Below are 72,089 nucleotides of genomic sequence, written 5' to 3'. Positions count from 1 at the left end.
GACACAATTCCTCCAAAAAGGTCATATCTTTTCCAACAGAGCCACACCTCTTAATAATGTCACTCCCTTTCAGGACCATTTTCTTTCAACCATCACAATCCACCCCCTCACCCCCAAATTCTTATAGCCATATCATAATGAAAAATGCACTCAATCCAACATCAAATATCCCAATAGTCTATAACAGTCTCAAACTTATTTAAAAGTCTAAAGTTCAAAGTCTCTTCTAAGATTCTTGCAACATCTTATCTATAATCCCCTGTAAAATAAAAATCAAAAAGCAGATCACATACTTCCAACATATAATGCCACAGGATATACATTACCATTCCAAAACATAGGGAAGGAAGCATAGTGAGTAAACAGTGGACCAAAGCAAGAGCAAAAACCAACTGGGCAAACTCAAAACTCTGCATCTCCATTTGTAATGTCAAAGCACTCTTCAGATCTCCAACTCCTTTCAGTTTGGTATCCCAAGGCTCTGGCATCTCCAACATCTTGGAGTCTCCAAGGTAACAAGTAGCTGGAGAGTTTTCTCTCTGGGTCCCGCCAAATCCCGGCAGTCCAACAGCCCATTTATAAAATAAACACACAGACACTTATATTACTTATAAACTGTATGGCCGTGGCAGACTTCTTGTTATCTACTTCTTCTATCTTAAATTAACCCAGTTCTATTAATCTATAAGTTGCCACATGGCTCGTGGCTTCCCGGTACTTTACATCTTGCTTGTCATGGCGGGGGCTGGCAGGTCTCACCCTCTGCCTTCCTGTTCTCTCAATTCTCCTCTCTGTTAGTCCTGCCTATACTTCCTGCCAGGCTACTGGCCAATCAGTGTTTTATTTATCAATAAATTTATCAGTCATCCACAGCAGTAACACAGGCTTCAACTTACAGCTTCATGTAATGAGCTTTCTGAGCTTCCATTCAGGGAGACCCCTGACCCATGCCTGGCCTAAGCAGCTTTCGTTAGTTGTGGAGGGACATTCCATAGCTCCTTTCTTCTGTCCTTAACTCCAAAGCCAGAACCACATGGCAGAATTTACTAAGTGCTGCTGCTTGCTGGGGTTGGAACATGGCCCCCTTGTTCAATTACTTCTTCACCAGCTTTCTGTGTTCAATGGTTACCTTCACTATCTAAGCTTGACTGTCTTGAAACTGTATCTATACACTAGGATGGCCTCTTTCTCTGGAGTGTTGAGATTAAAGGCATGCTCCACCACCCTCAACTCTAAGCTTCTCTTTAATTCCTTTACCCAAGTTGAAAACTTATCTGGATGGGATCTTGCCCTGAGGTCACCACTCCCTTTATTCCATTTCATAAACTATTTATCTCCTTGAATAGAGAATTTAGCTCCATTCTACTCTCTGGTGCTCCTTTTCTACTCAAATATTTTCCTTGCTCAGCTTGCTTCTTTTATAAATTTGTCTGAGGGTGACCAGTAATAACCACACAACAGAGTCAATACTAGGCTGTTTCGATTTCCTTTGCCAACAGAATTAATTCAAATCTCTTCACTTTAGCCTCCGGCAGACTGTTTGGACAGGGGCAACATGCAACCACATTCTTCACCAAAATCTCACAAGAACAATCTCTAGGCAACATAAAATTCTTCTCTGAAACATGTTGAGCCAGCTACCTGCAGTTCAAATCATACTCAGCACCACTATCTCCTATGGTCCTAATCAGATAATCCATTAAACAGCACTTAAAGTATTCAAATGCTTTTCTAATGCATAGGTCCAAGATCCATATTCCTTCAAACAAAAGCACGGGAAGGACTAATACAGCAATACTCTATTCCCTGATACCAAAGTCTGTCTTAGTTAGGGTTTCGATTGCTGTGAAGAGACACTATGAGCATGATAACTCTTATAAAAGGAAAACTATTTACTTGTGATAGTGGCTTATAGTTTTGGAAGTTTAATTCTTCATCATTATGGTGGGAAGCATGGCAGTGTACAGGTAGACATGGTGTTGGAGAAGGAGCTGAGGGTCCTACATCTTATCTCTCAGGCAACAGGAAGTGGTCTGAGACACTGGGCATGGCTTAAGCATATATAAGACCCCAAAGCCTGACTCCACAGTAACACAATTCCTCCAACAAGGTCATACATATTCCAACAAAGCTACACCTCTTAATAGTGCCACTACCTTTAGGGGCCATTTTCCTTCAAACCACCAAAGACTCTAATCTAGTACGACTAGTGTTCTTATGAAAGAACATTAAGAAAGTTCCCAGGAAACTATCTTGAGGACAAGGGGAGGAGACAACCACTTTCAAATCAGTAGAAAGCCCCCAAAGACAGAATCCTTGCCTGCACCTTGATCCTTAGCACCAAGCTTCTAGAAAACAGATTTTTGGTGATTAAGCTACTCAGTCTTTGGTATCTAGTGATGGTAATTCTAATAGGCTACAATAAATGTATTGTCATATTTTTTAAAATCCACAATATTTAGAATTATTCAGAATTCCATGTTTTGCTAATTTTTAGTGTGATTTCATATTTTTAATATAAAGATCTTTTGTGAATGTAGTTTTATTAAATGTATGGAGAGTCTTCTCATGTCTAACAAACAGTGACTTTTGGTACTTGCTGCAGAGTTCTTACAATGATTTGTGTATGAGGAGCATTTCATGGGGTGTGGGATGGATGATCAGTTGGTCAGTTTGGTTGGTAGTGTTAAGGTTTCTCCATCTTTACCGAGTTCTTTCCTTCTATCCCATGTATTTGCTGGTAGGAGTACTGAAATGTCCATGTAAAATTATCATTTCATCGCTTTTTTTCTCTTCCTGTTTTATTTATTTATTTTTTATTTTTTTTTTGTGTGTGTGTGTGAAATGTTTGTTCATGCTTGCAGAGGTCAGAGGTCAATGTTAGGTTGTCTTTTTCAATGAGTATCTTATTTTTATTTTTATTTTGGACAGGGACTCTCCCTAATCTTAGCTGACTCACCAATTCAGATAGACCTGTGACACACAATGGCCAGGGATTTTCCTCTATCTTCCTCTTCAGTAGTGAGAATACAGGAATGTGTGCTTCTACTAGCTTTTCTTTTTATGAAGGAACAGCAAATTGGAGTTGGGTTTTCACACTGATATGGCAAGTACTTATAGTCCAAGTCATCTCCTAGTACCTATTTTCCTTTGGGCTTGTCAATTTAATTCTATTTAATTGAATATTTCTTATGGGATTCATGGACAAATGCATTGCAACTTAAAATCAGAGTACATAAAAAAATAACAGCCATCCATGGTATTTTAGAATTAGTAAAACAAGTATAGCATGATTCACTTGTATTTGGAACCTAGATTATAAACATGCAGAGTCACACAAAGAGTGTGTGTGTGTGTATGTGTGTGTGTGTGATGAAATTAGAGAGTTAATTATATAAGAAGGGGACTAGTAGAACTGTGGAAAGAGAACAATAGAAGATATTGGGGTGAATATATTCTAAGTACATAATGCGTGAAGGTAAATGCTATTGTGAATCCAGAACTTTTCTAATAAAATTATAACACCTGAGTTGTAATAAAAAACCATAATCAAACAGACTAGAAAATGGTGTCAGAAAGAATTAAACAAAATGCTGGTTCTCTGAGAAGAGTCAAGTTAACTGACCAAGAGCACAAAGAAGATACATGCCAGTGATGTTGCAAATGAAAGCAATACACTGCAAACATTTAATAGATGATAAAGAAATCCTCACCTTCTATTGAGTGTATATGGACAATATTACACTCATCATTTCAAAAGAAGATAGAACTCTCAACCTGGGTCCCTGAAAGAAAACAATCATTTTCTTTACATGCCATGATTTTGAACTGCCATAATTTATGAATACAACATGTAAGTAGTTTGAAGAGTAAGATGAACTAAAGTGAATAACCTAAAACATATGCTTCATATTTTCTAGCTTTTATCTTCTTAGTACAAAAATATTCTTACCTACAAAATTTTCAGTTACTTTATGAGTATGTGTTGAATGGGGCAAAGTGTAGACAATGCTAGGTGCATTACGCTCTGTTACCTTTCCTTTCCATGCAGTAGGCTCTTGCCATGTGTTTCTCTCTTAGGCAGACTTTACTATGCTCAGGCACCGTCAGCTTTTATTATATTCTATTGTCATTAATGAATTGTGCTTCTCTCGCCATTTGTACTCTATACCATTTCTTAAAAGACTGAGTCTCCATTCTCCTGGAGTCAGACTTCAAATGTATTTACTGTCTTACACAGTATAGATGATGAGTCTTTCAGGGAAAGTTTAGATAGTTTTGCTAGTGACTCTGTTAACATCCAGATTTTATGAACGTAGGTTCCACTCAAGGAAATCTATTCTACTGTAGATGCAGGAATGGCCAGGCATGCTGCAAGGATGAGACGGTTGCTGTCTTGACTTCCCCCAAAGATATACAGACTCGAAGTTTGGTCCCAGTGTGGAAATTTGAGGTGGTGAATCTTTTAAGAAGTTGAGTATAGTTTCTAGTAACTATATCCTAGAGGCACTACCCTCTGAAGACATGGATGCTGTTCTTAAAGGGTGAGTTACTTCTCACAGAATAAAGTTATTATAAAACAAGTCTAACCCTGCAGTGGGCTCCTTCTGCACACAGCCCTTTCAGGTCTCTTTTGTGCTGTCACCTTGAGAACAAACAGGTTGAAACATTTCACCTTGGTCGTTGAATTTCAAAAAATATGAATAAGATAAAATGTCCTTATAAAGCACCCAGCCTTAGGTACCTGTTAAAGTAACCAAATGGTCTACTCTAATTATGTCAGGCTTTAGCTTTTTCAGTCTTGGGAAACCATAACAAACTAATATTTGTTAGATTGCCATTGCAGTGAGGAATAGGTTGTCTTTTGTTGTGAATCTAAGAGTTTTGGTTTTCAATCAATGTGTTCAGACCAGCGACAGTCTAACTTTTAAGTTGCAATTACCCTTTGACCTTTCACAGTTCTTGGCAATTCTGATTACAAAAGCTTCATAGTAATATAGATGAGGTTTTCCAGAAAAGACAGAGGATCTTTCTGCAGGCTGTGTAATGGGATTTTAGGAAAGTCCTCAGGATTATGTATTGCATAATCAGGCAATGAATACTTCCCTTCCATCACATCTGTTAATGAAGAAGTTCTTACAGACTGGCCACTAGGAAAAAGTCATAAAAACTGCCACCTACATGGTGTCCTGCATGCTATAAGATCTCCTTTAGTCTTAGGTAGATGGGGTGGGATGGTGAGTTTGACACAGACATATAAGATAATAAGCAAAATAATGAAGTATTATCAAGTGAAATGTTTTACACCACATTAGAAAAAGTTATATATTGTGCTGTTTACAAAGGACCATAGGAAACACATCTACTCAGGCTCTGCATAAATTTCTAAGGAATTTATCCTTCTGGCATTGCACATCGTGCAAAGCACTTTAACCAGTGAAAGTGAAAGAATTTAAACATGGTAGTACTGAGACAGTTATAACAAGAAAAGGATAAAAAGGAGGCATCTTAGAATTCTATTACTCTATTAAAATAAATACCAGTACATACAGAATTGAATCAGATAACTTCAGTGAAACAGCTGACATCAGTAAAAACTATGGAAAAGAGAAAAATACCCTTAAAAAGGAAAGTGTGGCAAATTTGCTGGTTCCTCTGTCTTGTGATATGAAAAATTCAATATACACTTAATGCTGTCCCATGGCAGCATGTCACAAAATTTAGAAACTAATCTTTCAATCTAAACAGCTTTCTATTATCACCCATTCTACAAACTAATGCATTAAACTGTAGTTACATCTAGCAGGCAGTTTCTAAAATGGATTTTGTTTTGAATAACATGGCATAATTAATGAGCTCAACTAATTATCTTGCATTTTACTAAATGAAAAACTTAGAATTAAACATCAATCTCAGTTGTGCCAACAAATTTTCACATTTTGGTATATATTTGCTACATTTATATTTTCTGACCTTTTTTTTTTATTGTGTTTGGCTTTACCTTTTCCTACCAATAATTTTATATGCTGTGTGGCATTTTACAATTTTCTGGGTATATTTTGTAACATTCTTCCATTGTTTCTATTTTATAAAAATCTCATGAAAAATTTAGCCGATGAGTAGGAGTGGATAAATAGAAATATTATTCCTTTATTTTTGTAACAAATGATATTCCTCATAGAGATGTGTTTTAGAGAAACAGTCCGCTATCATGAAAACAGAAACGATGTAGAAGGATACATGTGACTTCTGAGAATAGGAGACAGTGATTAATCAGGTTTCCAGAGGGAAATTACCTGTATCAGTAATGTAACTGTCTCCCAAAACCCTGTGCCGGTTTCCAGTTCCCACACTATACATTTAAAATGACATGTGAGGCTTATTTCTCTTCTAATTTCCAGAGTAAAGCAAACAAACAAATAAACAAACAAAACCGTACAATGCAAAGGCTGTAACAGGGAGTACCCTGCTTTAGTGAACGCAGGTTAGATTAGGAAAGTGATAGAAGTTGGGAGTTTCTCAAGCATATTGTGTGCCCTGCAAGGAAATTTCCATAAACCATTCAATTCAGTCTCCAAAGAATCCTGTGCAGTCTGGATTGAGAAACCTAATGGCAGGTGACAGGGGAAATGGCTGAGCAGGTAAAGACACTGGTGACACATACCTGTTGAGCTGCATCCCACCTGTGGGACCTACGTGATGGGGAAGGAGAGAACAAAAGTCGCAAAATGTCCCCTGACCTCCACATGTAGGCTATCACAGACACCCTATGTACATATCTCGCGCGCGCGCGCATATACACACACACACACACACACACACACACACACACACACACACCAGCAACAATAATAAATAATTAAAACACAAACAAGCTCATGCCACATTGGAAGTGGAAATCAAGCTGCAGGAAATAGATTATTTACTATGCTCAAAATTCAAACATGTTTGAAACATTAATCCAGGCTTCTTTTAATATGTACAGAAAAACATTGTAGATTTAGGAGTAGATGTAGATTCTTCACACACACAATTTAAGCAACAAATGAAAGAAGTATTTCTCAAAGAAAGGGACTATCATTTGATGCTGAAGGCAGGGGCATAGACAGGGGTTGATAGAAAACAGACTTGAGGAAGAAATGCTCAGGAGTCAAGCAATATTTCAGTATTTTCTATTATTTGATTCCTTAAAGAAAAACACACAAAACTAACAGCAACAGCAACAAAACAGGATTCCATGTATCCAAGGCTGACCTCAAACTCTTGTATGTAGCTGAGGATGACCTTGAAATTCTGGTTTCTCTATTTCTGTCACCAATATGCTGAGATGACAGCATTGTATGAGCAGGCAGGGTTTATGGGGTACTGTGGATAAAACTCTGGGAGTCATGCATGTTAAACAACCTAACTACCACACCAGCCACTATTTACTTATTTTTATTGCTGTTGTTTTTCTCATCATTTATCTGATATCTGCTTCACATTTTTCTGTAAAGTCATCTTTCTATGCTTCTCTTCTCACACAGATATTTAGCATAGCACACCTGCATGGGCAGTACATCCACTACTTTATTTTAATTTGCTTTGTTATGATATATATATATATATATATATATATATATATATATATATATATATATGTTGTACATACGAATGGAGACCATGTGATTTTTTTTGATATGTAAAACATTGAATATAGTTATGGCTTCAGACATTTGCCATTTTCTGTATTTAAAAAAAGAGAGAAATTGTATTTTCTAATGGATTGAGATGTCCACTATATATTACTGTTAGCTGTAATCACTCTACTCTAGCATAGAATTTTTTGCCTGTCTTAACTGCCATCATTGAGGAACCTCTCCACAATTGTTTTGCACCCCACTCTTCTTAGCCTCTGGTAACCACTGTTCATCTCTCAACTCACAAGTCATCTACTTCTGAAGATGCCACATATGAAAGGTGCCGTGGAATCTATATCTTTGTGTGTCTGGCTTCTATAACTCAATATAATGATCTCCAGTTATGAGAATTTGCTCAACACAAGTAGAGTTAGCTCATTCATCCCTTCATTCCAACACAACAGGAAATTGTGGACCTCCAAATATGAACAGTTTTCAGGGCTTTTCCAATAAACAATAATAAAAATGACTGTGGTATTCCTTCCTGTTCTTGCTGTATTTAATTTGTTTTGATTGTGAATAGAGTGAAATTCAGGAGCAAGATGAAAGATATAAACCTGAAGGGAAGATAATAAATAATAATATTGTTCTTAATATTACAAACAAAAAGAGCTAGGACATAGAAAATATTCAGTTTGGTGTCTGATGAGTTCTTTGGAAGCATTTCTTGTCAAATTCATATGTATGACAGGAAAGTTAGGAGTGATTATAATAATATTTGCACTATTACTCCAATCCAATTAATTTCATGCTAAAATAATTTCTTGGAAATATCACATTATTTTCTATCCAAGGAGTAAAGCATAGTTGGGATAATTTTGAGATTAACATAAATGAATTCTCTTCTTTAATCCCCAAAAATATAAATATAAAAATAGTTAATGTTGCAGAGAGTAAAAATAGTCTTGGTCCAATGTGAGAAAAATTATAATCTGTGTTTTGAAGCATACATAATTTAATTGAATAAGAAATGCTGCTATTAATGTAGATGCCACTATATTTAGCATGGGTTGTTAGTGGAAGACAGTATGAACGCATGGAGGTAGATATGTAGATAGTCTACAAGGAAGAAATCGATTTAAGAGGATGAGATGTGTTTTATTGCTAAAGCCACAGTTAGGGTCAGAGTATGGCAGGACAATTATATTTGTGATATTGCAGATTTCAGAACTGAAGAGAGTCCCTGCTGTTCAAGGTGCAAAGCTATCCTGATGCAGGTCCTTCCTGTATATTTTATCAAAAATATCTTTGTCAGCTGGTCTCAGTTGGGTTCCAGGCTTGCGAATTGATATTGTCATCTCTTTTGCGGCCACTTCACACTATACCACGGGAGAGGACAATAGAGAGGAAGGCCAGTGCTTGTTCAGAGAAATTCACCAAGAACAAGGGTATATTTTATATTAGATTTTTTAGACCCCGAGGCTCCATTCTCAAAATAGCAAATACTCAATCTTGAAAAATAGTTGAATCTTTTTGTAGAATTTTGTACAAAATTTTTTGTATTATTTCAAGTCAGATAGAGGCATATATTTTAAAATTCATTGAAATTTAAAAATCTCTAGCCTAGTCATTCATGTGTCTACATAAATTAAGGTGAATTTTGTTTAATGGGTACATGTACATGTGTGTGTGTGTGTGTGTGTGTGTGTGTGTGTGTGTTCATGTGTAGATTTCTAGTAAGAATATTTTTTGGATTTTAGATAAAATATTTTGTAAGAGATTACGGATTGAATATTGAATTTGACATAACAATGTACTAAGAATTATTCTTGGTGAAAATTTTATTTAGTTATTAGATTATCATTATGCTATAAAATAATAAATAATTATGCTGTGACATTTATTCATAGTAATTAAGCTCATATTGGCATGATAATAGGCACATTTTTAAAAAATTCTTCTATGGTAATTTTCATAAGTAAACCCTTAAGTGACCCCTAAAACCTTTACATCTAAAATGTAATAGTTTTTACACCTAATTTTTTAAAAAATCAAATAACACTACATGCTTTGCTGTTTGAAACTCATGTCATAAATGTTGTGGGGTTTTCTTTTTCCTTCAGAAAGATTTATTACTGGTAGAACTTTCAAACCTAAGGCGGCTCTGTTTATTTCCTCTTCCTCATATTATTGGTTAGCCTCCCAAGATGGGCTTGGAGTCTCCACATTATTTTATGCCTGGCAATCTTGATTTGGAGATTGGTACACTGAATTTCTGGGCCTTTCCAATTACATATCACAAAGTAAAGCCTCAAGAGATTTCAAACAAAAATTATTTTTCCATTATCACTCCACTTATATCTTGGGGTTTAGGTGTAATAATCCTTTAGCCACTCAAGGTTTCATAGGGAGCCATTCTTCCAATTGACAAAGCAGCATGCCACAAGCAGAAAATAAAATATTATTGTAGTAATATATAAAGTATACTGTTTTATCTTTGCCTTCGTACAAAATGATGTAGGTCGCATTTACTGTCCTCTAAGTTAGGAACATATTACTCTGCCATGAGTACCTTCTTTAGGATGATTGGACCTGAAGTACATATACTTTCTTTCTATGGATGCCAGAAATTAGCAGAGATCATCTTATAAAAGTAAACCATTATAAATCTGCAATAATTTGCACATTCTAAATGTATTTTTCATTCTGATATACTATTGTCATTGACCCAGTCATCATGCATTTATATAATGAATCTATTTCACACTAGTCAAAATACATCTCTTAAAAGGAGTCACTTTACTAATTCAATTTTCACCTGTTTAACTATCATATTAACCTGATTTTTATCTTTATCTCTTCTTCTGGCCTCAATTATCACTGTTTTCCCTTCATCAAATAACACCAATGTAAAATGTGAAAGCTTGTTGCACAGTGCCATCCTTTACCATCACAGTCAATGGAGAATAATAATCTTTTAGTTACATATGTGGGATTTATCTAATTTACTTAACAAATAAAAGTGAATCCAGTCACTGTCTTTGGGAGCATAATCTTCTTAAATATCTTGGTGTTTTACTACTATGTGAATTTTTTTTGAAAATGTGTAAGCTGTGACTTGATATGGCAATAGTCTCATTCCTAAGAAAGTCATTCCCATCATTATGGATTGTTTCCCTTGTAAAACACAATGAAATCTGCTTCCTTTTCCTTCAAGATTCTACCTGAAATGCATTTAAATATATTTTCTCAGAGAATAAAATGTTCAGGAGGAACTAAAGTGTTTTGTAGACAAGAGTGTAAGTAATGAAACTCATGGGGCTTATAGATTCATTCTGATTAATAGCACAGGAAACTATAAAGCAATGTAAATTAGCATGCCAAATTCACATTAGAATAGTATAAACACATAAAATAGTTTGTATGGAAAATTGTTTTGAAACATCCAGTAAAGAACTTTTTCTTCAAGGACCTACAATTTTGAGAAATTACCTAAAAGTGCTATGCAATTTTAACTAAAGTGAAAGGAAAATGCAAGATATTTGAATTTTAAATAGCAGGGTTTGATGGTATGAAACTTATGACTGAAACAGCAAAGTTTATTCTTCTACTCACTTTCAAAATTCTTTGACTTTTATTAGTTAACCTTCGCAAAACCTGAAACGGTCATTTTTGCCAATTCTTTTGGGAAAATACTAGGGGAAAAAAAACACATCACTTTTTGATGTGTGTGTGTGTGTGTGTGTGTGTGTGTGTGTGTGTGTGTGTGTGACTGAAATAGCTATTGTGTTTTTTTTTTTTTTTTTTTTTTTTGGTTTTTTTGAGACAGGGTTTCTCTGTGTAGCTTTGCGCCTTTCCTGGAACTCACTTGGTAGCCCAAGCTGGCCTCGAACTCACAGAGATCCACCTGCCTCTGCCTCCAGAGTGCTGGGATTAAAGGCGTGCGCCACCACCGCCCGGCAGCTATTGTGTTTTTAACCATTATATTTTTCAGGTTTGAGGAACCAGATAAGGCAAGTCAATAGAAGAATCAAGTTATCATTAATTCTCGTTCCTAGAAAATGAGCGTCATCTTCCTTTTCTCACTATCTCTTGGAACATTTATATTCTCCTCCCACAGGCAAATACTACAAACTGCATTTAGGACAGAGTCAGGAGGACACAACTCTTATTCAACATGCACTTCTCATTTCTTTCATATATGTTAGAAAATTAGAGTGTTACATTATCTGATTTATTAATTCTTTTCATTTAAGCTTTCCTTCCAAGATATGAAATCATACCAAAATAAAATATTGACATTTGCATTTGGTAACCAAAGAATAGCACCAACATGCCCATATCAGGGATAATAAATGGATTAAAAAGTTATACAAAGGAAGTAACTGTGAGGGTGGATGAAGCCGAGTACCACAGTGAAGTGAGCAAGCCAGTTCCAGATGTAATGTGGTCTGAGGTGCTCCAGAAAACACTGCAGGGTAATCACGCCTGTGAGATGGGTAGAGTTTAAGAACCCGGCTTTTTGTATTTCTATATTGGCTACCAAAATCTATAAGGTGAAATCTATAGGGGGTATGTAAAAACCTTAGACTCCATGTATTAGATGACTCTAGGATTGTAAACAAATCTGAGGTCCATTTGTATAAGTTATTAATAGCAAAACAAATAGCAAGAGGGATGACATGGACACACAAACTGGGCGGCAGTACTGCCAGGAGATGTGGCTGAGGCATCTGTATCCTGCATAAGTTCATCACTTGTTTTGATCCTCTTAATAAGCATTCATCTAATTCTGCTCTTTCTTCCATTTTAAAATTGATGAATCACTAGAGTTGCTCCTCATATTTTTATTTACACTTATATATACACCTTCACTTGAACAGCACTAGAGAACACATCTTTGGTTAGCACATATTAGAAGTGGCAGGAAATCTATTAGTCTCAGTGATTCACAGTATGGGATAAACGAAAATTACATCTGTAAGGAGTCTGAGCTTTTGTGCTGTTAGCCTTTATGAGGACAGACTGATAAAATTGTTGGTTCACAGTTAAGTGATACTTGATGATCCTGTGATAGAATTGTGACTCACATCACTTCATCATATTTCTTTTTCTAGCCCTTTTTGACCTAGGAATCCTAGGTCCTTCTGCCAATCAGATCAGATACCATAGTAATGTAACTTTCTTTGTTTACTAGTCTATTACCCTGAGAGTCTCCAAAGACTGATGATATTTAAATGGTTGAGTTTAGTTTGACTGTAACTTTATCCATGAGTGACAGAAGCACCACAGTCAGATTCAGGATCTCTAGCCCTAAAATTCAAAAGTTACAACAACAGAAACACAGTCACCCAACTGTGTTTTGGGGAATGATGAGTAGGTCACTCTTTTTTCATTTTTTTCTTTTACTTTTGAGAGTAAAGTATAACTACATCATTTCTCCTTTCCCTTTCTTTTCTTCAAACCCTTCCATATGCCCTTTCCTGCTTTTTTCAAATTCATGGCCTCTTTTCATTCAGTAATTGATCTTGCATGTATATATTATATACATGTGTATTCTAAAATATATCCTGCTTACTATATAAAATGTATTGGTATGTCTGTTCTCAGGGCTGACCATTTGGTCTTGGATAGCCAATGGTATGCTCTTCCTTTGGGTGGACTGTTTCTCCCATTTTCAGAGTTCCTTAGATTCCTAGGCTTTTTCATGTATACTTAAGGCCTTGTGAGCTTTCCCCTGTCAGCTTTGTTATGTATATTGGTGTCATCTTTTTTCACTTCATGTGTGTGCACTCATGTTGTGGACTGAACAACTACTGGATTGTTGGACTCTCTTTTGGTAGACAGCCATTGTTAGACTTGCAGGGCTAGCTGCTGACAGCCTGTAAACCACTGTAACAAACCATCTTTATATCTACTTGTCTATATCTATATAGATATTATAGACTTGAGGCCTTGCGGGCTCTTCCCTGCCAACTTTGTATGCCTCTTCATTATGTTCTTGTTTAGCTCACGTTTGCACAATCTTGCTGATAAGGACTCATCAAATAAGTTATCCACTGTTTCATTTTTTTAACATTCCATGTTTTAGCATATACATATACTATACACACATACGTATGTATATAAACATATATATATATATATATATAAAGAGAGAGAGAGAGAGAGAGAGAGAGAGAGAGAGAGAGAGAGAGAGAGAGAGAATAACTTATTTTATTATTTCTGTCTTGCCAGAGCAGTGGTTCAGTGTTCCTTAACCCGAGGGTCATGACCCTTTGGGGGTTGAATGACACTTTTACAGGGGTCACCTAAGACCATCATAAAAGACAGATATTATCAGAACACATTATGAGTCATAAACGCATTATGACAGAAACACTTTACAACTCATAACATTAACAAAAATACAGTTATAAAGTAGCAATGAAAATAATTTTATGGTTGGGTATCACCACAATATGAGGAACTATATTAAAGTGTCCTAGCATTAGAAAGGTTGAGAATCACTGCTCTAGAGAACACTGACTATACAATGTATAATATATCTTTATATACCATACCCATGTTATCTTTGTTGGGAACATAGAACCATAGAGTAGATTCAGATTAAAGGTGTACACAAAACCGTGAACCTAAAACAAAACAAAATGAGACTGACCTAGGCCTTCTGCTTCTGGGTAACAGTTCTGTAGCTTGGTATTTTGTGGGGCCCCGAGCAGTGGGACCAGGACCTGTCACTGACGCATGAGCTGGCTCTTTGGAACTTATTTCTTATGGTGGGATGCCTTGTTCAGCCTTGATGCAGTGGGGAGGAGATAAATCCTGCCTCAACTTGTTATACCATGCTTTGTGGATTCCCAAGAGAGAGCTTACCCCATCTGAATGGAGAGCTGGGAGTGGATGGGAGTAGAAGGGAGGTAGGAGGAGACAGGAGGGGAGGAGGGATGGGAAACTGTGGTTGGTATATAAAATAAATAAAGAAAAGAATACTCTTAACTTATTAGTGCTATATCTATATTGGTACCACATTTACATCAGAGGAAAAAGCTTTAACATTCTATTGGATCAGCATGTTATGATGGATAAAATATGTTGTAGGAACAGAGATTATAATGTTTGTATGCTTATCTAAAGTATATACATATAATTTGAGACAACATCATTGAATATTCTATGTCTGTAAATTAGACAGCTTGTTGCTCCTTCAGTGATGTTACAGAGAATACCACAGGAGGAAACTAATATGCACTGAAAATATATTTCAATCTTATGTACATAAACCATCTCAGTTGATATATTTCAATGTAATCCTGTTTTACCACAAAAGCTTGCTGAATATTCATAAAGGGTGATTACAGTAAAGATATAGTACTTTTGTTTGTGTTGTTCTGCCTTAGAAATGATGTCTTACTAAGTTATCCCAGGTGGTTAAAAACTCCCAAGTTCAAACAGTCCTCCTTTCTCAGTTTCCACAACAGCCTGGACTTGTATCACATGCACTGTCTTGAGTCTCAGTGTTAATTTCTGCTCCTGACAGCTTGGGTATGTACGAAGGCAGGAGTATATCACGAACTTATTATTCTGTACAGTGTGTGAACTTTGCTTTGAAAAACTAAACATTACAGAAATGGCATAGCAAAGGTCAGAACTTGAGCACCAAGAGTTTGGTAAATATGTCTTCTTGTCTCTAAGTGTGCACATTTTACAAACTTAAAGACATTATGTAAGAAATCTGACTCTGTGGAGCCCTGAAACCACATCACATAGGCAAGTTCAACATTCCAAAATGGCTTTTGTGTTGTCAAGGATATGAGTGAAGTTATTTTGAACTTATCACTCTGGCCTGTCTTCTAGCTTTGAACCTGGGTTTAAAATAAATGATCGTCATTATTGCACATAAAAAAGACAGGAAAATAGACAAGGACAAACTGTTGACAGGGTTACTAAAATTCTCTGTCTCTGGGTCTTTTTCCTCATCAATATCTGATAATTAAATAAAAATCCTTAACAGTCCATAGATATCCCTTATCAATATTGGTAATCATAAGTAACTGAATTCCATGGTCTTCATTTATTCTTGGTTTGTTCACATTTCTACAGGACCTATTGTAGTTGCTCATTCCTTTTTAGAAAACATTTTATTTTGCTTCCAGAGCAATAGAGACTGGCTTGTGTTGGCCGTTTCTTTGTCTTGTCTTCTGCCTATCTCTATTTTCTGTTCCATAGACACTGCTTGTTACCTGACCTTTCTCTGAGCTAGTCTCTAAGTGATGGAAAGTGAATGGCTCAAGATGTTTTCTTTCTTCCTTTCTCTAGAGTCATGTGTTTTTAACAGGCTGTCCCATATCCTTATGTTTTATATTATCAATATCTGTACTAAGAAACTTACTTTAATAATATTATCAATACAAACATATATTTTTAACACTAGTGTCCCAGGATTTCCTCCTAAAATTCAGTTAATATTTTCTAACATTCTGCCTAGCATTTCCATTTTAATACAACCACATTCCTACCAAACTTATAAACACAATATAATCTATTTTCTCCATCTTCATATAATTTTCTATGACTGAAATGTGAAACATTTTCTCATGTCTCATTTCTAATTCTTGTTTCTATTCACTGATAATTTATTAGGTACAATAAATTCTACTACCTTTTTACCACTTCTAGCCTGTTAATCAATCTATAATAAAGCACTATTATTCATTATTTAGATATTCTAGAAATCTAAAGTAATTGCACAGTTTTCACTTTAAAACTGTTATGCATACAATAACTAAATAGCCTTTTGAAAATGGGATCGCATTGCTCTACTAATGTTACAGTGTTGGTACGAAATGTCCAGAAAATAGTTAAATATTTGATCTACAACTGGTTAGTCTGTTAATAAAAAGTAATTGGACTGTATAACCCCAACAGACTCAAATACTTACTTAGTTTATGGAATATCGTTATGGTATATAATTTGGGGAGAGGACCTGGTTCAACAAGGAAATGTACTGAAAAGATATACCTTGTTCCCAGCTTTTGTTCCCTACTACTTTTCTCCATCACATTCTCTTCCATGTTATTTTATGTCATGCTGAAGGCAATAGAGCCAACTGACCATGAACCCAAATCCTGTAAACCATAAACCTGTATGTATAAAACATTTCTCCTCTAAAAATGTGTTTACTTAGATATTTTTCCCAGCAATGAAAACTTACTGCAGCATCTCAGCAAAATATCTTCCCATTTCTCTCAGTATAAAATTTGATTTCCTTACCATAGTGAATGCAGGCACAAGTGGTCCTTGTTTTCTTCACGGTCTCAACTACCTTTTTCTTTGTTCACTCTTCTCTGCCAGTATAAAAACTACAAGAATATTTTCTGCCTAAGGACTGTAATATGCTAATTTCCTCACTGTAACCTTTTCCAAGAAACATTCCACAATGACCTTTTCTCCATTTATCATGTCTACTGAAAGCTAATCTCCAAAGAGAATATTTCCATGTTCATTTCACTCCAAATGACCTTATTTCAACATCTTTCATTAAAAGTGTTTCATATACTACTATAACATTTAGCAAATTTTCAAATTTGATTCTATGACATATGCCTCTTTAACATGTATTAGTTATATATAATTATGTTTTGTCTTATCCTTATTATGTATACAAACTGTCTACTATATGTCATCCTCTTTTTAACTCTCTGTTGCGTTATCTCAGCTTAAAATACTCCTTGGAATTTAGTAAGTCTTATTAAGAGTACATGGAATAAACACCTAACTGAATGAAGCAATGAAAATTTCAGTATTAAGTGTGATACCCCAACCCCAATCAGCCATTGCTCCCAGGCTGCAGATCTGTGGTGGTGAGTAAGGAAGGTATGAATGACCAGGAGACTGTGTTGGAGGATAGCTTGCTTATTGAATTGGAGGGGCTAGCTTATACAGCTGCGCTCAGGGGAGAGAGAAGACATGATGTCAAGGGAGGAAGTGCCGTACTAGGGGCAGGGACTCTCCAAGGTGTCAGTCAGGTTAACCTATTGCTGGTCATGTGATTTCTGAGAAACCAGTTCTCTGGGGTGTGGGGATGGGGAACAGAAGTTTAACTGACTATTATGATGCAAGGCTTTTGTTGCCATGAAGTTCAGTAGGCCCAAGCCTGATTTAGGTAGAGGGTGGCCCCACTCCTGCCTTGCTCTCTGAGAGATGTTGCTCTCTCCACTGTCCCTCATTTGGCTTGGGAACCCGTAATTAAAGACTGTTGATATATATTTAGCCACTTCTTAGTCTGAGATGGAAGCAGAAGAAATAAACTGTTCGTTTTTTCTGCGTTTTTGTTGTTGTTTTGTTTGTTTTCTTTTATTTTCCTTTAAACCAACATAAAGGAAAAATTAAATAAGCAAGCAGATAAACAAAGTGATTGGCAAAGCTCAAAGAAGTGATTTCCAGCAAACCTGTAATTCAAGTTTTTGCCCAGAAGTGGACTTCCTGAACGTTAACAGTTTTGTCTGTTGCTCTCTGCCTTATCTTAGCTTCTATGTATATTTAAGAAGTATTTCATTTTGCTAAAGGCATAGTTCCCATCTCTCTTTTGCATTGTGCTAAATAGTTTCTTTTTGGTGTTTTGTTTGTTTGTTTGCTTGTTTGTTTGTTTTTGTTTTTGTTTTGTTTTTTGGCTTTTGTTTGTTTTTGTTTTGTGTTTTTTAGAGATAGGATTTCTCTGTATAACTGTCTTGGCTGTCATGGAACGCACCTTGTAGACCAGGCTAGCCTCAAAATCACTGAGATTCGCTTGCCTCTGCCTCTCAAGTGGGATTAAAGACATGCGACACCATCGCCCTGCATGTGCTGGCTAGTTTTATGTCAAATGACACAAGCTAGAATTGCTGAAAGGAGGGAATGTCAATTGAGTAAATGCCTCCTCAAGGTCAGGAGTAAGGCATTTTTATAATTAGTGATCAGTGGGGGAGGGCCCAGTTTATTGTGGGTAATGCCACCGCTGGTCTGATGGGCCCGGATTCTATAAGAAAACACTCCAAGGAAACGATAAGGAACAAACCAGTAAAGCAGCACCTCTCCATGGTCTCTGCATCAGCTTCTGCCTCCAGGTTCCTGCCCTGTTTGAGTTCCTGCCCTGACTTCTGTCAATGATGGACTATAATGTGGAAGTCTAAGCCAAACACATTTTTTTTCCCCAACTTGTTTTTGGTCATGGTAATATATTGCAGCAACAAAAACTCTACTAACAAGGACCCATTTTCTGCTTAATTCAGTCAAATGCAGATTGATATACACCCATGCTGGAGTGCATCATGGCTATTCTTAGTTAGAGAGAATACTGGACTTTCATCATGGCATCTTTGTCAGAATACTTTTGTTAGAATATTTCAAATTCATTTGTTAAAAGTAATTTAGCAAACATCTATGTAGTATATATTCCTTGCTAAGAACACTGTGCGTACAGTACGTATCAGATTTCACACCACTATATAAACAGAGTCTGATCTCCAGCATTGACAGAAAAAATAATTCAAACTTGATAATTTACATAATTAGTGTATCCAGCATAAAGTATCAATGTTTATATATATTCTTTTGGGAAAAATTTTGAGGTCTAGCATTAATAATAATGTGGAAAGCTATGAAGACTAACCATTCTTTAAAGACATCAGAATGAATAACCTTTATTGTAGTGACATTTTATTTGTGCACCCCAATAAAGCTTATCTGAAGATCAGAGGAAAAAGCCAGTCACTATATTAAAAATAGAAGTCAGGTAATGGCAGCACATGCCTTTAATCCTAGCATTTGGGAAGCAGAGATCCATCCAGCTCTCTGTGAGTTCAAGGCCACCCTGGGGACAGAGCCAGGCATGATGGCACACATCTTTAATCCCAGTACTAACCATGGAGGTCTGGAGGTCTGTACAGATAGACAGAAAGTGATGTAGCTGGGTAGAGAGAGGAAGTAAAAGGGCAGGGACAGAAAGACATATAGGTGTGGGTGTACAGGAAGTTGGTCTCTTTTTGGCTGAGGATTTCTAGCAGTAAGGACTTGGCTGACTTCTTTCTGCTTCCCTGATCTCTCAGTTTTTACCCCAATATCTGGCTCCAGGTTTTTATTAATAAGACCATTTAGCAATTCATCTTACACTTCATAAATAAGACAAGTCACAGTCAATGTCTTATGATTAAGTTAATAGGCATCAATTAATACTTTCATTTCTAAACTATGATTGACTCTTTTAATTGAAGAACATATATTTATTTTCTAAAACCAAAGAATAAAAAATACTTCAAAATTACAGCAGACATAATTTTGACAGATAATGGAGTTGAAAAGTGCCAGTAATAATTGAATCAGGAAACCAAAGCAGCAGAAATAAGCCAGGCAAAATTGCTAGCTGTAATGTAATAGAGTGCTTTTACTTTTTTTTTTACATGATAAAATACAGAAGTACAGAGAAACAAATATAAAATATAAGGGAAATGTTTTCTGACCTGAAGAGACATATAATCCTAACCGTTGATGAAATATACAGGTTTTCACAGATAGCACAAATAAAAGTTGAAATGTATCAGTCACACAATACATATTGTGATTCACATAGTTGTATCCTTCTATGAATTTGTGAGTTTGTAAACTTCACTATATTGAATTTAAGAAGTTTTATTTAAATTTATATTTTTTGTTATTTTTTGAATTCATAACAATGTTACTTACAGTCTAATGTAATCACAAATGTATGCATGTGTATGTGTGCACATGTGTATACTGCTTAAGACATAAGTCCTCCAAATTTATTTGTCTATGCTATATAATTAGCTAAGCTGAAAATCATCAGTTGGACAATTTAAATTTTATTACTCTGGAGAAGTCTAAACTACAAACAAAGTCATAGCAGCAGTGTGCTATTGAACTTGAACAATAAATGCAACAGAACGGGAAACAGTGGCCTGTGCAGCACACAGGCACAAGCTGGCAGCTCTGACTTGCCTGCGAGCAGAGGTATACACTGGAATCTGACTTCAAAGGCAAAGTTATCTTACAATTGCTTTTAAGGAAATCTGGATGCTACATCGTGGCTCTCATAGAAGTCCAGGTTCTGATCCCGCCTCCCTGTGTAATGCCACTCATGTTTTCTGAGAAGACGCTGGAGAAAGGATGATGTCCAGTTTGACACTAAAGCCAATCTAGGAGATTTTAGCTTTTTACTCTTTCTTATCTTTTTTTCTTTTTAAATTTCTCTTTACATACATTTAAGATATTTCATGACTTGCTTTTTAAAAAATAACATCTATTACAAATAATATAACTGCCTTTAGGAGAAGATATATTTTTTAATATATTATATATAATATATACACATATATGTACATGTAGGAGAAAATCTTAACTACTATTTAATGAATGTTTAGGAAACTTGTTGTAGATAAAATTCTGTGTAGAGGTGCCAGGGACACTCAACGAGTGTGCTCGCCTTATGTGTACAAGACCCTGTGTTCCATCCCAGCAACAGAAAAATCAAGTAAAACATTGAGAAAAAATACCTGTGCAAAGAGTAACGCCAGCAGTCTCTAACTACTTGAGTTCCACTATATGCCATGCAAGCAGGAAATTTCCACTAAAAGAGAGTGAGCTGAACACATGAGTTTTACTGGCTTTGGGTACCACAATGGGCGGATCAAGACTTGTGACTGGATTTGAAAGCAGAGCAAAAAGAGGAAACTCTCCAACCTGACAAATTAATGAGGTCGAGCCTTAGTGGAACTGCCCTTCTCTCTCTTTCGGCAGAATCGGCTAGCACGGATAGCTGCAGAGAGAAAATGAGATCCAGATTGGCAGAGACCAAAAGGTGAAGCTTCAGAGGCAGCTGGGGGTCACAGGGGCAAAGGCAGTTGCAATAAAGAGTTCCAGGTGGCTGAATAAAAGCAATCCCAGAAGGTCACAGAAAAATTCTTAGTGACTCTCAAGAAAAATAGGTCTGGCATTGCTGGTGTTTCCAGGGACATGGTGAGCAGTAATGGGACTTGAATATCAACTAACCCCCTCTAAGGCCAGGAGCCAAGGCTTATTTCCTCTACCAGTAAAATTGTTAGTCATCTTGGTCTTAGCATTTCACTGAAGAGAAAGCCCTATCCAGAGATGGAACTACTCCACTCGGGACTCGATAAAATTCAGATACAATCAATAAGACTATTTGCAACTCTAAGCAGAATATAGAACTCATGCATAGCTTTTTGTGCCACGCAAGTTTGATTTTTCTCATCTAGAAAAATACAGTTGCTAAATTCTGGAAAACTGAGTAGGGTTGTTCTTAAAATGTTACCTTCTGCCTTGAAATATTTTTTGTTTCTTTGTTTGTTTGTTTTTAAGTAGACTTGTGGCAGTAACAGAGTCTTATAAAGGTTTTGGCAAACTTTGAAAGGACAATTAAAATGCAGATCTCTAAGAGTCCTTTTATTTTTAATTTTATATTTAATAGTGGAAACCAGAAAAAGATTTATTCAATGTGGCCCATTGGGAAGAGGGACAGAGAGAACCAATGATCCTCCAAATCCACTCATCTTAAAGGCCCCGAAGTAAGATTAAAGTCTAAATGGAAATCCAACCATATGTACACAAAAGATATGCCAGTCAAGGTGTGGTCCTTCCTACCACAGACACATTATTGTCTGAGCTTCAGTCTCCTTCAGCATTGTTGTCTGAAAAGTTATTAGACCTGTATGAAATCTTGTTTTTCTGAGAGACAACAAACCCTCTTTGGGTAGGGCTTTTCTCTTCTCCCAGCAGGAGATTGCTGGGAAAATTCTCTTTTGGGAAGGCACATTGTTGTAATCATCTTACAGTCAAATTAAGATACGCAAGTGCTGTTTTAAAACATCTTCATTTCTGTCAGGCCACTGTGTCTTTTTAACACTTAAATCTTAAGGTGGACTGAAATAAAAAAAATAATACGTTTATGTCTGAAATAAAAATAGTAAGCAGAATGTAAGCAGGAACCAAGCTTAGAATGCTTTAATAAAGAGTAGTAATGCATAAGAACCATTTTCATACCCTCTTGAGATTTAGTTACTTGTCTTGGCTTGATAAAGGATCTCCTCATGAAGAATAAACTGGCTTCAAACTTATGATACTCTCCATTCAGCTTTCCAAGCTGGGATTGAAAGTAAGCAATACCATGCCTAGTGTGACTTTATTCCAGTTTGATAACTTCCCCACTTGTTTCTGAACAATATTCCCAGTGTTGGATATTGCCACTTGGTGGTTTATTCTCTGTTATCTGACAATACCAAGGAGAGATTCATCTGGGTTTGTATGACTTGATACCCTTCGAGGGACCAATAACTAATAGATAGTGGCATTAACTACTTGGGCTTCATTTTAAACAACTAAGATATAGAATATATGGTTCTCAGGCTAAGCGTTCCTGAAAATTGAGTAATGGTGCACAGACGTACACATATGTGGCATCTATTAATTTTTAGAAGCCTTACATAGTTAACTAAGCATATAAGCTTACAATAAGGCTTATTACACAGAAATCTATATAGAATGTAGATGTAACCAACCATCTTATTAAATAAGAAACACAGAACCAATGCAAAGAAGGAAGCCAAAAGGTCAGAGCTAGGAGCTAAAACCTTACTCTTCCTCCTGTGGTGGTCCTACCTCTCCGAAAGAGAGCTACTTCCTGTGTTATAGTCTTTATATAGACTTTCGGTTCTGCCTTCTCATTGGTTGTAAACCCAACCACATGACTGCCTCGTCACTGCCTGTCTGTATAGACCTCCAGGTCTTCTATGGTTGTTATTGAGATTAAGGGCATGTATCTCCAATGCTGGCTGTGTCCCTGAACACACAGAGATCTACCTAGCTCTGCCTACCAAGTGCTAGGATTATAAGTGTACACCACCACCGCCCGGCTTTACTATGGCTTGCTAATAGCTCTGACCCCGGCAACTTTATTTATTAACATACAAATAACATTTTAGTACAAAATAAAATATTGCCATAATAAAAGCTGTTTCTAAAGCAAAATATCAAATCTTTGGTTTATCATAATCCAGTCTATAGCATTAACAATAAAATTTTTAAATTGCTTATAAATTTGGAAACCCTAGCAAATTACTTTTTGTCAGTGTGTGTGTGTGTGCGTGTGTGTGTGTGTGTGTGTGTGTGTATTCATAGATTGGTAATTTTTATGTCTTTTTAAGGCCAGAAGATACTAAAAGTTCAGTACTATACTATACATATAATGGAACCTTCCTGTAGAGGGTGGGAAACTCCCAAAGATCCTCATTATCTATTATAAGCAGGTGGTCATTGACTTTAGGACTGAGCAGCTAGAGAGAATAAAGAAAAAAACTCTCAAGGTCCATTGTATTATAACAAAGATATATATATATATATATATATATATATATATATTCCTGTGCACTAAGTGTGTGCCTGATGCTTACGGAGACCAGAAAGGGGTGTCACAGCCCCTGTAACTGGAGTTACAGATCATTGTGAGCTGTCATGTGGGTGCTGGGAATGGAAACCAGGTCCTGTGAAAGAATAGCAAGTGCTCTTCTGTTACATCTCTTCAGCCCCTTTAGAAGAGCACATGTAATTACGGCTGTGAGGAGGGGACAACTTGCCTTGTTTACCCCCCTGTAGTCCCTAATCTCCATGAGCTATTCATCATTCTCATGCAGGATGTTGTCATTGTGCTTTCTTGTATCTTTTAATCCTCAGTAGGGTTGGCACAAACAAACTATTCAGCCAGTCCCATGGCCATGAAGAAATAGTGGACCGTACCCATGGATGACATTGGCTCTGGCTGGCTATAGCCTCTGTTACTGTCTCTCCTGCAATCACACCTGGCTGCTGAGAAGACAACTTGTGTAATAACACTTGTTGGTTACATAATTTTAAGTCTGTAGATCTTGTACAGTATTAGTGTTAGATTCTCAATTATACATGCTTCTAGGCATAAATACATGAAGCATTTATTCTACTACAATCAGTTTAAAATAGTTGATTGTAAAATAGTTATTTAAAGGACTTTGAAATGAGCTAATCCTTAATGAAATTTTGTTTTCAAGACCATTTCCTAAGTAGTCACAATCCTGAAACACAAACAGCAGAATTATAAAGCATCATTTAACAGAACATGAAACTTTGCTTTAGGTTCACCACAAAATGCGAAGCAACCTCTTGGTGAACATTTTGTTTGATGCTTCAGACACAGAAATTGGGATCTATTTTGACACTGATGTTTTTATATTAGTGATACAGATACAGGAGAAATAGGGGCCCCTCTTTGTGTCCTTACTCTTGTTAATGAAAGAATTTAAGAATAGATTTAAATGAACGGTCAAGGACAAATTTATTAGATTTTTTAAAACTCCCAGAGCAGGCAAGCTGTAAAGTCTCAACATCTTCTTGGAGGGGGAGAAGGAAATAAAGGCCATGGAGGCCAGACATAAGATATACAAGAAGCCACAAGGCAAGTGGTCGATTTGTTCACAGAAAAGATAAGGAAGCCCAACACTTTTAGGGAAATCCTAATTTGTTCAGGAAAGCATTCTTGAAGGGGAGGTAGAAAAGAGAAAAGGGAAAGTCACACTTTAGGAAAAGCAGGTACAGTGCAGGCTTTGGTTCTTTCCACTTGCCACCCTGTTCTCTTTCCGGGTCTAAGTCTTGTCTCCTCCACTATGCTGGCAGCAGGGTCCACATTTTAATCTTCCCTCCCTGGCAGCTTCTCTTTTCTCTGATTACACTGAGAGCACTTTTGCTCTCCTACATCTCCCCCAAAGTGGAAAATTACTCTGTATTATTTTCTCAGCGCTATTGAAGATAAACACACAGGACATTTCAATTTAAGGCTGCTGTTGGCTATAATTAGGGGAACATGATGGGATATTAGAGAAGAAAGTACAGAGATTGGCAAGCCACACAACTTCAAATGCCTAGCTTTATGAACACTTTGGTCTGGTTACTTTCTGTGGTTTTGTTTTGTTTTGTTTTTTGTTTTTTCCCTTGGTGGTCAGTGGTTCACATTTCATTCATTGGTCCACCATTTCTGAGTGTGAAAATCAATGACTTCCCATCAGTTCTTTTATAGTCAGGCTGTTATTTTCAAAAGTGTGAGCCAGACGGAGCACTTTTTACCTGTAAAAGCTTGAAAATAAAAGACAAATTATAAAGGAATTTTTAAATTCTAGGATATTATATGCAAGCATACACCTCTGCCACCACATACACATTTACAAGGATATTTCCTCTACACAAGTAAGATACTTTATTTTCAGGCCTATACACTGATCCAATATAATTTCTTTTAATATAAATAGTCTGTAATTTTATGTAGGATGTAAATGAATGTTATATTTAACCATGTAAGTTAATATAAGGGAAAAAGATTTTTCATTTGACTTTCCAAAATCTCCGTTTTGGGCATCAGCATTTTGAAGATAGTTTTGAGAAGAACTATTTCCTTTAATTCCTATCATGTTATATTTTAAACATTCATATGTAACTATCTGGTAAAATACCAATCTTTGATTGAGACCACTTGCCTATGGCATCTTATATGACACGTTTCTTACTGAAATTATCACAAATTCAGAAAACATCATATTTGTAGCATTAACAAACAGATCTCATTTTAATTGCACTGCTTTTAAACTGAACTTCAGTATTCTTTTCTTTCCTAGTTTGAACAGTATTGGCTGAAAGATTTTTAGATTACTTGAAGTCATCTACCTAAAGAAATATAAAGTATCTACTAGACTTTAAGTAGATTTAAAAAAAAAAAGCTTTAAAACAGATTCTGCAAATACAAAGCAAAAACATGGAACACAATTATACTTATATTTATTTCCTAAATAAGTGCTATTAAATGACAGATGATAAAAGCTCTTTGAAATCAATATATCTGTTTATCATGAGGGGAACACTGTAAATAACAATAGCTTATATAGTGTGTTTAATGAAGATAAATGCTATAAAAAGGAATCTGTTGGGACAGGAGGATTGAAGTGCTAGGTTAGGGATAAGGGCAGGGTGCAGAATGGTATTCTTTCTATTGGTCATGAGAAGTCACATTTAAAAGGTCAAACCTGACACACACTTAAATGAAATGCAAGTGTTAGATAACACTTAACAGATAACGTATCTTTTTTCACCCTTTCAAAATGATGCTTTCAACATACAATTATTGAAAATATAGACAAAACGGAGTAATCTATTTTCTATATTGCCTTTCACATAAATGATAAAAAAAATATGTGGCAGCCACTGTTTATGTTTTGCTGAGAAGAATATCCACTTTGAGAGATCATAATAATTTAATGGAAGAGAATTGAATAAGATTCATATCAGTTTCTTTTCCTATCCCAATCTTAAAAAAAAAATACAGTGTGGTTGGAAATATAATCAAACTGTTCCCTTTAATTTCATGGTTGCCTAATTGCTTTGAGGAGAAATCAAGCAACAGTTTACGGTGTATGAATATATTTAAATTAGTTCCTGGTTATGAAGTAAGTAAATACTTCTGCCTTCTATTATTAATTAAGATATTTACATGCCTAATTCCAATTTATTAGAAAATAAACTGAGTGGATTAACATCCCTACTATAGATTATATAATAAGTGTATAGAATCACAAAGCTATATTCTGTTTGGTTAAATGTCTCAACTTTTATAAGTTAAGTTTTGAAATGAGAATGCACATGCCATCTTTATTTCAATCAGAGTTACTATTCATCATAAGCCCCAGTACAAGTACAGTAACAAGCTAAAGGTCTGTGTCTTCATTCCGTTAAAGCCTTATATTTGTCTGTTTAAATAATTCTAATCAGTATTACCTTTTTGCCTTTGGAAATTATAATATAGTTTATTAATACAGTTTACCTTTGTCTCTGTGTTAGTTAGTGAATTTTTACTAAAATGGGGTAGAATAGTGTAAAAATTATTATAAGAATCTACTGCATGTAATTATCCTACTTAATTTAATTCACAAAAGAGCTTAAACAAATTGAGTTTCTGGTTTTTATTCAATAAAGGCAAATAAAAATAGACTCATTAAATGTAGTAAAGTAATGATGTATTGAGAATTAAAATCTTGTCCCTGTTTTCTTTAATACAATTATTTTTCAGATAAGACACATATGATATTATTGATAACATAGCATGTATGGTTTCTGCCAACTTCCCGTTTTTCTTCTAACCATGAGAAACACACTGGATTTCTTTCTTTCCTTGCAAATTATACCTAACTGTCCCCGGGAAGCTGCTAGAGGCAGAACCATGTCAATGTAATTCATGCAGTGGTGCAGTCTATGCAGCAATATGTTAGTTTAAGAAAATTCCAGATGACCGTCTTGAGTACATAGCTAGAATTTCATAGCTCTCTCGTTATCTCCATCTTTCTATTCTCAGTCTTCTAAACAGTAGTCTAAGACCATGTCACCACATTTAGATCTCTGTTATCTTGATGACCATTCCTTAATGTCACTTTTCAACTTATTCATAGAATGATTCAAAGCCGAGCTGCATCCTCCTCATACCTCATGTTCAGACTGACAGAGGAAGCTCTAAGAGCCAGCAAAGCATCATCTAGAATAAAAAGTCTGCTTAAACCGAAAATAGAATGGCATGTATCCAAGGCCTGGGAAAAGAATATTGGGAAATAATAGACTGACCAATGAGTATTAAGTTATGGTCAGACAGAAGGAAGAACACATTCTGTGCTGTCACAGAGTAGGGTATGAACGGACAATGGCAACATACTTATATTTCTAGAAACTATAAAAAAAGAATTTTAAATGTTTCCACTATAGTAAAAGATAAGTATTTGAGGAGATAAAAATGATTATCCTTAATTAATTGTTATACAGTGCATACACATGTACAATTCAATGGTTTTTGAGTATCAGCTGAATATATTTAAACATATACAGGAAGAAGAATAAAGACAGAAAGTTGCAATTCATTCAGCCTACCATATTCAGGGATGGTTCTTACACACTACTGCCCTGCCCTGTCCCTCTGGCTGTGAGCATCTGCTGAGGGTACTTCCAGCAACACTGATATCTACCATATGCAACTTGTGAGCAGTTTGATTTGGAAGAAGGTTGTAGGCAAAGAGTTTACTTAATGCTCATATATTTTTGTCTAAAGGACACTTAAATCATTTCCCCAATTAAAGGCATTTTTCAAGCCAAAAAAATCAATGTCCAAGTACTATCTAGGAAATTCACTTAGAAATGGCAAATTTTAAGATCATTTATTTACTTATTCATTGATTTTTTTTTTCTGAGAGGCTACATGGGATCTTTGAGGCCTCCAAGGAAGCAAAATCACGAAAGGAATTATCAACCAGAAGAAACTTCCTGTTTGTCATTGAAGCATGATGGGAAACTATGTTTGACTCAAATGCATGATGTATATGAATAACATGTATACAGTTGAGGATGGTACAAAGAGCCAAACTAACATCACAGCTATCTGTCCTTAACATTGGACAATATGTGGTTCCACAAATTCTTCAGGAAACTCTATCCATATGCTTGTTGCTCTCATAAATTACACATCATCTAGTTTTTTAAAGTTTCTTAAAATTCCAGCTACATGAATTATATTTATTGTTCAGAAGAAGTTTCACTTGGGTGAGAATCCTTTAGAAACACAAATGATAGTAGTATGGCCTATGACATCAAACAATTCTGAGCTTTGCAATTACTGAATTTGTAAAATATTATAAATTGATTAATATGTACCAAATTCTGTTTTGGAACGCTTGCTGGGTTCCACAATATAGTGATCCTGGAGTGTCTGTGTGTTAATGTTAAAATTAGCCAATCAGTTTTGTATTGTCTGTGAAATAGATTTGCATTGTCAGGGCCAAGTCTTCTTTTGGTCAATAACTGTATATGCTTTTCTTATTTTTACTTTTAAGTACTAAAGCTCTTCTTTAGGATGTTAATATATTCTCCTTTGTTGCTTTATGATATACAAGATTATAATGATTTGGAAGCACTGAAGAAATTTCATATAGTGAATCTCCTACACCGAGGAATTAGTTAGATTCATTTACTGGGTATAGAGGAAATGGTCCTAAATTTAAGAGACGAGATGAGATGATGATGATGATGATGATGATGATGATAAGAGAAGCTAGAGTGATGGTTCAGTGGTTAAGAGTACCTGTTCTTACAGAAGACCTAGGTTCAATCCCCATCATCCAAATGGCAGTTCCCAACTATCCTTAACTCAAATCCCAGAGAACTTAATACCCTCTTCTGACCTCCACAGAAACCATAATTTTCATGGTACACAGAAGTACATGACAGCAAAACACTCCAACACATCAAATAAAGTAAGTAAATATAAGAATATAGTTTTGAAAATGAAAGAAAGGAAAAGGAAAGGAGTAGCTTGCAAGCATATTTCCAGTATCTTTCTCAAAGGCAGCTCAAATCACTGCCATCATAGACACTGACGATTTCGATTTTATAATTAAAACTTCAAAGAAGATAAAAGAAGAAAGATGTATTTTCAAATTAAGACCAGCTGGATGGGTGAAGTGATTCTATGGGACAACTAGCTGTAGCTTTTGTTTGTTTCTGTTTTCTTTTGAATTGTAGAAACAAGTGTTTCAAATGATACTATAAATACTATTACATTGTAGTTCATGAATTCATTAATAATAAGCAGTCTGATGTTTTAATTTCTAGAAGTTCTAATAAAGCTCCTTTAATTTTTAAATATTGTTTACTATATTTCAAATTATTTTTTCGGGTAGGGGCCATAATTATTTTTTCTTAAAATTTCCTGTTTGGAGCTTACACTATGTATTTTCTGCAAAGCCCGCTGTACATCTGAGCGACTAAGAAGAGTATCTATTTTCCTGAAGCAGTGACTTTAAGTGAAAAGAAAATCACTCCCGCAATATACCGCTGAAAAGACTGCATCTGAGTCTCGTCTGGGGAAGGGCATTGCCAGCATGTAAATGCTTTTTCAATATTAGTTTGTTTTCTTTATATTTTACATGACAGAAAGATCTTTTGCTGGTATTTGTAAGTGAGTCAATCTTGCTTCCAAACATCAAAAGATGACCTTTTGTGACCAGAAGATTGATCAAGTCAGCAATCTATTCCCTGGAGCCTGGCTCTTCAGCGTCTAAGGCTGCCAGTCACGTCTGCTGAAGGACTTCGCTAAACCCCATGAGAAAATAGACTAATCTACTTGTTTCAAAGAACAAGAATGACATCTTTACCGGCTGTACTTCGTGAAGGAGCTAATAAAGGATGTGATGCTTTCTCCTATTGTGAAGATTTGATGCAATATTTTTATAATTAAGGAAACAGTAATCGTTATTAAGAGGCTGCTCAGAACAGATAAGGTTTTATTGTGAAGAATAGAGGGAAGGGACTTACTAAAATGAACGCCATAAGATGAGCATATTTTACACGCATATTCCCTTTCCGAAGCTCATCTTATCTCCCCTGGTATGTACTATCACTATAACATTCTGTAATAATTGTGGGGCAATTTGTTTCTCGCCTCTCTTGTTTTTATATCATACAGGTCGGAGTGCACCTGCAATTAAGTCCAATAATCTGTGACTGGTGAGGGTGTCTCGGAATGATGGTTGGTGAAAACATTACGGAGGTGCTTGTCAAAGACGCCTAAGAAAACTCAGCAATGGAAAGACTAGGTAATTATCATCAGTGCTAGTTTCAAGATGAGAAGAGACAGGTATAGCGACAGCAAGAGCATTCCAAATGAGTTCCCGAGTCAGGGTGAGTCAGAGTCGTTCTGAGGTTAACCACGTTTGGAAAGGATGCTGCCAGGATACCTAAAGGGATACAACCCGGAAATGGCACTTTTGTCATGAAGCTTTAGTAAATCACTTATTCATATTTTAATATTCAGTTGAGTATAATGAAGACTATTTCTCTTTGATGCCAATATATTGATCAGTTTCAGGACATTAGTATAAGACTTTTGAATAATAATGCTTAATTATAATTTTAAGCCTTGAAAGTCTGGTGATTTTTTTTCATTTTATGGTGTTATTTACAGCTTAAAAACAAAATAATCTGAATTTTTAATTGTCTTTCTTTGTTAATGAGTGATTTTTATGAATTTTTTTCCATTTATACTTTAAAAAATATCAAAACGAAGGAAAAATGGAGATTTCCAAAAGGAGTTTGTTAATAGCCACACAAGACTGACCAATAAGTGAAAACATCACATCTAACAAAATTAGACTGAAATCTCCTAAATTTAAAAACTACCTAATATTGGTGGCATTTTTCTAGCATCAAGTCTATCCATTCACTATAAAAGTAAATTAAAATATTTATCCTAATTGTTTATGTAAAACTTTATAAATATTAAAATTGGGCAATATTATTTGGTAAGTATTAATCTTTAAAAGATATTTTTCTACGTTAAAGTAAAAATCAGCATTGGTAAATAATAACCTAACACATTTCACCATACAACAGAGATATTCTCAGGAATGTTATCACTGCTGTTGAATAAAAAAAAATGCTAAATTTAACAATAAAACTTTTGTGAGTGCAGAGTAATTAAAGCCCCGTGTAGTTATAAATCTAGTTTATTTCCTGCTTCTGATGCCAGTTACAATACATATTTTAGCTTGACCATCTGACTGAAACATCTGTTACCTGCTTTGTTCTGTATTCTGCAAGCTTTTATTTTAGTGAGACGGATATCCACTATTTTATGATGTGCAAGTGGCACATCAGCACATGGCAGATGTTTTATCGCAACAGGCTCCCGGTGCATTGACCAATGCTACAAATTTTCTTTTTAATTCCTCTAGTAACATAAAGATGCTTGCATAATTTAGCTTCTAACACTCCTAAGTCATCTATAGAGTCGCTTCTTTAAGCTACCAATAGCATATTTACCATATTCCCTACTTATTGTGTTACTAATGTGACTAGGAGAAGAAGAAAAATGGGTAACACATTCCCATGTAACAGGTAATCATGACACTAGACACTATTCATATAAATTTATGAAAAGAGAAAGGCAACATTAAACTTAAGAAAACATGAATAACAATCTTGTTTGATTAGTATCAATAAGGTAACACATCAGTTACATACTCAATGAGATAATGGTAGATGTCAATGCACATAGTAAATTCATGCTGTGGCTCACTAGTACTAAATCCCAGGCTCTTTTGCTAACTTCATGTTGGTGGATTATTTTCATTTTCATTAGAAGAGTGACAGGCAAGAATAATAGCAATATATCTGGTGGACCACATCATCTAATATTCTGTCTTAACATATCAAGAGTACCTTTGATAACTTCCAAAATAACTATCTTTACCCATAATTGATTTTTCCCTACTGTGCCTGTACGTTTGGTTCAACCCATTGTAGTCCCTGTCCCTTGAATCCTGCTTAGTCTTACAGAATTATTTGATCAATAGACTGTAATTAAAGTGACCTTGGGGACCACAGAGACTGAATTTCCAGATGAAAAAAGCCTTTCATCACGCTTTCTGGGAAAACTCACAGAGAATCCAGCTGTCCCTGCAAGCACCTGCTCAATGAGGAGGCCCAGGTAAGTCATGTCATGAGACACCAATAGTGACAGATAGCCCACTACCCTTTGTCCTTTTCAGAAACAGTGATAGCAATGAAGAAGACATCTTGAACATTACCTTCTCAGCAAACATACATATGCAGGAGAGTCAGGGATCTCACCTAGACAACAGGAAGAATCCAATCTCTAGACTTAGCTATCAAAACAACCCATTCCTGCTACCCACAGTAAGGCACATTTCCAGCTAAGGTACAGTGAAGAATTTCAAAGAGAAAAGACAAACATTCCTTTTAAACTTACCCAAATTTCAGTCCTAAAAATGATATGGTCACTTTAAGTATTGTCTATTGATCAAATAATACTGTAAGACTAAGCAGGATTCAAGAGAGAGGGACTACAATGGGTTAAACAAAACATTCATGCACATTAGAGAGAAATCAATTTTGGTTCATGATGGTTATTTTGGATATTATTAAACTTACTTTTGATATGTTAAGACAGAATATTAGACGATGGGGTTCTCTCAGATACTTTGCTTTTATTTATCTGTTACAAATAATCTACGAAACACCAACCCTTACTACATTAAACATGATATCCAAACTAACAGTGTGTTGAGAAAACATCCTTAGTACACACGACTTTTTGTACATCTTCTTCAAATTTTTTCAACTTTTTTTCTGTCTAATGAGCAAAGGTCTTTTATTGTTATCATTTAAAATATTATTCAGTGCTTTGAAAGAGTATGACTTTATATATTTAAGAAGAAGAAATTTCATAAAGATGTGTGATTGATGGTAAAAGTGCCCTGTAGTTTTAAAAAATGCATTGCATTTATAGAAGTCACCTCTATATAAATTACTTTTAGAACAACTTTTGTAAAACTCCATTTGTTCTCTTGTCATTTCTGTCTCTAAGGTTATCTTTCGAAAGCAGTTAAACATGTGCACACTGAATCACACACTTGACATATAGAAGCCATACTTGATTTACTGGAAATTAAAATAAGCTATATTTTCCTGTTACTATTGTCAGTGTCTGGAAAAAAAAAAAGCATTGACACAAAAATTACGTAGAGAATCTCTTTTCCAGCCCTATCTGTTCCTAAGACTGTCAAAATGCTCAAGAATCCTAATCCACACATTTTGATTAGATTCCAAACCATATGACTCCAGGCAGAAAGATATTTCAACCCAATTGGAGGCCCTCAGGGAGAGCATGCCCACTCAACCTGATTTATTCCATGAGCATAGCCACAGGAGCGTGATATCTCAAGGAATAAATATATCTGTTTAATGATTTCTATACCAGCTTTAGTAGTCACAAAAGGTACTACTATATTTATAAGAATAAAAATTGCATAGTTCTTTTCCCCCAGAATTAAAACCATGTTAAATTAAAGGAACATAAATTTCTTAATGGTACTCAAAGAAGTAACTGAAGATTTCTGCATGTTAGTTAGGAATTTGCATCACTGAAAACACGAGATTAAAGGTGGTTGTCATATGTGAATGATTTTCTAAATAAACCAAATTCACTCTTGGGAACGGAAATATGGTCAGTTAGTGCTTTATGTGTTTATCATAATATTCTTATTTAAATGTATTTTAGGATGAGGAAATATTTTTCAAAACTGAAACATCTAGGAAAGATGTGTTTAATTCTAGACACTTTGATTTTTATTTAATCCTTTCATCTAACCTGGGTATTTCATGATACTGAATGCTGTCATAACAGCAGTGATCATGCAATCACATCTTACCTCTGTATGTATGAAAGATGGCCTGTACTAGAAATAACTGTGGATCTAACTGGATCATCATCATGTCTAGAGCAGAGATCTGTGAACATTTTGTGAAGGGTCATGTGGGTACTATTTGAGGCTTTGAAGTCATAATGTGTGTCGTCACATTCTCTCTTTTCACAGGAAGAGCAGCCAGAGACAAGACATAAACAATCAGGCAAGTTGTGTTCTTATATAGGTTGCATTGAGCCCCATTCTACAGGTTTCCAAAGCTAGTGGATCACACCCTTGAATGCATCTTATGTCTAAGACAATTGTTGAAGCTCCATCCAAAATGTTTAAGGATTAGGGCTTATACCAAAAGTACAGAAAAGTCTCAATAGAGGAACAAGAAATATAAGTGTAATTAGGAGCAGCACTCTTCTAGCCTTCATAGATAGATTTGAATAAAGAAACAAATCATCCATCTGGAAACTGAGATTTGAGGGATCTAAGGCCTGAATACCCTTCAAAATTGCATGTAATGATTTCCACATCTAATGAGGAGATACCTGGAACCAAAGATCCGCAGTAAGTCCATGTGTTTAGAGACAGAGTTAGTTATAAAGTCTCATTTAAAGTACATATAATTTCCTCTCAGAAGTGCACTCCTTTTATATGCACTTTTATATAGGATTTTAATATTTATCGAGTCCTTAAAAATGACACCCAAAATATTGCTATAATGATAGGCACATTGTGCTTTGTCAATTACTAAACTTCACATTTACATGAGAGTTTATTAATGTGGAGCTTGACACCAACAATCACTTTTAGATGCCATCATACTATAAATATAGCTAGATTCTCCTTTATATACTTAAACATCTACATAATCCCCCTCTTCCTCACTGCATTTTCTCATATCTCAATAAATAATATTTGAAATGCTATTTTTGAGTTTTTCTCCTCAGGGTTAAGAATTGAAATTAGGGAGGGAATGCAGAGACCCACAGCTAGACATTATGCAGAGAAATAATCTAAATTTTAGTTCTCCATTGCATCCTTCCCCTCAGTGCTCAGGGGACCCAGCAGAAGAGGGGAAGGTAAGATTGTAGGCATCAGAGGAGATGGAGGACACCAGAAGAACATGGCCCATCAAATCAACTAAGCAGGGATCACATGGGCTCACAGAGACTAAAGAGGCAAGCACAGGGCTTGCATAGGTCTGCACCAGTCCTCTGAGTATAGATTTTGTCTGTTACTTGGTGTTTTTGTGGGACTCCTAACAGTGGGAGCAGGTGTATCTTTGACTCTTTTGCCTGCTCTTAAGACTCTTTTCCTCCTGTGGGGTTGCCTTGTCCAGTTTTGGTGTGAGGGATTTTGCCTTGTTTTATTATATCTTGTTTTGTCATGTTTGGTAGTTGTCTCTTGGAGGCCTGCTCCTTTCTGAAGAAGAAACAAGTATTTACACTCTCTAAATCAAATACTGACTTCCATTTGCAAAGAACAGCTTTGTTGTTGGAAGTTTTCCTGTGTCCTGGCTTTCTGGAAGTCAGGAAAATCTCTCCTACTCTCTTCTCCCAAGTAAACACACAGAGGCTTACATTAATTATAACTGCTCAGCCATTAGCTCAGGCTTATTACTGACTAGCTCTTACACTTAAATTAACCCATAATTTTTTTTTTTTTAATCTATGTTTAGCCACATGGCTTGTTACCTTTTCTCAGTTCTGCCTTGACATCTTGCTTCCTCTGTGTCTGGCTGGTGACTCCTGACTCAGCCTTCCTCTTCCCAGAATTCTCCTTGTCTGCTTATCCCACCTATACTTCCCACCTGTCTACTGGGCAATCAGCATTTTATTAAATTAGTGTACAAAGGCATTATCCTACAGTACAGGTTAAATTGACATTTTACAAAATTAAATGCACAAAAATATTTTGAAAAAACTCACATGCTTTCTCTACCCAAGTAGGAGAAAGGACAGTGAGAATCATGGACTTAAATAAGAAGCTACAATGAGATGGACCTGTGATGCAAAATGAAGTGAGAGTCCTGTCAAAAGGATAAACTTCTAATGTTGTTAGAATTCATGTAAAGCAGATTGTCTGTGGTTCCTGAGAACTACCTCAGCTCCAAATTTGAGTCTTCTGTTAAATGGTTGCTTTGGGGGATGAATTATAAATCTGGGCTATGTCCAATTTACAATCTTATCCTTTTTAGGAAACATAAATGCTTTGTTAAACTAGTCTTGCATTTATTAAAAATATCACATTGTCCTGGTATTAATTTTACACCTTGATGGTAGACCAGATTAATATGTCATACAACTTGAGTTTGTACTTCTCTATTACAATTCTCCTTACCAATATAATATACTTTAACTGGTGGATTTTTGATGCAAACAATGCGTCTACATTTAAGTCATCACATTGTTAGGCTCATTTGCATTACTCAGGGCACAACATATTTAAAGGATTTTGGAGACATCCACATATCAATAAAGATGTTTTACATGCATAGAATACTTTACAAACAGGCTACAGCTGGCATCTCCACCAGAAAGACAATTTTCCTTGGGGGCTCTTTCATGGCTTTAACACTAATCGGTGACAAAAAGGTCTTGTCAGATTGTTATTGCATTTAAGAAGCTTTGGGTGAGATTTATATTGATCTGAAATAAGGCAACAGACAACAGTGCAATACATTTTTACTACTCAGTGCTAATCAATATATGTGTTTTTCCTTGCAAACTTTTAACAGAAAATTACCTTGATTTTTATTTGAGATATATCCAAATACCATTAAGTGAATAATATTCAAAAAGTTGCATAGTTAATTAAGAGGCAAGAATGTGTTTTAGCCTAGTCCAAGTTCCCTTTGTGACTTATATTTTGTATGAGCTATGTAAATGCACACAGAAAGAAAAGCACAGAGAGATATTATAGCAACTGATAGAGAACACAATATACTATTCAAATATACTAATATTTAACTAATAACTACCTACAAGAATACATTATCTTCCTGTCATATGAAGAATATATGTTACCAATTTAGGGGAGTAAATATAATGATCACTAGTGCATTTTAAGAAAATCTCCTTCCCTAATGTGATTTAAATATTTAATGAATGTGCATTTTATTTGTTGATGTTACTTACTTTCTGAAACACTTTTCTAATTTTCTTTCTTTTCTGCATTACCATGGTGTTAATATAAAAACTTTCACACTGGGTTCCCAATCATATCTAAATACAGGGCTTTTAGCATAAGATAGAAGTATAAGGAATAACAGGATAATTTTCACAATAAATGAAATGAAACAATTGTCAATGGAAGAGAAGAAATTAGGAAATTATACATTTTATTATTATAGCATTTTTATATGGATCTGTTAAATCTATTAACATCATTTTTGTACTAGTGTATAAGGATACAATGTATTGTTCTAAATTATTTAAACTACTGAAAGTATTTAGAACAGTACTTGTTATTAAATCACTTCAAACAACTGAAATCTCAGGAGTAAAGGAGTTACTAATACTTTTTATTTATTGAGAATATTTAAATACTAAAGCCCTGATGTCTATGAACTCTTATTTCATTACTTTTATGTGGCAAGGTGATATATTTATCCAGTAAATCTCATATGAATCTATAATATAAAACTGGGCTTTGATAATTTTCAAAAAGCATACAGTGTATTAGGTATACTTTTTCTCAAAAAATTATCTTGAGCTGTTCCTGATGGAATTTTGCAAGCTACAGTTTAACTTCTATGTCAGAAGTATGCTGTTCCATATTCCCACTATTAGAGTCCTTACTCAGCGTCAGTTTTGCCAAGCTCAAAGAATAGTCATAGAACAAGAAAGAGTATAGCATACATAGTTGTTCTTTAATAGTAACCCCATGACTGCTGGACACAGTTTTTCATATCCAAGACCGGCAATCCTTTATAGACTCCTTGAACAGATGCTTAAGTTAATGCAGCATGAAATATTCAAACATGGTTCAGAGTGACCTGCCTATTTTGCTTATCATGATGATTTCTACTTGCATCCATGTTTTCTTAAATAAGATCATTTCAGTCTTTTCTAAGGTATACGAATATTCTACTTTGTATATGTAGCACGCATTCTTTGTCCTGTCATCCATTGGTTGGTGTCTTACACCCTTTCATTTCTTGCTTACTTTATATGGACTAACATGAAACATCCGCCCACATATATCTCAGGTGCCTATGGCAATGGCTTACATTGATTTTAAAGTTGATAGAATGTAAGGTGATCTTGAAGAGATATCTCTAGGCATGCTAGTGAAGGAGTGCATAGGTTAAGTTGAGATGGGAAGGCTCACCCTAAATTCTGTGGAAGTGGGATTCCCAGACTTAATGGAAAGAAGGAAGCCATTTGAGCCGCGGTACCCATCATTGTTTTCTTCCTGAGTGATAGTGAAATGCCATCCTCTCCATGATCCTCTGTGTCAGGAAATTGTGCTTCCATGATAAATGCCCCCTCTTTAGGTTACTTTTGTCAGCAACAAGAAAATCTAAGCTCCTGAGTCTGGATGAGACCTTACTTGGAAAGAGGAACATGACCATCGGAGGAAGAGGGGCAAGAGATAATGATAGATGGGTGATTGTGTTCAAAGTATATGAAACACATGCATGAAAATTTCTGAACAAACCCCTTTATCTGTGTGGTGAATATGTTTGAAAAATGTCCCATCTGTCGGGGTGGTGGCACATGATTTAGTGTGCCAGCACTGAGGAGGCAGATGTAGGCAGGTCTCTGAGTTGGAGGCCAGCCTGGTCTACAAAACAAGTTCCAGGATAGTCAGGGATATGCAGAGAAACTCTGTCTTGAAAAACCAAGAAGAGAAAAGAAGAGAGAGAGAGAGAGAGAGAGAGAGAGAGAGAGAGAGAGAGAGAGAGAGAGAGAGAGAGAGACCCCATTTATATGAAACTAGAGGAAGGGTCAAGATTACTTCATAAGCTCTGGTTCTTGTATTTGTTTTCTTATGGGTTTTTTTTTCTGATGGTTAAATTCAATATAAATAATAAGAAACACTGCTGAAACTCAGGAACATTGCAGAGTTTATAATATACTTTAATGATAAGGGTTTTTTCTTCGTATGATTTTGTTTAGGGTTCTTACTTTTCTGTACTTATATGTTAAAATATTGCTGTGTAGATTGTTTTCCAAAGTCATATTTTTCAACTGTATAACCTTTATCTTTCAAAGGAGGTGATAAATACTCAAAACCAAAGAGTTCATTTCATTCAACACCTGAGGTTAATTTCTCCATTACTCTTCAGATGGATGTATACGCATTTAAAACAAGATATAAAATCTTGTAACTATTTTTAAAATTTCAGAGAAAATTAAACAATACCTGTCAAATTACTAATTAAAATATATTTTAAATGGCATTAAAAAACTCACAATGTTACTAACCAAATTATGAAAATTCAGCAAAAAAAAAACAATAAAAAAATATCGGGGTATAAACCTAAAACCTGAGGAAAAGCTGATGTTGGAATTTGCCCGGTGTTTACTGCCAGTGTTTTATTGGCTCGTTGCCATAGTTTTAATAGGCCACATGTCAAGAAGAGGAGGTAATTCCTGATGCCCTTGAAGGGTGAGAAATTGGATTTTAGAAAGCTGAAGGAAACCAAAACCTTTCTAGTATGACATATTAAGATGAATTGTGCAAGGAGGGGTACAAGTAAACCTCAACCAGTATCTCAAGGAAACTTTCCAACGTGACAGTAGATCTAATGAAGTGAAAAGGGAGAGATGAGGACGAAATATTTCATAATACCTACTCATCTTCAAGCAAGTAAGTATGTGTGGTTGGACTAAGAATTCCCAGGGTGCTTCAGTGCTGATACTTTCAGGCACATGCCAAATATAAACAAAGAATCCTCTTTGAAGGAACTCTGTTGGAACTCAAACCACCACAGATATCTACAGATAAAATTAAATACAGAGGAGCACAAAACAAAACAAAAAACACCACTCTGGAATTATGAAAAGGCAGCCAACACAGGGCATTGAAGAATAGTCATCTAAGGCTGGGTCATTACTGCTGTCAAATTATGATAGGGAGGATACAAGGCAAATACATGTTTAAAATAATAAATGTAGGCATATTGTTAAAAATAGGAAAAACATGTTTTGAAATGGACAAATTTTGATTAGAAAGTAAGACCATAAGAAAATTGAAAGAGAATGTACAAGCAATGAAAAGTTTGATTCATTCTCTGCAGGTGGAGAAGCAAATGTTAACAGAAAGACAAATGGTGATTAGGAACAAACAGTGAATAACTAACTGCAGACATTGCTATGGTGCACATGTATTTTTCAACCTTTTCTTGGGCTCATGAGGTGAAGGCTTATATTTATTTATTTATTTATGTGTGTGTGTGTGTGTGTGTGTGTGTGTGTGTGTGTGTGTGCATGGTGATATTGAGAGATGTCAGTGTGCTGAAAGTGAGGATTTTCTGCAATGTAATTGTTACTGGATGTGTGTCCCTGAAAAGATTAGTATAGCACTCATGGGCTCCCACCACTTTCTTGGAGAAGGATATGCTATCACAAAGCAATCTTGGCCCACATTTCCTTCTGTTAACTATTACACCGTGTGATCTCTTCCTCTACCATTCCTGCTGTGGTGTGACCTCCCTTGTTGTGATATAGCAGGATGGAACCTCACCAGTAGCTAAATCAGCTGATAATATAAACTCAGTCTTATATTATCAACTTCCAGGGCTATGAGCTTAAAAAATCATTTTGTCCATGAATAGCTCATCCTCAAGTATATGTTATATGACAGAAAACAGATTAACACAACATTGAAGACAAAATCAGCTCAATACTTTTAACAGAATTCGGACTCCACAGCGTGTGTTGTGGAAATAATTGCACAGGAGTATCTAGCCTGTCTTTTATAACAATAATTAAAGAATAATTAAAAATAATTAAAGAATCAACACAACTAGAGTACACATATTAAAACAATTGTTACATATTATTAATTTGAAATATTTAGGGGAGAAAATATAAAGTTCAGGTACTCATTTTATATGAGTAAATACCATAGCCTGCAACAGAGATAATCATAAAACACACAAGTCACAAATGACTTCAAAGAATGTAGAAGACAGCCTACTCAAGGAACTTAGTCCAACTATTTTAATCAGCAAATATTACATCATGAAATATAAATTTATATATTTTAAAAAAGCATAAAGAAAATCCAGCAATGCAGTTGTTTAATTCCCTTATAGGAATTATGGCATACCAGAGAATGTATATAAATAATGTAAAGCACTATATTTATTTCTTGAAAGTTGTTGACTACTCTTCATTTGTGTGTGTGTGCTTTTATGGGGGGCGTTTTGTGATGTACACATATTTTTGGACTCTCTGTGTACAAATGGATATGCAGCATGTGGGTATGCATGTATATGCATGTACATATGTATGAAAGATAGACATTAATGTCAGCTGTCTTGAAAGAATTCTACCCACCTTATTATTTGCCATTTATTTATCTGTCTATCTTTCTATTAATTTAGATGTGGTCTCTTCATGACCATGGAATTCACCTATTGGCTATGCTGGATCCTCCTGTCTCTAGGAAGCCACTTTTGTTCTGTTACTCAGGTTATAGGTCCCGGGACCAAGGATGAACAGTGACCATGAGTTACATCAATCTGCCCACCGTACTGCCTGGCTCCCCCAGCAAGACTTGGGGGCAGATGCAGGTGATCCTTGGGCCCATGTTCTCAGGAAAAAGCACTGAGCTGACGAGAAGAGTCCGGTGCTTCCAGATCGCCCAGAACAAATGCCTGGTCATCAAGTATGCTAAAGACACACGTTATAGCAGCAGCTTCTCCACACACCATGGATGCACTGCCTGCCTGCTCCAGAATGTAATCCAGGAAGCCGTGAGTGTGCCTGTCATTGGCATTGATAAAGGGCAATTTTCCCCTGAAGTCGTGGAATTCTGTGAAGTGATGGCCAATGCAGGCAAGACAGTGATTCTGGCAGCACTAGACGGGACCTTCCAGAGAAAGGCTTTCAGCAGTATCTTGAACTTGGTGCCCCTGGCTGAGAGTGTGGTGAAACTGACCCCCGTGTATTTGGAGTGCTTCGGAGAAGCTGCCTACACCAAGAGGCTGGGCCTGGAGAAGAAGGTGGAGGTCATAGGTGGAGCTGACAAGTACCACTCTGTGTGCTGCCTTTGCTTCTTTAAGAAGTCTTTGGTCCAGCCTGCTGGGCCAGCCTGGAGAGGCCTCAGCTGTCAGGAAGCTCTTTGCCCCTCAGGAAGTCTGTGCCCCTCAGCACAACTCTGCCAACTGAGAGGACCTGGGGTCTGCCAGCTCCTACCCCAGGTTGGACTCTCAGAGAGCAGAGAAGGGGCTGGAACTGCTGTGTCTATTGGACACTGTGCCCTGGAGAGGCTCATCCGCTTGTCACAGCCTTTTTTAGTTCCCTTGATTGCTGAGATGCTTCAGCCCAGACTGGCCAGCACTTGCCTGGTGGTTAAGGTTTGACATCTAGCCAGAGGTGAGGAGAGAGCCACATGGTGTTGTGACATTGTTGGTGCTGACTTCTTCCTTCTTGGTGGGTTTTGCTGCTGGGTTTCTGTCTCACGGAGCTCTGCCCCTTACTGAGGTTCTAGCCCTCACAGCCCTCCCTTTGTGCTGAAGCCTGACCTATGTCCCCCCAGAGGCTCCCAGAGCCAATCTTTTCACAGTGCTACTAGGCTTGCCCTGCTGAGCCCCAACCCTGTGACTCAGGACTCTTAGTGAGAGTCTGCTTCTTATGCGATAATGAAAAGTGAGCAATTAATATTAAAATTTTCTACTTGAAAAAAAAAAAGGAAAGAAAGAAAGAACTGGCAACTATTTATTATTTATCAAAGTGCATTCATTTCAAGATATAGTGATTCATATGATACCTCGTGCCTCTAATCCCAGCACTCAGATGGCAAAGACAAAAATTTCATAATTTATACTCCAAACTGATTTCCATGGGATAACTTGTCTTAAAACAGTAAGCAAACAGCAGTAAATACAAACCAAACTGTTCACAGGAAATTCACTTTTATTTTGAATCCTGCTTGTACTCCCTATCATGTCAGAGACAAGTTGAAGTTTATCAACAGCAGCTCTCTTGATCACAATGACATTTCTTTCCAAAGAGACAGGTTTGTGTCCTTCTCTGTGAACAAGACCTAGTTTCTTTGCTTCTTGTTATCCTGTATACAATTTCTACTTATCTTTAAAGACAGTGGTCCATCTTGATGGCATTTCAATGTATTATCTTTCCTTTTGTCTTTCTAGTTCAAAGAGTATTTTATTCTCATGGAAAGAAACCAGGCCAATCATTGTCCATGTCATGGTCCACAATGGGAAGACACATTTCATGGAAGGAAAGCTTGAACGTCCAATTGTGACATGAGTCTGATTGAAATATGATGACTTTAAAGGCACAAATTTTAGGGTAGGACACTTTATTCAGGAAAACTAGTAAATAAAATGTATAATAAACGCACTGGAGTAAGTGTTGTCCCCAAACAGCAACAACAGCAATATCTCTGACTAAATTAAGGTAATTGTATTATCACAGCATTAGAAATGTAACTAATACAACATCCTTATGTTCAAGTTGAGGTTCTCCTTTACTCATTTGTGATCACTGTAAGCCATGGTCTAGCATTCCTTGTTTGATTATAAAGTTGATAAAAAAAAAAAAGCGGCAGAATTAACTTAGTATTTACACTAAAGTAGAAAATGTATCTTATTCCAATACTTACCTGTGGTGATATTTTATTTGTGCTGAAATGTGATATTTTATTTGTATGTTAATAAATAATGTTTGCCTGAAAATCAGAGGTCATAACCATAAACAGAAGTCAGGTGGTGTTAGCACACGCCCTTAATCTGATCACGTGGCAAGCAGAGTCTCTGTGTGTTCAAGGACACAGCCAAGCGTGGTGACACACACCCTTAATCCCAGTACCAACCATAGAGACCTGGAGGTCTGTATAGACAGGCAGTGATGAGGAAGTGATGTGGCTGAGCTTAGAGCCAGTGAGAAGGCAGAACAAGAAGGCAATAAAAGGGCAGTTTAGACAGGAAGAAGCCTTCTTAGGAAGCTACGTATGGCAAGGTGGTGAGCTAAGGTTAGTTGGAGGCTATTGCTCTGATCTCTATGGCTTGCACCTCTGTATTTGGCTCTGTGTTTCTTATTTAATAAGACTGTTTAGAAATTTGTCTATGCTCACCTTGTTTCAAGGATCAATAGACATGTGTTATTTAAGAAATTAAAAGTAAAGTATATCAAAATATGTATGGACCCCTTTGAAAACTTCTATTTTTCAAGGTAGATAAAGGGATGAGAACATAGTTCAAATACATCTTACTGAAAAACTCATGAGCTTCTTCTGAAATATTTAACCACTATATGGTACAGCCCTAAACCAGACTGTTGTGCATGAATGGTTAGTTATTTGAGAACTGGCAATTACTTGTTTTTAATGAAAGATTTTTACAAACAACCTTTTACATAGACATTTTTAACACTCTTAGAAGTGTTACTGGGTGACAGCATTTTTTTAATTAAAAATTCCTTTTGGCAGATCTTGAAATCTGTTTCAAAATCCATTAAGTTTAATAGCAAACACACACACAAAAAACCTAAGAAATTCTATTAGAGATTAAATTTTATGTGTTTAGATGAGCATACAATTAGCAATGAAAGTAATATTTATAGTGTTTTTTTCTTTTTTAACTAAATGGCCAATTAGAGTTTAAAAAATATCTGGAAGAATGTTATTGAGGCTATGCAAAGATGGGGGGTGGTTGCTGCTGTTCCTCTTTCAGGAATTCAAATGCAAACAATATGTTCCTCTGAGTTGAATAACGAAAGACAAAAGATAAAACACAGCTATGTTAACATGGAAGAGGAATCTTTCAGTTTCCCATCCCTAAACAAAGAACTACAGCCAAATACTGACTGCTGGGAGAAAGAGAATTTGACTGGATGAGCCCACTTATTGGTTGCTTGCTCGATGCAGCCTTGAAAGCCATATACACACAAATACACAAAAACATGTGTTTATGTGTCTTTGTGTGTGTATGTGTGTGCATCCATATATATATATATATATATATATATATATATATATATATATATATGCATGTAACATATAATCAAAGAAAAAGAGGTTACCAACTTAAGGTTGGCATGCATGAAAGATGTTTGAGAGAAGGTTGCTGGCAGGGGCATCAAGGAAGATAAGGAAAGAAGACATGGTAATTCTTTCTTGACTAAAAATATTTAAACAATGAGATTTTGGGGAAAAAGTGTGATGTCCATTCCCACTTATGCCATGATAATTTTAGGCTCCTCTACTCTTTTGTCTATGTTGATTTAATATTTCTATAGAAATAAAACAAACGTGTTAAAATTTGATTTTATGAAAATTTTTTGCTTCCTACATTTAGAAGGCAGCTGTGCTTTCCACTATATGATCAAAATTGCCCCATATATTTGCAGTGAAAACAGTGATATATAGTAGGACAAACAAAAAAAAATATAACTGCTAACAAAAGACATTAACAAAATAATTTGTGGGTGTATTCAGTGTGTGGATTTAATATAGAATCAATTTTATCAAATGCATCACATTACTTTGAGAATATAAAAGAGAAAATGTGTCATTAGTTTTCCCATCTTATTAGTACCATGTAATTGGTATAACCCCCAGTTATTCCAAGTCTTCGTTAAAATGTTCTCCCATGACCATATATTATATTTTATTATAATTTTATGTCATCTATAGAAGGAATCAAATTAATGATTTTAATAACACCTTTAACCTTCCCAGAGTTGGTTCTGCATGAGAAACAATATAATAACTATATTTAAATGTATCCTTTAATTGGCCATCACACTAATTCTTTTCTAGAATAATAAATCGGGTAAGCCATTCTTATTATTTGTCCTGTGTACACTGCAATTACATTTTCAGCATGCTCAAAGTGGAATATCAATGCAGGCTTAAATTAGCATTGTTACACTAAATTAATTGTAAAATACATAAGCACAATTGCCTAGCTCTAGCATTTCACCCTTAATTCAACTACGTATGTCACATGAATACACGGCATGGACCTTGTAGAGTCAGCACACCCTATCCTGATGAGAAACATTGCAATGCATGAGATGTGAATGTTAAAGGAAAGAAAAATCCATAATGCATGAGGCTTGATAATTATATGTTTACTTGTCTACTGAAATGATTTGAAGAGATCTTGGGAGTAACCCAGAAGTGTAACACTTCTTACACTACAGTAGCTTACCAAGTCTTATAATTTTAACTGGCTGTGTAGAAATTTTATTAACTAAATAATCACAAGACTGCTTTGTAATCACAGACTTGGCCAGACATAGACAAGTGATACAGCTTCTAATGAAACTAGTTAAAATTAGGTTATATACTACTTTCTTTTTTTTTTTAAACTGTGTCTCTCTTTTTTTAATTTTATAATTTATTTTAATTTTACATATCAGCCACGGATTCCCCTGTCCTCCTTCCTCCTGCCCCCCCACCCTCCTACCCACCCATTCCCAGTTCCCATCTCCTCCAGGGGAAAGACTCCCCTGGGAATTCAGCTCAGCCTGGTAGATTCCTTGGAGGCAGGTCCAGTCCCCTCCTCCCTTCACCCAGGCTGAGCAAAGTGTCTGTGCATAGGCCCCAGGCTCCAAACAGCCAGCTCATGCAAGAAGGACAGGTCCCAGTCCCACTGCCTGGATGCCTCCCAAACAGTTCAAGCTAATCGACTGTCTCACTTATCCAAGGGGCCTGATCCAGTCGGGGGCTCCTCAGCTACTGGTTCATAGTTCATGTGTTTCCACTAGTTTGGCTATTTGTCCTTTTTCTTTTTCCGTTTTACTTTTTTATGAGATTGTTGAAAGCTGAGTGGTAGGCTAAGGCCTAACCAAAGGAGACGCAAAGAAATAGCTAATTAAAAATAGAGAAAAGTGGCATTTCACATAGGATTTTAAATATCTGTGGGGCATGAAACATTTTTATAGAGGAAAACACACTATATAGAACATAAGCTAGAATATAAACTATGAAATTATAGTAAGTTACTTTTATTGTTTTCATGTTTAGTCATATAGAAAATACAGAACACCAAAAAGACTTTGAGGAAAAATATACTCATATGTATAACAGCAGAAAAAAATCACTTTAAATGGAAGATGCCTTCTCTTTGCTGGAAACGTTATCTTCGCTAACCCATAGTATTGTCAAACTTGATCGGAGTCAATTTCTCTTGCTTTTAAGCTGCCTGAGAAGTGATGTTTCCTTACAGCAGCCTGAATGTACTGAGCTACTTATTCTGGACGGTAAATAGCTGCACATTTAACACTGAGGCTGTGTCGTAGAGCAAACAGCAAGGAAATGTCAACATTCTATGACTCTTCTAGAAATAATACAAATGCCTTCCTCTGCCGCACTAAAATAAACGAATAAAAATTCTGCCTTTCAGTTTTTTCTATAATATTACATATTTAATAATTCATATTTACCCACCTATAGTTTATAAATAACAATTCCTTCAATGTTTTACATTTTTATTTACATGTGCAATATTTTAGCTTAATTTCTATTTAATAACATTGTTATTTTTCTATGTTTTAATTAAATGTTTTTAATTTTTGTCTTTGTTTTAGAAATCAATTATCTATTTCAAGGTTATCCGGTTATCTTGTTTTAAGTAATATGTTCTTAAGTATATACTCTTTCATACTGACTGTCTAACACTTTTATCAGCATTATTCCTGTACTTTCTTTAGGATGCTCAATATTTTTCAATAATTCTGAAAGAATATAAATGAAAACAATCTAGCATTAATTATATCTGAATAATTTCTAATTCATTCTCCATTACTTAAAAGATTTAGTCTCTTGAATCCTACATTAGTTTATATAGTAAGCTCATAAAATCTTTCTTTGTATAGTCATTCAAAATTATGATGAGGTACAGGAAAAGTCTAAATTAGGTTTTATGTAAACATTTACAATTCTGATTAAGGGTTATCAGGGTGAATATTATAAGATTATTATAAAGATGAGCTAAATATGATTCATACTTAGTATCTCTAAATGAAAAAATTCAGAGTAAGTTTAATTTGATCAGGTGGCATAGACTTGTTATCCTAACTCCTTAAGGGGAGCACAAAAGACAGTGAATTCACATCCAGTCTTCATCACAGCAAGTTCAAGTTCAGAAGAGGCAAATCAATGAGAGCTTATACCAAAATGAAGGGGAAAACGGTTGTGTGTGTAAACTCATGGGATAGAATCTTCCCAGCAGCCCTGAGTCCCGCAATCCTGTCGCCAATGTGCCATATAAAAATAATAATAAAATAAAATAGTGATTAAATAAAGGTTGACAAAAATAGAATTTCAAAAGGAAATTGGGTATGTAGAAGTCTACCCAAAGAAAGTTAATTTAATAAGAAGGGAAAGATACATTTATGTATGAATGGATATGCTATGAAAAAGAGAAATGAAATACAAACACTTTGCATGTAAACAGGAAAGTCAATTACAAAAATGATTTCTAAATTAAAAACCCATCTGATATACTTTTAATGAATTATTTCATCGGCAAAAGACTCCACCAAAAGCCCTTGGTATTTTTGATAGTAGAGTCTCATTTTGCTCCTAGGCTGTGGTTGTTTTAAATAGGACTTGGATTCATAAGAAATATTATTATAAACAGGGTTAACCCTGAACTTCAGTATCTCCAGAGGAGATGACAAATAGATCTAGTTTTCACTTTTTTCTTCTGGTGATGTCGTCAGCTACTGCCATCCACTAACTTGTACCTCCATGAAACTAAGCAAAGAATAGCATCTTGAAGCATAATTCCAACGAGCGGATTGGAAAATCAGAGACCTCACAATGTTTTGAAACACTTGAATATCTTGTAAAATGGAGGAATTGACCTAACTTAACTCTTGGGCTATTCAGCAGGGATTCTAAAAAGGATTTTCTATGAAAGCAGGACTAGTTAACTACTGAACAAAGGATATCTGTGCTCAAACTACAGAAGCTTAACAAAATATCTTAAAAGGATCTAACTGAACTGTAATCAAATTAATTACTTTTAAAAAACACTCATCAATTTACAGAATGATTCTTTGAAGACCCAATAGACATTAAAAATTTAACATCTATAATCCATGACATTAAGTTTTACATATAGGAAAGGGAGGATTAAGAAAAATCCATCAGTCCAATAGAAGCACAGGAAATAGATGATAACATTAGTTTACAGAAATTTTAAATATCTTTTAAATATATTGAAGGTATTAAGTATAATCATGGTGGAAATTCCAATAAGCTGTTTATATAGAGTATGTGCAATGCTGATTGTCAACCTTATGTGAAAATTTACAGATCCTACAAAAGCCAAAATATGCTAAAAAATATTAATGAATTTGAAGCCTTATTCTATACATTTGAAGATAGACTTATCTTGTGTCTTCAACAATTACACTTAATAAGAAAGTGACAACTTATACCTCTTTAAAATTGAAAAGAAATATTGTTTCTTAAAAGCTATTAATATTAGTTATAAAAACAATAGACAAATGAATCTATTGACAAAAGGACTATAATGTCTGCATGTATAAACTAGACATAATTATCATTAAAGGGCTTACACTAGGTTAAACAAAATAGCTATTACGAAGGACGAAAAGAGTAAAAGAAAGGGCTACTGAAAATAGGAAAATATTTACATTGATATTTTACTATATAATATGTGAACAGCCAATTAGTATGTGAACACAAGTGCATCGTGACTGACCACGAATAAAACGTAAAGTGTGTCTAATCAGAATGTGGTTGCTTACTCCCTTATCAGTCACGTCACAATTCTATCATTTTTCACCATTATCAGGCAAGTCATTGTAGCTGGTTTGATCTTGATCCTGGGAAGCATCACTGATGACTTACTCTTCCTGACCCTGTCCAATTTGCATACAAGTTTCTAGTCCTGTGAAAGAAAGCAGAAAGAAACTCCCAGCTCAGATCCAGCTTGATTTTCCAATGTCTCGCAACCAAAGTGTGTGATGTCTGAAGCAGCAGAGCCTCACAAAGCCAGCTGGTTAGCAAGCGAGGAAATTGACAAGAATCTGGAATGTTCTGAGGGCTTTGGGGGCTTTCTTGAACAAAAAAATTATAGGAATGTATCCAAAACCTCATGCTGATAATTGCATGCCCTCTCCCTAAAGCTGAAAGAGAGCCAGGCTTAGTGGATATCTACAATAAAACAATAGAACAACTCAATACAGTTGTGACTCTTGCACATGATTTCACATGATCAAGCCAGACAAAAGTTCCTACACAGACTGGGGAAGGGACTTGTGAAGTTCTACCATCAATTGAGGAGATACTGACAATTGATGGCTGCTGGAGGGATGAGAGCCATTCTCTTTAGCAATGAAGCTGATGTTACATTATATTGTCCTATATCTACTTAGATATAGGCAGCAATAAGTAGATGCAGCAGGTTTTAATAAAATGAGAGGGTGATAAGTTGTTGGGGGGAATAATGGAAAACTTGGAGCAGAGAAAACAGATGTGACTAGATTTGATCAAAATGCACAATATATGTCTATTTTTTTTCTGGAATAACATAATTTACCCATGAAATGTGTCTCCTTTGAAACAGTTTTTATGTTTTTAACAGATTTAAATAGTAGCTGTCCCTCTCTAAAGGGGGGAATTCATGTCTTACACTGTAAACCTGGTCTAGAACTTATGACTAGGGAGGTCATGGAACTTAGAGGAGTGTCTATTTCTGTTCCTTTGCTAAATGTGCATAGCAAACTACCATCCTTATGTTCATGTCTGTACCCATCAATAGTGATATTTTTAGCCTGCATCAGTAAAACTCTTCTTGTTGTGGGTACTGGTTAATGTAAGCATTCATAACTAATCAAAATATGGACAATAGGAGATGGTTGAATGTTCTACCTTAAAAGGGTCATATAGATATCCCCTCTAAAGGCTTAGGGAAAAATCACAGAAGAATGGAAAGAATGTAAGAGCCAGAGGTTAGAGAGATGAACTGTAAACAGTGCATTCTGGACATGACATGGCCATTGTGCCCATGAATGCAGTGACTCTGTCATCACCTGATGACAAAGCTTTATCTGTCATCAACTGGAGGAGGACCTCATGGGGAATCAATTTCATTAATGAGTGTTAAAGATCGGGGGAGTCATTTTTTGTTGTTTGTTTAAATTATGTAGACACTAATGTAGCTGGAAGGTTTCTCCAGATCTGCTCGGTCCTGCAGCCAGGACGAATCTCTCCCTCCTGTGTCCCACAGCTGCTTAGTCCCAAGTAAACACACAGAGGCTTATATTGTTTATACATTGTATGGGTCAGGCTTCTTGCTACCTAGCTCTTATATCTTAAATTAATCCATTTTTATTAATCTATGCATTACCACGTGGATTTGTGGTTTACCAATACTTTTACATATTGCTTCTCCTGGCTGTGGCTCCCAGCTTCTCCCCAGGCCCCGCATTTCTCCTTCCTGTCTCTCTCAAATTTCCCACATGCCTCTAAGCTGCCTTGCCACAAGCTAAATCACCTTATTTATTAACCAATGGGAACACCATTTATTCACAACATACAGAAAGACATCCCCCAGTACACTAATGCTGTGGGATGGTCTGTATGTCAAAACTGTTGCTCTGATTAGTCAATAAATAAAACACTGATTGGCCAGTGGCCAGGCAGGAAGTATAGGCAGGACTAACAGAGAGGAGAATTGAGAGAACAGGAAGCTGAGTGAGGGAGACACTGCCAGCCACCACCATGACAAACAGCATGTGAAGATGCTGGTAAGCCATGAGCCATGTGGCAAGGTATAGATTTATGGAAATGGATTAATTTAAGATATAAGAACAGTTAGCAAGAAGCCTGCCACAACCATACAGTTTGTAAGCAATAGAAGTCTCTGTGTTTACTTGGTTAGGTCTGAGCGGCTGTGGGACTGGCAGGTAAGAGAGATTTGTCCTGACTGTGGGCCAGGCAGGAAAACTCTAGCTCCACACTAATGTATTTAAGTTTTGGTAAATTACTTCCTTACCCTATGTTAAAGCAAACCACCGTAAATCAACTGGATGCGGGTTATCAAAGAAGGAAGGGACTTTTTGGAAAGAAGAGTTTCAGCAGGAAAAAATGAGGGATGAGTGAGGGTTGTAGGTAAAAATGTGCCAAAATCAGTATATACATGTCAGGAACTGACAAATAATTGCAAAGAGAGAATAAATGAAAATTAAAACCACAGTCAGATAGCACCATACCCAAACAATATAATCTACAAGGTTAAGAAGATCTTTTTAGGATTTGGAATGTACAATTGTGATTCAGCACGTTTTATCCAGTTTACTGCACAATTACTATTTTTTTTTTTTTTTGGTTTTTTGAGACAGGGTTTCTCCGTGTAGCTTTGTGCCATTCCTAGAATTCGCTTTGTAGACCAGGCTGGCCTCGAACTCACAGAGATCTGCCTGCCTCTGTCTCCCGAGTGCTGGGATTAAAGGCGTGAGCCACCACCACCTGGCCACAATTACTATTAAGCCAAACAGTAGTAGTACTCTTAGATACTCACTCAAATGAAATAATCAAATTTAACTACCTAATATCTCATACAAAAAATTTAGAATTTACAGTATTTCCTAGCTGAAAGCAAATGAAATGAATAACAATAGGTAAATGATTCTCCTATTATCAATATTTTCAAACAATGAAACAATAATACCAACACAATGGAACAAAACACTAACATGTGCAGGATGATCTAAATGCTTAAAAAAAAAAACACAAAGGAGTCCAATTATGAAAACAGCTTATCAATTCAGAAAAATCTAGAGATAGTGACAGAAGCAGTGGGATGGATATGATCAAAACCCATTGCTTGGAATTCTTAAAGAATAAACACAAATTTTATTTAAACAATAAAAAGCAGAAGTTGGAAGCCATAGTAAGTGAATGACAAAGAGTTTCAAAAATGAAACTATGAACATATTCTCTGCCTAAATTCAGGTACTTTTATGCCTTCACTGAACTGAGGACAACTGTAATGCGAATTTCAAATGTAATTTCAAATAAAAATTACAGGAGCCAGATATTGGGGAGAACAATGAAAGATCAGAGAAACAGAACAAGCCACATTCAACCTCACATTGCCAACTTCTCAGTTGATCCTGTTTCCTCAAATTGGAAGCCTCTGAGTCCTCATCCAAATGGATCTCAGCTGAATTGCTGCTAAAAGCCTAAAAGCTTAAAAAGCTTTAAAAGCCTCTAGTTCCTGGTCTTTATATACCTTTCTGCTTCCTGCCATTTCTTCCTGGGCTTGTGTTTTGCCCAAGCAAGACATGAGATCTCAAGTGCTGGGATTAAAGGTGTGTGCCATCATGCCTGGCTGTTGGCAGTGTGGCCTTGAACTCGCAAAGACCTGGATGGATCTCTGCCTCTAGAATGCTAGGATTAAAGGTGTGTGTGCCACCATTTTCCAGCTTCTATGTCTATCTGTTCTGTTCTCTGACCCTAGATAAGTTTATTAGTATGCACAATATATTGGAGGACACAATTATTACCAGAGACAATACTCACAATGGAAGTATTGTGTAACCTGTAAATTATACCTCAATGACTGACTAAAAATGTGGCATAATAGCCAGAGGTTGAGTATCAACATCAAAGATCAATTTAAGCAAAAAGTGGTACAAGAGTAGTATTAATGTTTGAAGAAAATTATGATTTAATATCAGTTGCATGTAGTAGAATGAGGGTTGGCCAGTGAATTCCATGAAAGGACAGTCACATCTAATGCTAAGTCATTGCTAATATCAGTAGAAAACTATAATTGGAGCTACAGTTTTGGAATGATTTCTCTTATCTGATGTGTTATTCTTTGCTCTCTATCACACTCCAGTCTACCTTTGTTAAATGTAAATTGATTTCTGATGAGCATATTATAAATAATTTTTTCTCTCCTTTCTCCTTAATTACTCAAAATTCAGAACCTAAATAAAGAACTCATGTCAAAGTAGTTATATATATGAATCTTCATTCTATTTAACAAAATTTTACCCTGTCAGAATTAAGAAGATATGATGGCTATTGCAAATGCTGCAAAATAAATGATTCTGGGTTGCAGGCTATCTCTAATAACATATTTCCTTTGTTCAAAAAGACCTACATTTTAAAGATTCTTATGGTTCAGAGAATTAGACATTCTAGCTGATAACAATTTGGACTTTTGCATAGTACAGCAAATGATCCAGTTGCTATAGTATGAATACTTCTCTCTTCCTCACATTAACATGTTGACATAATTCATCAGCTATGGAACAATATAAAATCCGAATCTTTGTGTTTATTAATTCATATGAGACTATAAAATTTCCAAGCTTACTCTCTTTCTGTTATGACTGCTTGAGTGCTAAGGGAACAGTCCTGAAATCTTTACTGTTCTAAGTTATATACATTTTTACAAGAATATTTTCAAACATTGATATTTTGTTGAACCTGAAAGTCACATACAAAGGAAACGAATATAGTTTTAGGTAGAGTTGGGTTGTTGTGCATATTTGTTTCTAGTCACTTGAGATCTCTCCTGACAATAAGCTAGTTGGGGATCTGTTTCCAGATTGTACAGTTTGCTCTATTAAGAGTCTCAGATCTTAAACCTGAACAGCTGTTCCATCAGCCACTATTCCTAGTCACAGGAGGGTGTTATGGCCATATGGACAGATGTGCAAAGCCATTCACAATGGAGCAGAGAAGAGCTTACATGGACTGTACATGGCAGTACTTTGTGTATGAAGGGCATCACAAGAATATTGATAAATTGCAAGTGGCTTGGGATGTACTTCTGTGGGTGTGATGGAGACAGAATGCCTGTTGCGCAAGAACAATATGTGAACCACACCCTTTTTAAACAAATAAAGGACTGTGTCTTTTGAAGACATCATTTATGTTTTAGAATATTTTTATGTTTACAATAACTTTTGGTAGGAAATACACACTGATTCTATAAAATACAATCATAATGGTAAATTTGTTATAGTCTGTTGACCACCATGACAAATTGATTTTTTGGTTGAAAGTCTATAGTTAAATTAAAAGTTATTCTTGTTTTTCAGTGTAACTGGGTTTAGACAAATGATAGTAACATGTGTCCTCTATTACAGTTGTATACAATTATTATACCATGCGCTAATCCACTGCATACCATGGACTCATCAATGTTTCCATCACTTATCATTACTTTCATAGTTGTCCCTTCTCCAGTATGCTCCACGGTTATATTACAATATGTAGCATCATAGGTTAAAGAAAAAAATCTGAAACTTATAAATTATTTGAGCCCCAAACAGCTATGAAAATGTGTTGGAGATTTTATCCAGACAGTTAGATTTAAATTGGATCATATGATATATGATGTACTATGATCTGATTGCAGCCATAGAAGGAATAAGAGAAGACACCACAAGGTGAGGATGACTACATGAAGGGTTACATGGGAGAATAAAAGAAAGGAGCCACCTGCAAATTGAGGAGAAGACCACAAGAGAAAACTGTTGAGCACCTGTTCTTTAAACCTCCATCTCTCACAGCTGTGAAATAAATCTGTTAGGTCACCAGCTTCCTGATGTTGTGTGATGGAAGCATCATCAATCAAACGCACTGTAGTTTTCATAGATTGTCTATGTTCCCTGTTATCCATGTATTTTTCATGATTTCTTATCTCATTAATTTTTAGTGCTAAATGATATTCCACTGCTACAATGAGCCCAGTATTTTTTTTTCCTATTCATTTGTCAAAAGATATTTCAGTTGGTTCAAATTTGGGTAGTCTTATGAATAAAGAGGCTGTAAACATTCAGGAAAAAGACTTTTGTAGGGACACATTGTAGCTCAGTAGGCAAGTGTGGGGATAGATAAAAGGAAACAAACTGCTATTACTAAAAATGGATAGTTTATAATTCTACCAGTTAACAGATTTCCATGTTGCTTCATAAACTGCCAAAATTTGCTTTGGTTGGTGGTTTGAATTTATGCCATTTTAAAATCATGGTAGAGTATATTGTTTGTATTTGTTTCTCTAATGATACACGATTTGACTCTGTATCTTTAAAGGCTTATTAACTGAACTGTCTATATAACATCTCTATCAGGTATCACTTTTGCTTTTGGATGGCATGTATGATGGAGATATACTAAAAATGATTTGCAAAGAAGGAACATGCCTTTAATCATATCGCTTGGGAGGCAGGGATCTGTCTGGATCTCTGTGAGTTCAAGGCCACACTGGAGAACAGAACCAAGCTTGGTGACACACACCTTTAATCTCAGCACTAACCATAGAGGTCTGGAGGTCTGTCTGTACAAACAGACAGGAAGTTACAGAGCTGGGTAGTAAGAGGGAGTGATGCAGCTGGTCTGAGAGAGCAAATGAGTGAGTAGAACCAAAAGGAATATAGGTGTGGGTATACAGGAAGAAGCTCTCTTTGGAGACTGAGGTGTCTGTCGGTGAGGTGAGGTTAGCTGTGGCTTTTTCTATTCCTCTGATCTCTCAGGTTTTCACCCCTATATCTGGCTCTGTGTTTTTTTTTTTTTTTAATAAGACCATTTAACAATTTGTCTACATTCATTGCCTTAAAACAAACACTGTGGTAGTTTGAATGAGAATGGCCCCCATATGCTCAAATATTTGAATTCTTATTATACAGTTTTTGGAACTGATTGGAAAGGATTGGTAAGTGTGGTCCTAGAGGAGGTGTGTCACTGTGGATGGGCTTTCACATTTAAAAATCCTTTCCCAGTTAGCTTCTCTCTACTTTGTGATTGTTGTCTCAACATGTAAGCTCTCGGAAAGAGCTACAAACTCATGTATGCATGGACTCTACTACCCTCTGGAACACCAAGTCTCAAATCAAATACATTCTTTTATAAGTTGCCTTGGTCATGCTGTTGCTTTACAGTAATAGGAAAGTAGATAAGACAAATACAAATATCCTTTCCTGGTGCTTGTAACATGTTTTGAATCTATCCATTTTTCTTTTCTTTACAGATTATGCTATTTCCTATTTTGGTTTTGAACAAAGACTTTTTGGATCGTTATGAGGTTGTTTTTCTAAGAAAAGCAGTATATGTTCTCATTAGACATCAGTGCACATCTGTAGTTTATATATCCTAAAGGATCTGGCCCTGTGTAATTCTACCAGCTGTATTCTTATTTAAGGATATGCAATTATTTCAGAACTCCATTTATAGTCAACTAAGTCTAGCATCAATTCTTCACATACATCAAGTCTCATGTTTGAATTGGGAAAGCTCACTAGATTTTTAATTGAGAGGATAGGTATGCACATGACAATCAGTTTTATAAATGTAGTAAAATACTATAAATATATGTAAATGGTATATTTTTCCTAAGTTCATTTATCAAAGGGGAATGTTTTAAATTTTATACAATTTATAAATATTCTACAGGATATCAAAATTTATTTTATTTTATAAACATGAGATGTTATTTTATGCTACACTTAATCTGCAATTCAATTATAATTTTTAAACTGAGACCTTATTTCACATGTATCTCAGTTCCAATCTCTTAGATTTGGGGAAAGAAAGTATTTTTTTTTTCAAAAATGGGCTATTTACAGAAGTAATTGTAGTATTCTTCTTAGCTTAAAACATAGAACTTACTTAATCCATGATTTCTGCTGGGCATGCTTCTGATGGACATGTCTAACTGACTCTGTAATGTAGAATCACTGCCACTTACTGGATTAGTCCTTTTCTTCTTCATTTTAGAGTCTATATTCATCTAATAACAAATAAGTGGAGAAAATGATGATTAAATGCTCATCGTAGATCTGGAATCATCATTATCTGGGCCACCGTCAGCGAATAGGTAAATTTAACACATTAAGGCAGTGAATGCTGTGTTATCATCATACTAATGCATTCCACCCATAGGCAAGGCTCTTCATGCCTGTCTGCTCTAAGGCACTTTTCCATGATGCGTAAGTGTAATACCCTGTAGTGATTATGTGTGAATAATTCAGAAAATTGCACCATGCCTGGAGTTTTAAAGACATACACTGAAATCCAGTGTGAGCTTCATAGCCTTTGAGTCACCATACTCAATATATCTCAGTGATGTAGCTGAAGGCAAAGCTGCAATGCACAGTTCCTACTCATATTTATTTCTCCGTGTGAGGAAAAAGGAATTTAACTATAGACATTTAAAAATCTTATATATGTTATTCAAGCAGCTCATCCAAAAAATAGAACTAAAAATAAATATATATTGTTTGGTGTCACTGATACCACATTAACTTGAAAACTAATGCATGTATTTAAATAACAGTGTACATATAAGAATTAAATATGTAAATATGTACACACACATATATAAAACTGTTCTTTTGTTGTTATGAATGTGTCATTTGAGGACACAATAATATGTATAGTCCATACTTTATTATCTTTAATTATAATGTAATATAAAATGTAATATGTTTTAATAAAATGTAATAATTAAAATTAAATATGTAAAAATGTAAACACAAACATATATTTTTTGTTTTAATGACTGTGTTTAGGATACAAAAATATGTCTAGTCCATGCTTTAACATGTTTACTTAATGTAATAAGGCACATTATTTCATTTTTCTCCTCTCTAGTAATTTTTCTTAAATGAAAAACTTTTTAAAGTTTAAAACCACAATTTTAATAATTATTCATGATATTATTGATTATTATTATCACTGTTTGACATTAAAATCTCATCACATATAGGACTGGACATATGTAACTTCTGGCCAGGTGTCCTTCATAAAACTTGAGTTAGGAAGAGTTGCAGTTAAAAATTGGTGAATTTTCAATGATTTTCAAGTGATGAGAAAGACAATATAACATTACATTGGTCTTTATTTATACCTGTAGTTTTATTAACACATAAATAAACCAAGAAATTTATATGTTGTCTCTGGATGTTTTTGTACCACGGATGCAAACAGAAAGAATGCAAACCAAAGTGTGTACAGATACTTAGGGTCTTCTTATCAGACAGCAGGAAAAATTAAAGAAAAAAATATTTTGCTAAGATAAACTTATTTTTCCATATGAATAAAAAATCAGCTGTGTTTCATCAAGTATAATATTGTGTTGTATTGATGTACAGAATATTAAAAATCAGTGTGTTTGCTAATAAATTTAAGCTATAGAGATAGGGACTCATGATACAACAATTAGAATACAATTCAATAAAATACCATTTGCAAGGCAGAAAGTATGCATGACAGAAAAAATTTTAGAATTTTTAATGACTTTTAAATTTGAGGTAATATGATGATATGATTTTCCTTCTTTATTTACTCCCTTCAAATGCACCAATATGTACCCCTTTACATTTTTATGTCCTCATTTTTTTACAATAGCCAATGATTAATAACACATTTCAGTATTGTTCAGACTTGAATCAACATAAAAATTATAGATAAAAATATCAGGCTTGCAGTAACTTGGCAGAGAAAGTTTAAAACTTAGAGAAATCAATAATCAAAAACATGTTGCCTCAAGTTCAGTTTTGTGAGGCACATCTGTAATCTCAGTATTCATGTGGCTGAGTCAAGAAAAAATTTCACTAGTTCAGGGTCAGCATGAACTACATAGGAAATATCAATTAGTAATCTGTGTGATATTTTGTGATGCTTCCAGAATTACATTCCCTTTGGTGTAAATTACAATGATGACCTCTAAAGTGAACATTGACAATAGCAGAATAAAGAGTGCTTCTAATTGTGTAGTAATATCTATGAAAACAATCCTCTAATATTAAGTAACTCATTACTCATAGGAAAGTCATAAAATTTAAGGAGTATTTTTGAATTACTCGACAATATTTGAAATATGAAAGTGAAATTTTTCTTTTTTTTTTCTTTTGGTTTTTCAAGACAGGGTTTCTTTGTGTAGCTTTGCGCCTTTCCTGGAACTCACTTGGTAGCCCAGGCTGGCCTAAACTCACAGAGATTCGCCTGGCTCTGCCTCCCGAGTGCTGGGATTAAAGGCATGCGCCACCACCGCCCGGCGTGAAAATTTTCTTTATCATCTGTTCATTTGATGATATTTCATATATGACAAATCGTCACAGAATATAAGCTTGGCAATTCATATTTCCAGTGAAGAAAACTTAGTTATTTATATCATTGTATTTAATTATTATTTTTCCTTTCTTAATTAAACTTTTGGCTGATACCACTTAAATAAATTTATCTAAAATATATGAGTGGAAAAAATTATTTTCTTAGAATTTTGTGGCATTCTATTATTTTGCATACTCAAATATAATCCCCAATTTAAATAGATGCTTTATGTTGATTGGCTTAAAATTTTTATTGTTCATTTTGATTCATTATTTACATACATCTTTACTGGAATTGATTAAAAAATATTTTGAACTCTTCCAGATAAGTATAGTAATACTTCTGTATTTCACTACATGAAAACAAAGAAAATGAAAGTTGTTTTCAATTATATCATGAAATTGTATGAGGAAGAAATAACTGCAGCATTTCTTTTCATAAATGAACACTTCTTTTTGTAAGTGTATGTGTGTCTACATAGACCGTACTCTAGTTGAAGATGTATTCAGACGCAATCTCTTGGCATATATTTTACCACATTTATTATAAATTTTATTAATGTTATATATATTTTTTTCTTCTTTTTTTCATTTTGCAATACAATTCAGTTCTACATATCAGCCACGGATTCCCTTGTTCTCCCCCCTTCCGTCCCCCTCACCTTCCCCACAGCCCACCCCCCATTCCCACCTCCTCCAGGGCAAAGCCTCCCCCGCGGACTGAGATCAACCTGGTAGACTAATGTCACTTCAATAAAGAAGATTATCCATTGTCTACCAAGGTAGAATAATAAGTGAAAAGGTTGATGGAAAAAAATTTCAGTTATTTGTTCTCAATTCTGTTTTGGAAAAAAATATTGCTGTCACTCATAAGAAAGAATTATTTTCTGAGTTTGTTAGTCATTGAAAGACAGAACAGGGAAAAGAAGCAACTTTTTGTACCACAATGTTGTATTATAATTAAAATTTAGATTTGTATTTTTATACTTCTCTGTAAACATTAGTTTTTATGGGTAGCAATATGATAAGACTTGATATAGTTTAATAACAAAGAAAATAAAATAAACCGCATTGACTACAAAGAAGAAAGGTAATTTCTTAGTTTAATCCTACTGTTTGATATGTAAATGCAATGTATGTTTAAAGATAATATTCAATCAAATACTCAGAATCATTTTATTTCCACATATTTATTTATGTAATATCATAGCAGAATTTTAATTTAGAGAATATAAGTTTTAAGAATTTTTACTGTTCTGTTGAGCATGATTATTTTTAAAGTATGTTCTTTCTACATCGCTCATGGGAATAAATGTCTCTGAATTACAAATTTACATCTTGGGTATTGAGACAGCCTGATTCTCTGATTTCAACTATACTCAGCATTCTGAAAACAGAAATACATATATTTTACAAGCTCTAAAACAGCTCTATCGGCTTGATAATTTTGAACTGAAATTCAAAACAAGTGTACAATAGTCTTTGTTTAAACTTCATAGCAATATTTCATAGATGAGCATAGAAGAGTTTAAAGGAAGTCAAAAGCCTGTGTTAAAACTCAGATGTGGTTCAAAGGTAAGTGATATCAACTTAGAATGTATTTATCTCTTTTGCATTTTTATAGCAATGGGTATTTTCTATATTTTCTACAGAGGTATATTTCTATATCTCATAGAAAAGGGACATTTTGTGCAATAGCTGTTCATATAATTTTATAAATGGTAGACAGTCAGAAGCACTCAGTAGCCCCACTTAATTCATTCTTTTATTCACTTCCACACTCTTAAGTAACACAAATTATTTGATTCCATTTCTCTTTGTCTTTTATGCATTTTTTTTAGAAATATCTTAGAAACTAGTGTACAAAGTGCTTCAATTGGGTGAGAACACATTTATAGTTTTCTGTATGTGACTTTTAAGATGGAGGAAGAAAATAAAGAAGGAAATGACATTTAAAGAATAGAGAATAGAATAAAATGCCCAAAATATTCAGCTCCCATTTTATCTCTTCCCAAAGCACTGGGGGTTATCAAATCCACAGTGTTTCATTAGTAGGCTGGGGCAAGTTCCAGGGCATGGATGGAGCTCATTTACATAGGATGATCTTGAGTAAATGATCAGTATAAAAAATGAGAATGAAATTAAAATAAATTATATATTATAAACAGTAATATATTATGACTAAGTGAGAGAAGTCAAAATAGCAGACCTCATGAGTCAGTTGAAGAATTGAAATGTAGCATGATATAAACTATTAATCTCAAATATAGATACCACCTTAACATAGAGAAAATGGAAACAATTGAGAACTAATAAACAGGTTCAAAGATGGTGTTAAATGATATCATCTTCATCATCAAATTGACTAATAAGCTTCTATTTTGAAGGTTTTATATAGATGTTTCTCACAAAGGAATACAATTTTTCCATTGTCTCTTAGTATTTCAGAACCTTTAAAACTCTAAGGTCTAATTTATGTGTAGCTAGGTTTCCTTTTTTTTTAATTTTTTTATTTTTATTTTGCAATACAATTCAGTTCTACATATCAGCCACGGATTCCCTTGTTCTCCCCTCTCCTGCCCCCCTCACCTTTCCCCCAGCCCACCCCCCATTCCCACCTCCTCCAGGGCAAAGCCTCCCCCGTGGATTGAGATCAACCTAGTAGACTCAGTCCAGGTAGGTCCAGTCCCCTCCTCCCAGGCCGAGCCAAGCGATCCTGCATAGGCCCCAGGTTTCAAACAGCCGACTCATGCAATGAGCACAGAACCCGATCCCACTGCCTGGATGCCTCCCAAACAGATCAAGCCAATCAACTGTCTCACCCATTAGCTTAGGCTCATTCCCAACTAGCTGTTATAACTTAAATTAACCCATTTATATTAATCTATGTTTTGCCATGTGGATTGTTATATCTCCTCCATACTGTACACTCCACTCCTTCTGCATCACTCTAGCTAAATCCCATGCACCTGATTCTTCCCAAGTTCCTCTCTTTCCTGGGAAGTTCCATCTGTTCTCTCATGCCTAGCTATTGACCATTAAGCTCTTTATTAACCCAATCAGAAGGTGCCTTAGGCAGAGAGACCCATCTTCACAGTGTTCAAAAAGATTATCCCACAATAGTGCGGTTCTCAAACAGAAGTCCAAGTGGCCAATCTACATATGAAAAGATGTTCAACATCACTAGCTGTCAAAGACAGCAAAAGTGAGTACACACACACACACCCCCCACACACAAAATCACTGTCCCATAAAATGCAGTAAGAGCAGCAGCACAACTCTGAACAGGTTGTTCAGAACTCTGAGAACCATTGACAGTTATGGAAGAAACCACAACACATCAGCCAGCCTAGTGATATTAGGCAGATTTTTACAATCCTTTAAGTTCTAGCCTATCCTATGTTCCTCCTGGCTCCCGAGTTTGGATAGCTAGCAGACTTACAACAGTGAAGTTCCCATAAATCAGCAAAGTTGCTTTGGAAGAAATGTAGTTATTAGGGAGAAGTGTGTGATTTAGATCCTTTCTGGGTAAGCCCACCTCTATTCTAGGCTTCTGCTGACATATTTGGTTGAAACCATAATCATACACCAGAAAGCTTGAGCAAAACATGTCCAAAATTCTTTCAGGACCACATTTTTTATAGTCACTCTGAGATTTTCTTTAAAACACTTTTTAATTTTCATATGTATTTGAAATTATATATATATGAATGTGAATATACATATATGAATATGAATATATATATTCAACTTTATTACTCTCAACTTCACTTATGTTCTTCCTATCCCAATTACACATCCTATCCCTTTCCCAAATTCATTTTTCTGTTTTGTTTTCTTTTGTTTTCTAATCTCTTGAGTTCGATCAGAGCCATCTATGTGACTATGATTTTGTTGCTATTCGTTGCAGAATTTCATCTCATCAGAGGGAACACAACTGAAAACAATGTTTTTGCCTTCCCAAGAATCCATCAGTAGTTAGTAGTTCAATGGAGAGCGATAGGGCTACATGGGACCCGCTCCATCCAGGCTCATGCAGGCCCAATGCAGGCAGCCACTGTGATGGTGATGCCATGATTGGCTTCCCAATGCGCAAGGAAAGCTTTACACAGCTCTTCTCCCTACCTTGTGCTTCTTCCTGTTTGTGGTTCCTTGAACATCAGAAGGGATGGTGTGAATGTCTGGTTAAGGGCTGAGCACTGGGCTGTAGTTGGAAGTTTTTTCTGTGTCCTGCCTGGCCTGCAGCTGCTCAGATCCAAATAAACACACACGGAGGCTTATATTAATTAATAATAGTATGGTCTAATGGATCGGGCTTCTCGATAGCTAGCTCTTACATCTTAAATTAACCCATTTCTATAAATTTATACTTTGCCACATGGCTTGTGGCTTTCCAGTACTTCTTGTTTCTTCCGGCAGCAGCTAGCAGTGTCTCTCAGCTCTGCCTTCTCCTTCTTCTCTCTCTAGTGTCCTACCTAACCTTATTCTGCCTCACCATCGGCCAAACAGCTTTTTTATCAACTAATCAGAGCATAACACATTCACAGCATACAGAACGACATTCAACATCACTTTCCCTTTTCTGTATAGTCAAAAAGGAAGGTTTTTACTTTAACATAGTAAATTTACATATAATAGAACACTTATCAAGCAAGAATTATAGTTATGATATCTAGTCTATTATATTTGGCAAAATTAAAAAAAATCTATCATCTATCCTATATTTGTGAGTGTAAAGTTTCATATCTAATTTATCTTTTACCATAACCAAGGAAAATTATAATTATAACTAGTCTTCAACTACATCAAAGACCTCAGAAGGATATGTAAGTAAACAAAAAGAGCATTGTAAGCAACTTCCAAAAATCTAGAATTACAGAGACAGCTGTAGTTCCCCAAAGTTCTTCTGTAATGTTGGGACATCCTTCTTCAGCCTATAGGCCTAGAGTCTCTCAGTTGCTTCTCTTTGTGTCCTGTAGAATGTCTGGCAGGTTCTTCTGTGAAGCAGAAAGTTCAGGGGTCACCTTCCTATGGTCTTGGATGTCTGGCTTATACAACATATTATCAGCAGTCCAGGCAAGAGCATTTTCTTGCCCAACTGGCTATTTTTTCCAAGAAGAAAATAAACTCCATATAGAGTGACTTCAATGCCCATTCTCCTCTCTGAAGTAAATTGGTGCTGCCAGGAGCAGATGTGTCTCACTGTCCAGAAAGTCTAAGTTTTTAAAACATTTTAAATGCCATATTCTGTAGGTCTTTGAAGTGTTTGAAGATTACCTACCTAATTGAAATATACCTATGTATACCTGGAAAGCTTAACTAAGGTGACTATAAATTTGATTATCCTAGATGACTATTAATCTGTATTTCTTAATCATATATTAAATTTCAAATGAGTTATACAAACAAAACACTTTAAACAAGAGTAGAAATATACATACAGTATAACAAAATTAATTTTAAATTCACATCAGTAAACTAAAAAGGAGTAGTCATTAGAGTGTCCTTAATGTTACTGGTCAGTTTGCCTTCTGTTCCCTTCTGGAAGTGTCAGGACATCACAGCAGCCCCTTGAAATAACAAAGCATAAAACAGCTTCCACCAAACCCTAGCACCTAGACAAGGATGGACTTCCAACACTTCAGAACTATGAAAAAATACATTTTCATTGCTTCTGAATGACCCAGCAAGAGACGTCTTATTAAATAGTCTCTTACAAAAATTGAGGCATTCCTACGAGGTTATATATTAATGACCCTTTTATTTTGAGGCTTTTTGACCTTTTAAGTGTAATTTTTCCTCTAGATTGCAAGTTTTTGGGCCCTAAAAGGTTTGTTCTTAGCATTTTTAATACTATGGAAATGTATTAAGAGATAATGGAATATAAACTACAGTTGTGCATCATAAAAAAGCTAAAAGCACAAAAGTCTTTTACTCTCTATAATTGTGAAAACATTGCTGAAATATTACTGCACATAACACTTCACATATTACACTGTGTCAATTTTCATTGTTGTGTATTTCATACCAAACTTGCTGTGATTTTGTTTTTTTTTTTTTTTTCTTTTCTAGAAACCAAAAATGTATGATTGTAGAGGAAAAGCACATTTTTGGAAACAACACTTTGTCCATCTTACATTCCTGAATTTTGAAATACTAATGGGTGGACAGTAGATTACAGGAATATATGTGTATGTTTTATATTTTACTCATTTAGTGCATATGTGCACACTTCTGGAGGTAAGAGGACGACTTGAGTTATTGGTTCTTTTATTCCACCATTTCTATGGTTTTATTCTTTTTATAAATTTAATATATATTTAACACATTTAATATATTTAATATATAAGTTACTATATATTTACTATATTTAATTTAATATAAATATATAATTTAATATATATTAATATATAATTTAATATGTATTTAACACATTTCTATGGTTTTATTCTTTTTATAAATTTTGACTTTATAAGATACTGGCTATAGGATAATGCTATGGGATGTTCTGTTTGTCAAATATGTTGCTGATTGGTCAATAAATAAAACACTGATTGGCCATTGGCTAGGCAGGAAGTATAGGTGGGACAAGGAGGAGAATAAAGCTGGGAAGTGGAAGGCTGAGTCAGAGAGACACTGCCAGCCGCCATGATGACAAACAGCATGTGAAGATGCTGGTAAGCCATGAACCACGTGGCAAGGTATAGATTTATAGAAATGGATTAATTTAAGCTATAAGAACAGTTAGCAAGAAGCCTGCCACGGCCATACAGTTTGTAACCAATTTAAGTCTCTGTGTTTACTTGGTCGGGTCTGAGCGGCTGTGGGACTGGCAGGTGAGAGAGATTTGTCCTGACTGTGGGCCAGGCAGGAAAACTTTAGCTACAGGATAACTATACAAATATATACAATCAAAGTAGAATGAACCATCAAAATGTTTAATTTGTCAATCAGATAGTACTTATTGAAAGGAAACTATAGCCAATCATATTTAATTAATTTATCAAAAATTTTCTTTATCCCAAAACAGTTTTCCCAACTTCTACAAATCTTCTAACCTCAAGAAAAAAATAATAATTTATTTTATATTTAAGAAGTCATATATTTAAAAGAATAACAAAGGGAATGTTACTTGAATTATGAAAACTAATTTGGAAGACAATTTTTAAAAGTTAGTACATTCTTTTCTTTTTTTTCAAGACAGGATTTCTCTGTGTAGTGTTGGTGCTGTCCTAGATCTCTGTCTACACTCTTCTTTAGGTGGCCTGTGACTCACTAATTCCACATAACCAAGTACAAAATGTCCATTAGTACCATGCCAGTCACTCTCCCAAATCATGAATTCTATATCTTTCACATTTTCATATTATTTTGTTATAAATGAAAATTTTATTTGAGCTTATGTGATTACATGACCCAAATTATCTATCTGCCTGTTTCATAACTTCAAAGGCTATGAGGGAATAAAACCCAAGTCAATCATCAAAGTCAGGAAAATGAGAGGCAAAGAGATTGGTCATGATAAATTTCCTGCAATCTGCCACTTACAATCATTATACCAGGACAAAAATAAGATGTTTATCTCTTACATAAGTATTACTTTAGAATGAAATTATGTATTGACCTTATAGGCCACCCTGCTGAATATGACTTAAGCAGGGTGCTCTGGTTATAACTTAGTTTATGTTAGATGACTGAAATATAAACAATAAGATATATGTTTCTATAATATAGTGACCGTGGTCTCTTAATTTAAAAAAATTAGGTAACTTTGAGTTTTTTATTTACTGATTAACTTACTGGTATTTAAGTTAATTCTGCATTCATTTCTTTAAAATCTGATATTACTAAAAAACAAATATATAAAATAACTGCAGAATTATATGAGGGAAAGGAAAATATTTAAGATTATTATATAATGCTGTGAGAATGTATATGAGAGAGAACTTGGTGATTACCATTACAGCGGGTCACATGGTTACAATTGGAACTTGATTCCTTCTTCTTCCACTTCTGTGTCCACGTCTATTTTTTCCACTACCATCTCCTCTGCTGATTTATTTGTTGTGTCAAATGACCGATACCTTCAGCCTGAATAACAGGAGTTCATGCTGTTTCTAGCCATAAGAATTGGTTGTCTATTTCTTTGTTAAATTTTGATTACAAGTTTCCCTTTAATGTAGCAGTTTATGTATTTGATATCACAATGAGTATAATTACCTAACCCCACACTAGGAACCTTTGTTTTGCCAATTGAAATAGTAATACCCAAAATCCCTAAAATAGATTACTGCAACTTCTATTTTAATAAAGCAACTATTTTATTTCCTATTGAATACTCTGATATAGTCTGGGCTTAGATACTGTGAGAGTTAAGCCAGGAGTAGGCAAACTATTTCTAGGGCCAGATAGTAAATATTGTATGCTTTTTCTGCCATATGGTCATTTTTTTTTTCAATTAATGAGTTCTACTGATAGTGCCTGGAAGCAGTCATAGACAACACATAAACAAACAGATTTGACTGTGCTCCAGATTTCTTAGACACAAGTTACAGGAATTGAGTTTGACATTCTACAGTCATTTTGTCTACCAATAACACTGGTGTGCATTACATGTTCTATAGCACAAACAGATATTAAGGTAGTCTGTTGAGCATTTTTTCCTGGCCACTGATCCAGGACTCTTTCTTAGCTATTATTGGGAAGGTTCTATGGTAGGCTGAATCCATTGGAGTCATCTTGCCTACCTTTTTCTAGCTTAGTGCATAAACATCTTCCTCCTGCTTTGGAGTATATTTGTCAATACAATGTGTGCAAATAGAAATTGCATATAAAATAATAAGTTTGTCATCCACTCAGTTCATTATTATAACTATCACAGATACCATAGGGCAAAGGTATTTCCTCCTCATGATATGGATGCATTAAAGATGTGCTTCTGACTTGTATACATCCTTTCTGCATTCTACTTTGTGAAATTCTAAATCTGTTTGCTTCTTTATTTCATCTTTGGCTTCTAGGTACCATAAATCAGAACTTAATTTTGAAGCACAATTGTTAGGCAAAATTTGCCCGAGAGAGCAGAGATTACCAACTGTTTTCTTTAAACCATTGAAACCTAAATTCATGAAAACAAGAAGCTAATAAATATGGAAATGAGATGTTAAGCTTTACAATGGCAATACCATACTTAATTTCATGCTCTTTCTAAAAACTACACAGTCTAGCTATGAGTGAAAATTCATAATGTACTGGTTAATGGCTCAAAGAACATAACCCATCAGGGGAGATAGACACCCTTAGAAGCTATCATTTAAATTAAAAACAGTTAAGGCTTTAAAAGTTTGCCTTGTTCTGCTGGATGAGGTACACACTAAAACTGACAGCTTCATTTGGTTCAGTAAAGAGCCCTAATGCACTTGCTGACATGTTTTTATAGCAGTGGTAGTGATTTAGGTAATTGATAAGTTCACAGGTAAGTTCACTGTCTGAATTACCTATGCAAGAAACTAAATGAAAACCCAATGGATGACTAGTTTCCCAACTAATTGTAGCATAGGAACTGAAGGGAGATGGAGGAAGATTAGGTTGAGGGATAAAGAAAGTGGGAGATGAGAGAAGTGAATGGAGGGGAAACTGTGTTCATGATATATTGTATGAGAGAAAAACCTACGCATTTGTTTTTTGTATTTTGTTGTTGTTGTTGTTGTTTTTGATACAGGGTTTCTCTGTGTAACAGCACTGGCTGTCCTGGAACTCACAGTGATCAGCCTGCTTCTGCCTCCTGAGTGCTTTGCATGCCTTTAATCACAGCACTTTGGAGGCAGAGGAAGGCTGATCTCTGAGTTCGAGGCCAGCCTAGCTTTCAGAGCAAGTTCCAGAATAGCCAAGGCTACATAAGGAAACAGTATCTCAACTACAAAAAAAAAAAAAAAAAAAAAAAAAAAAAACCAGAAAAAGGAAAAAAAGCAGAATACAGAATTATACTAACAAAATAACTTTAGTGGAATCTAATATAGCTGGTTTTAAAGATCCCGGAGTATATGAATATATTTAGCAACATCAATATTATCAATATTTTAAATAAGTGAAAGTCTTCCCATTATAAATTTGATCTATTAAATAGTTTTTTAACACACACACACACACACACACACACACACACACACACATACACAAAGACTTAGAGTTAAGCGATTTGAAAGAACAAAGAGGAAGGTATATTGAAGAGTTTAAAGGGGGAAATAGAAGGAGAAAATTATGTATTTATATTAATCTAAAAAAACAATTAGGGAAAATTTTAACATCCAATAATATTTTGTAGATAAGCAAAACTAATTATTTTTTTCTTATTATTCATGTAGCTAATTGGGTTAGTTTGCTAAAGCTATCTTAACTATGGTGATTTGAATGAGAAATGCACCCCCTCCCACATAGTCTTGAACATTTGAATTATTGGCTTCTAGTTGGTGACATTGGGAAAGTTTAAGAGGCGTGGCATTGCTGGTAGAAGTATGACTCTGGATGTAGGCTTTGAGGCATTTGTTCTGTTTTTTGTTTTGTTTTGTTTTCTGTTTTCTGCTTGAGAATTAAGATATCAGGGCAGCTTCTACTTCACCCACCATACTTGCTTTCTGCTCTGTCTCCCTGCCATGTCAGGTTCTTATCCCTCTGAAATCATAAACCCAACATTTCTGTAAGTTGCCTTGGTCATGTTGTTTTATCCAAGCAATGAAAAAGTGGCTAATAGAATAATGACATACCATAAAGTAGGTTAAACACTTAACATATAGTCTTTCAAAGCCCCAGCACTAGCATGAAGGGGTTAGAAAGGTTGGATGCTTTCAGAACCAAAACTACTTTCTTTGGATTTTTG

At 35.3% G+C, this 72,089-nt stretch overlaps 1 pseudogene; it reads left to right on the top strand.

Moving 5' to 3' along the window:
* Positions 1-42,636: 42,636 nt before the first annotated feature.
* On the top strand, positions 42,637-43,300 carry LOC131922148 (thymidine kinase, cytosolic-like; annotated as a pseudogene).
* The last annotated feature ends 28,789 nt before the right edge of the window (positions 43,301-72,089 follow it).

The sequence above is a fragment of the Peromyscus eremicus genome, chromosome 12, assembly GCF_949786415.1.
Source record: "Peromyscus eremicus chromosome 12, PerEre_H2_v1, whole genome shotgun sequence".
In the NCBI taxonomy this organism is placed as follows: Eukaryota; Metazoa; Chordata; class Mammalia; order Rodentia; family Cricetidae; genus Peromyscus; species Peromyscus eremicus.
Note: the sequence above shows the minus strand (reverse complement) of the source record. Positions and strands in the feature narration are given on the sequence as shown.